Below are 68,737 nucleotides of genomic sequence, written 5' to 3'. Positions count from 1 at the left end.
TTGATTGACATTAGGGTTGTTTTCCACCTTTTGGCTATTGTGAATAGTGCTGCCATGAACACTTGTGTAGAAGTTTTTGTCTGAACACCTATTTGCAATTATTTTATGTATATACGCCAGAATGGAATTGCTAGGTCATATGGTAATTCTGTGTTTAACTTAGTGAGGTTTTCCACACTGGCTGAATCATTTTACATTTCCACCAGCAATGTATAAAGGTTCCAGTTTCTCCACATCTTCACCAACACAAATCAAAACCTCAGTTTATCACTTCTCCTTTTATGGATCATGCTTTTAGTGTCATGTCTAAGAATTCTTCACCAAGCCCTAGGTCCCAAAGATTTTCTTCTGTTAGCTTCTAAATATTTTATAGCTTTACATTTAAATCTTTGACCCATATGAAATAATTTTTGTATAAGGTGTGAGGTTTAGGTCAAGGTTTATTTTTTAGCAGCTTTTAAAAAAATTTTGTTTCTAATTGACACTAATAATTGTACATGTTTATGGGGTACAGTGTGATGTTTTAATACATGTATACATTGTATAACGATCAAATCAGGATAGTTAGCATATCCATCACCTAAACATTTATCATTTCTTTGTGGTGATAACATTCAAGATCCTCTTTTCTAGCTCTCTTAAAATATACAGTACAGTAGTATTAGCTATAGTTACCCTACTGTGTAACAGAACACCAGTACTTATTCTACCTATCTGTTACTTTGTACTCATTGACCAACCTCTCGCAATCTCCCCTCTTCTGTCTCCAGTCTCTGGTAACTACTATTCTACTCTCTACTTCTATGAGAACAACTTTTTTAGATTCCATATATGAGATCATGCAGTATTTGTTTTTCTATGCCTGGCTTATTTCACTTAATATAATGTTGTCCAGGTTTATCCATGTTGCTGCAAATGACAGGATTTCATTCCTTTTTTATAGTTGAATAGTATTCCATTGTGTATATATACCACATTTTCTTTATCCATTCATTTGTTGATAAACACTTAGGTTGATTCTGTCTCTTGGCTGTGAATAGCACTGCAATAAACAGGGAGCGTGGATATCTCTTTGACATACTGATTTCTGAATCATAAGGGAGTTCTATTTTTTTTTTTTTTTAAGATGACTGGTAAGGGGATCTTAACCCTTGACTTGGTGTTGTCAGCACCACGCTCTCCCAAGTGAGCTAACCAGCCATCCCTATATAGGAATCCAAACCCATGGTCTCAGTGTTACCAGCATCATACTCTCCCAAGTGAGCCACAGGCTGGCCCAGGTGGTTCTATTTTTAATTTTTTGAGTAACCTCCATACTGTTTTCCATGGCTGTACTAATTTACATTCCCATAAGGTTTGTTTATTTATTTTGCCTACGGATATCCAATAGCTCCAGTACTATTTGTTGAAAATACTATCCTTCCCTTCATTGGATTGCTTTTGCACCTTTGTCAAAAATCTTTGGCTGTACTTGTATGGTGCTATTTTGGGGTTCTCCATTCTTTTTCATTGGTCAATGTGCCTACCCCTGTGCCAATTCCTCACAGTCTTGATCACTGTAGATACAAAATAAGTCGTGAAATTGTATAGACTGATTCCTCCCACTTTATTCTTATTTTTCAAAATATTATAGTTATTTTAGTTACTTTGTCTTTCCATATAGATTTTAGAATAAAAATCTTGCTGGGGTATTGATAGGGATTGCATTAAACCTGTATATCAATTTGGGGAGAACTGACATCTTTACTATGTTGACTCTTCCAACTCGTGAACATAGTGTGTTTCTTGATTTATTTAGATCTCCTTTATTTATTCTTTTAAAAATTTTTTAGGGAGAAACAGCTGGCCAGTATGAGGATCTGCACCCATGACCTCGGTGTTATAAGGCTGCACTCTAACCAACTGGGCTAACTGGCCAGCCTATTATTCATTTTTTAATTTAGATTTTTAAAGTATAATTTGACAATGCTGCAAGAAAGTACATTTTTCTAGGCAATTATGACAAAGGAACCTGACCTAGTCTTGAGGGAAACAATCAGAGATAGCTACTCTGAACATATCACTTTAAAGTGGAGGTTTGAAGGATGAATAAGAATTTATTAGGCAAATAAGATGGGGGAGAAGGTTTCAGGCAGAAGGACCTGTGTATGCAGAGGCCATGAGTTGGGAGAGAGCTGGGAGCTGTACAGGGAATGAAGGAAAGCTAGTGTGATTAGTGACCTGAAAGCAAGGGTAAAGTGAGGCAAGACAATCTGGAGAGGCCAGTAGTTGCTGGATTATTCAGGGCTTTAGAGCCTTGCTAAGGATTTTCAAATTTACCTGAAAACTAATGGAAAGCCATTAGAGTGGTTTTAAGCTGGGGAATGATGTGATCATATAGAATTTATTTCAATTTAATTAATTACTTTATATATATTAATTGTGATAAAATATACATAATATTTACCACCCTAACCATTTTAAGTGCACAGTTCTGTGGCACTAAGTACACTCACATTGTTGTGCTTTAATTATTTTCTAATATTGTAAAATTAACATGCAGTTGAGATATAAAGTCTTCATGGGTATTCAGTGGTACGTAAGAAGTCCTCTCCCCTTTTCTTTCTCTGTCCAATACCTGAAGTAATCGGTGTTATCAGTATCTCTTACGTATCCTTCTACCATACATTGGGGAAGTTATCCTACAGAAATAAATCCACTAGTGTGTAAGGAAATATAGTTAAGGATACAAACCTGTTTTAAGGGGCAAAAAAAAAGAGGGAAACAACCTGAATGTCCACCGAAAGGACAACCATTGAATAAATGATGGTGCATCCATACCATGACATACCATGCAGTTTTGTGCAGCTGTTAAAAAAAGTAGTGCAAAAACAAAAACAAATAATTACCAAAGTCCTTTAGAGATAATATCAGGGAGGAGGCCTGCTAGGAGAGGATTTGATAAGAACAGAAGGGGACCAAATTACCTTGGCAATCACACCTCCATTTCTTCTTTTCAAAACCCCAGGGCTGGTAAGTTACCTTCTCCTTCCAGCTTCTCTCTAACAGCTTAAAGGGTTGAAATGTCTTGGTGAGTGGCAGCAAATGGGAGTGATTAACTGTGGTGGTGTGCTGATCTCTGCCCTAGGGTTCTTTCTTCACTTTCCTTGAACTCACCAGCACTGCCATACTGGGGTGACATAGCCTTCAGAGCTTTCCTAACATCCCTTACCAGACAGAGTGGCTGATACCTCCAGGGGAATATGAACTTCCAGGACAACCTAGGGAGCCCAGGTGAAAGACAACAAACTGGACAGTGTATATGTTCTAAAGTAGAAGTATTATGTTGCTGGTTAGCTCAGTTGATTAGAGTGTGGTGATGAACTAAGGGACTATTTACAGTAGCAGTTATCCCATACATTTTGCTGCAGAAGTATGACTGTGTCTGATTACAGGATACTGCTCCAGCTTCTACTGGAGCTGTTACATAATATGCAGTATTGCCTTCATGTATTATTAACGTTCTAAAATTAGAAATATTCTGAATACTGAAAAATATGTGGCCCCAAGTGTTTTCAGTAAGTGATTGTGAACCTCTTAGGTATGAAAACTACAATTAAAGAACATGATAGATGAGATTAATAATAAGATGGAAACAGCTGAAGAAGAAATTAATGAGTTGGAAGATCAGATTGACGAATTCTTTCAGAGAATCGCAGGAAAGGATAAGAACAGAAAACAAAAGTTCACAGAAATGAAGGATAAACATAGATATGTCAATAATCAGATAATAGGAATATCCAAAAAAAAAAAAAAGAGAGAAAAAAAAAACATTTGAAGAAATAATGGAGATAAATTTCTGAAAACTAAAGAAATATAAATAACTTCAGGTTGAAAGAACCCACAGAGCCCCAAACAGAAGAGATCAAACAAAGAAAAACATATACATTGAAAGAAAGTGAGCCGAGATGCCTGGTACTGTTCAAACTTTACTAAAGGAAGAAAATCTGACAGGCTGTGCTCAAAGTATCAGGCATCAAGGAGGGTCATATGCTAATGTGGATCGTGGTGGAGAACTGCATCCTTTCTAAAGCAAAAGGGGTTTCTGTTTAAGTCAGGAGGCTCCTCATAAAGGTAAGGGGGAGGGGAGGGGAGGGGAGGAGGTGGGCGGTGCCATTTTGTACTTAGGCTTGTCTAAAGTGGCGCTGGTTATGTTGCAGCTCTATTACAAATATTATATGGAAATTTAAGAACACAGGTAAGAGAAACTTCTAAAAAGCTTTGAAAAAATGTCTGAAGAAATTGTAGATCAGCTACAATGGAACAAGAATCAACCAACATAGATTTCTTTTTTGTTTGTTTTTTGTGTTTTTTTCTTTGTTTTTTTGGTGACATTTCTTATAAGCAATACTAGATGCAAGAAAATAGAGTGATATTTTCAAGAGTTAGTTGAATGAAATAACATTTTACCTAGAATTTTATATCCAGCCAAATTATCATTAAAATGTAAGGACACATACTGGCCAGCTGCCAAAACAGCAACAACAACAACAAAAAACCATAAAGACACGATAAAAATATTCTCAGGAATATTAAGGCTGTTCAAGTTTTGCCATATGAAGATCCACATGAAAACACCTTTGGAAGAAATATTCAAATATGAAGAGAAATAAATCCAGGAGTTGCTGCAAGAGATAAGGGAAGTATCTTACTTTGATAAAGTTTAGGGTTGTCTTAAAAAAAGAGGCTAGGACCAGAGAAAAAAAGTTAAAGTATATCAATAATAACCCAGAATTAGATTTTAAACAATATCAATATCATAGGGATAGGGCAGAGACCAAGAGATATTAAAAAGTGGTAAAGAACCTGTCAATTAGGGGAAAGATAAGAAACTGATAAGTTTAAGAGATTAGTAGAGATAAATAAACATGCATGTGGGTCTGAGGGCAATCACCATATGTAAATATGAAACTTTCAAACCAGCAGTAGAAAACTTTTCTTTTTTTTTTTCTTTTTTTAAAGATGACCGGTAAGGGGATCTTAACCCTTGACTTGGTGTTGTCAGCACCACGCTCACCCAGTGAGCAAAACAGCCATCCCTATATGGGATCCAAACCCGTGGCCTTGGTGTTAACAGCACCACACTCACCCAAGTGAGCTACAGGCTGGCCCTGAAAACTTTTCCATTCGATGGAAAAATAAAATGCTGTAAATGGAAACTATAATACAGAAGGAAGAATTAAGTCATAAAATAGCAGGAAATGCATAATTATAAACAGATTAAACATTAAAAGAGTCTCAAAAACAAAAGAGAATCTCAAATTGAATAAAGAACAAAATCCAACAACATATCTTTAAGAGACAAAGATCAAGAAAAGTTGAAAATGAAAGGATGGAAAAAGATATAGCAGGAAAATATAATCTAAGGAAAGCTGAAGTAGCAATGTTAATAACTGGCCAAATAGAATATAAAGAAAAAACAAAAAACTTTTTTTACAAGGAAGAACATTTTATACTTACAAAAGAACCATAGAAAAATAAGAAATGTCTGTCACAAGCATATATGAATTTAACAATAGAGTCTCAAATATATCAAGCAACAGCTAGAAGAACAGTGTATTAGTTTCTGTTGCTTAAAACAGAATACCTGAAACTGGGTAATTTATAAATAAATACAATTTGTTTGGAGGCTGGGAAGCCCAAAGTCCAGGGAACACATCCGTTGAGGACCTTGTTCTTGGTGGCAGCTCGATAGCAATGCAGGGTGTCACATGGCGAATGACTTGAGCAAGAGAGAGCTAACCTGCTCACTTGCTCTCTTTATAAAACCATCAGAATCACACCCATCACCAGCCATTAAACCATCAACTTATTACTGCATGAGTGGATCAATCCATTCACTAGGATACAATCCTCACAATCTAATTACCTCCAAAAGGCCCCACCTTTCAGTTACCATAATAGGATTTCCCAACCTCTTAACAGTTACAGTGGGAATTAAGCTTCAGTGAGTTTTGGGGGGACATTCTATCCACAGCAAACAGCAAGAATAAATATAACAATTACAGTTAGAGATTTTAACACATTCTCCTTGTAAACTGATAGATTAAAAAAATTAAAATAAGGAATGTAAAAGACCTAAGATATACAATGAGTTTATATTTATTTGTTTTACAAACACTTATATCATGCTTACTATATACCAGCCACAGTTCTAAGCACTTTACAAATATTAGGGTTTTTGGGTTTTTTTTTTGCAGTTGGCTGGTAAGGGGATCTGAACCTTTGATTTTGGTGTTTAAATATTAGCTCTTTTAATCCTTATAATAACTCTAAAAGATAGATACTATTGTCATTATTCCTATTAATTAAACAATATGAGGCATGGAAGTTAAAGCTTTCTTGAGCTCATATTGTTATTAACCTTAGAGCAGGATTTCAAACCAGGCAGCCTGACTCCAAAGCCTGTGCTCTAAACCACTATGTTATGCTTCATTCCACAAACAGGGAATATTCTTTTCAGGTACATTCAAAAGGTTTACAAAAATAGACCATATATTAGGCCACAAAGAAAGACCAGAATTCATTCCAGTGGATCAATATCGTATAGACTATGTTCCCTAATCACAATGCAGTACAACTAAAACTACAACTAAATTAATAACAAAAAGAAAACTTTTAAAATAGCATACACAACCAGTACACACATTTTAGAGTGGCTAAAATCCAGAAAACTGACAATTCCAATTGCTCACAAGGATGTGAAGCAACAGGAACATTCATTCGTTCATTGCTGGTGGAAATGTTAAATGGTACAGCCACTTTGAAAGACGTTGGCAGTTTCTTACAAAACTAAACATAGTTTTACCCCACAATCCAGCTATCACACTCCCTGGTTTTTACCTAGCGGATTAGAAGACTTATGTCCACACAAAAACCGGCACACAAATGTTTATAGCATTTTTATTCATAATCGCAGAAAACTGGAAGCAACCAAGATGTCTTTTAATAGGTGAATACATAAACTGTGATACATCTATACAATGAAATACTATTCAAAAATAAATCCACACAAAAACACAGATGAATTTTAAATGCATATTGCTAAGTGAAAGAAGTCATCTGAAAAGCGTGCAGAGTATATGACTTCATTTATATGACGTTCTGGGACAGGCAAAATGATCCCAGATAGAGATGGTAAATAAATTAGTAGTTGCTAGAGTTTGTGGCGGGGAGGATGCAGTGAAGATTGAATAATGAAACTGATTTTGGGGAGCCCTGAAGCTGTTCTGTATGATACTGTAATAGTAGATACATGACACTATGCATTTGTCAAAACCCATAGATTTTTTTTTTTCTTGGTGTGTGGCCATTATGGGGATCTGAACCTGTGACCTTGGTGTTACAAAGCTGTGCTCTAATCAATTGAGCTAACTGGCCAGCCCATGAATATATAAAATAACCTCACTGAAGAAGAAAAGGAGTGGGAAGAATGGTACTGACCTAAGTCACTTCGGAAATGCGTAGAGTCTGTAAGACTAAAGGTGGAAGGAATTGCACATACATAAGTACTATAGTTGATAAAGGTGCATCCCAAGGGGAAATGGGCTCACAATTTTGAAACTAGTGCACATGTATACTGGGTTTGAACAATTATGTAAATGCATGGTGCATGGTAGGAGCCAGGTTTCTTAATGTTACAACAGAAGGTTATAGAAAGCAAAAGGAAAAGGCTAGAACGACCCATGTGGTAATGGATTGGAGTTGGAGCCATGAATCTGAATTCATGTGTAGTTTACTTTAGATACACATAACAACATATAGAAATATTTATAGTATGAGTTTATATACATGAAACTATAATTATTATATGTAAGTGTTTATAATGATCTATCTCGAAATACCAATAGAATCAACAAGCTATTGTAACTAGTAGGAGAATTCAGCAAGGTAGCTGGATACAAGATTGATCTACCGGGCTGGCCAGTTAGCTCAGATGGTTAGAGTGCAGCCTTACAACGTGAAGGTCATGGGTTCAGATCCTGTACCAGCCAGCTGCCAAAAAAGAAAAAATTCTGATCTACAAAAATCATATACCAGTTGTAACTGACTAGAAAGTGCAATAGAAAAGATCCCGTTCAAAATAATGACAAAGTTCAAGAGTTCAGATCCCCCTACCTGCCAGTAGCCCAAAGAAACAAAAAACAAAATAATGACAAAACGATAAAGTCTCTAGGAATTTACTTAACCAAGAATATATAAGACCTCTACAAAGAAAACATGAAAACTCAAGTATTGGACACAGAAGATGATCCAAATAAATTAGAAAGATATTTCACTGTCTTGGATGGAATGGCTTAATAACTAATGGTGTTCATTTCCCCCCAGTTAATCTACACATCCAATGCAATCCCAATTAAAATCCGTGAGGATTTTTTGAAAAAAAATGTAATAAACCTACTCCAGTATTTATATGGAGAAATAAATTTCCAAGGCTGGCCAGTGGCTCACTTGGGAGAGCATGATGCTGATAACACCAAGGTCAAGGATTAGGATCCCTGTACCTGCCAGCTGAAGAATAAAAAAAAGGAAAGAAAAGAAGAAAATTTCAAAAATTAACAAAGTCAATATATAAAAAGAAGAAAAAAGGTGGTGCTTGTCCTACCAGTTATCAAGATATTCTACAAGGCTACAGTAATCAAAACAGTATGGTATTGGTGTAAGAATAGAAACCAATAGAGAACCTGACCCAAGTATATAATATAAAATGAGAACATATTATGCAATGAATGTGGCACCACCATTATTAAAGAAAGGATAGGTTTCGTAGTAGATAAGGTTGAAAAAACTGGCTCGCTGTAAGGAGAAAGATGAAAACCATGTGCCTATACAACAACACAAACAAGGGTGACTTCTAGATGGAGTAAAATAAAACTATACAATTAATGGAAAAAAGTGTTGCAGAAAAATTGTCACTTAGAGGTGGGGAATGACTTGAAAAACGTTCAAAAGAACAAATTTTATTGTTGCAAAACATTGATGATTTTGATTACATAAAAATTATTTCTTCTCCACAGGATACTTACTAATTACAAAGGGAAAAATAGTAATTTACTGTGTAGACACCTGGCAGACACTACCTTAACCAAGTAATCAAAGTTAACATCACTAGTAATAGGACAGATTGACACCATATGTCTTCTGATCAGATTTACTGAGAGGGCACAGCATCACTTCTGTGGTGTTCCTGCCAAAAATGCATAGCTTGAATCTAATCAGGAGGAAAACACCAGACTAACCCAAATTAATAAATGTCCTGTACTCTTCCAAAATTTCAAGGACATGAAAGATAAAGACTGAAGCACTGTTCCAAATAAAAGGAGGCTAAGGAGATACAACAACTAAATGCAATATGGGATCCTGAACCAAAAAGTAATTGTTTCTCCTTTTTCTATAATGGAACTTGGTGGTACAATTGGTAAAATTTGAATAAATTCTATGGATTAGATACTAGCACTGTATCAATGTTTATTCCTTGAGTTTGATAATTGTACTGTGGTTATGTGAGGAAAGTCCTTGTTATTTGAAAACAACACATTGGAGTATTTAGAAATAAAGGAACATTTTGTCTACAATTTACTCTCAAATGGTTTAGAAAAATATATATATATACACACACACAGAATGATAAAGCCCATGTGGCAAAATATTAACGTTTGGAGAAACTGGCTAAAGGAAGAGCAGAATTATTTGTAATACTTTGCACTGTTTCTCCAAGTGTAAAATTATTTCAAAATTAAATGTTACCAAAAAATTAAGGATTTCTGTTCAGCGAAAGACACTGGACAAAGTTAACATCTGGCACAATGAGAGAAGATATTTCCATACATATAAATTTACAGGTTTACGTGTTTGTGTGACTGTAGATAATGTTTGGAAAGATACAAATGAGACTAGTAACAATGGTTTCTTTAGGGAGCAGAGAACTAGAATTGGGAGGGAGAGGAGATGTTAACTTTCTTTGAATATAACACTGCATTCTTCAACTTGTTACAACACTCATGTATTACTTTTGTATTTAAAAAATATTTTAAAAATTTAAAACAATCTCAATCATACAGAAAAATAGAAGTACAGAACAAGGTGCTTTTTCCCCCCATGAACCATTTAGAAGTAAATAGTCAATATGATATCCGGTCACCCTTGAATACTTTAGTGTGTGTTTCCTACAAACAAGGACATTCTCCTACATTACCACAGCACAACCGTCAAAATCAGGAAATTAACATTGATATATCTCTACCATCTAATCCTCAAACCCCACTCCAGTTTTCCTAGTATGTCAATAATGTCCTTTAAAATAGTAATTTTACAAATCCATTGTAGATTACATATTGCATTTTGTTGTATCTCTCATCTCTTCACTCTGAAACAGTTCTTTAGTCTTTTATTAACATTCATAACCTTGAGATTTGGAAGGAGTTCAGGACATTTCTTTTGTAGAATGTCCTCAATTTAAGCATGTCTGATGTTTCCTCATGATTAGATTCAGGTTATGCGTCTTTGGCAGGAATACTGTAGGAGGGATACTGTGTTCTTCTGACCGCATCCTGTCCGGTAGGCACAAGATGTCAATTCGTCCTGTTACTGATGATGTTCACTCTGATTACTTGGTTAAGGGGGTGTCTGCTAGGCTCCTCCACTATAAAGCAGCTATTTTCCCCTTTACAATTAACAAATGTTTGGGGTGGAAATATTTTGAATATATGTATCTTATCCCTCATCAAACTTTCAATTTATTCATGTATTTATGTGTATCAGTATAGACTCATGATTTCCTTTTCTATTCAGGGGTTTGAATCCATTACCATTATTATCTATATTGATGCTGAAACCATCTCTAATTTGTACAGTGGGAGCACTTCAAGCTGACTTTTGTCCTTTTTACATCTCTCCATCATTTTTTCAGTACTACTCCATAAAAATCAGCCCTTTCACCAGGGAGCCCTGGTACCTGATAGTGGAGAATAGTATTTAGAAATCAAGATTTGGGCACTGGGTGTGCTCATAGCCATTGGCAGGGGATGGGTGTCGCTTCTCCTAGACCCTGTCAATGAACAGAGCTGGGACATGGCTATATACACACTTAAATTTATTTCTATACCCATCTCTGTGTACTGAAAACCATAAGTTTATACCAGTATCTCCAATTTTAATCCAGCACCACAGAGTTCATTCTAGTTTTTTCTCTTTCTATATTTCTCATTTCTTTCTCCAACTGTGAGGATCCTGGCTCCCATTTTCCTCAATACATTTGCTCATATGACCAACCCCTATCAACACCACCCTCTTCCATACCAGATGCCCTTCTCATGCCACTTGGTCTTCAGCACCCCGCATTGGGATGCTGTTCTCCCTGTCCACAGTGAATGCCCTCCTCATCCCAGCCTTGCCCAGCAGCCTGTCCTGGTCCTTCCCTCCTCAGGAATGCCCTCCTTGGGCTCTGACTCTCCACACCAGGCTGCACCCCATCTCCATTCCTGTAGGTTCACCCTGTTGAGTTTCTGATACTCTGTGCCAGGCCATGTGGATGTCCTCTCTTTGGTCTCTGACACCTCACACAGGCGACCTCTCACCCACCCCCTGCCCACAGGTGCCCTCCTCACAGTTTAGATTCTGACATCCTGCTCTGGGAGACCCCCCCCACCCTAGTTTGGATACCTACCTTGTTCAACTGCACCTAAGGGCTTCGGGACCAAATTGTTCAGAAAGGGAAGGGAAGGAAAGAGGAAGAAAAGGACTTTCTTAATTTTAAAAAATTCAAGAGATTCACCAATAAGAGACACACACAAAAAAAAAAAAAAAGAAAGAAAAAGAAAATAGTTCTTGAGAGCCTTACCTGAAATTGAGCAGTAGCAGTGGAAATACGCAACTAATATCTTCACCAGCAACCCAGGTGACAGGAACCTGAAAGACTGAGACAGAGAGATAGAGATAGAGATGGAGATGAGAGAGGGGAGGGAGAGATGATGCCAGAACAAGGGCTTGCCATAGTCTTTTTCCCAAAGGAGATGTGCCAGCTGTTCCAACCAACACATCACCAAATTAAGTGTACAAATACTCCTATGAACTTGCTGGCATGGAGACCCATAAGACCAGAGAAGTGTAGCAGTGGAGACATAAGAATATTCCTTTCCACTAACCTTTCTGAGTATGATTTTGTGTATCTGGATCACCACTGGCCCCACAAGAGATTGAAAGATGAATGAGACAGGGCCCTTGCCCTGCAACGTGTATGTGGAGGATGATCTTTCAAGGCAGAATGTGACCAGTTCTCCAAGGGAACAGAAGCAAAGTGCATTGGAACCAGAGAAGGGGAGATATCACACCAGCAGGAAGGGTTTTGTTTTGTTTTTTAAAGTTGGCGGGGGTGGGGTGGGGGTGAGTGTGTGCTTTGAGACAGACCGTACTACCTCCCTTCTTCCCTTATCAGTAATTGCCCTAATCTCAGTTTATTTTTCTGACACTACCTTTATTTGTAGTGTTCTGCAAGCTCACCTGTCCTTTGAGTTGTTGTAATTCTGCCTTTTCTGTGGGGCTTTATGCATTTCGCTACACAAAATTTGTCTATATTTTCACTGTCTCAGAAACATAAGCTCTCCAATGCCCAACAAGGCCATAAGAGAGATAGAGGTTAAGATAGAGATGGGGGGGAAAGAGAGAGTTGATGTCAAAATTCCTAGCATGATAATTTCTCTAAACAAGATTTCTAAGATACTGTAGAAAAATAAAGCTACTGTACATAATGAGAAAAAAGGGCTGGCTGGTTAGCCCACTTGGTTAGAACATGATCCTGATATCACCTAGATCAAAGGTTTGGATCCCCACACCAGCCAGCTGCCAAAAAGCAGAAAAAAGTTCAAAAAAGTTTAAAAAAAAAAAAAAAAGAAAAAAGGTGCATGAGAATGTTGAGTGCAGAGAACTGTAGAGCTTTTTTATTTTTTAATTTTTAAAATTTTTAATTTTTCAGTTGCTGGCTGGTATAGGGATCTGAACCTGTGACCTTGGTGTTACTGGCACCATTGTAGAGGTTTTTTTTTTTTTTTTTTTTGTCTTTTTCGTGACCGGCACTCAGCCAGTGAGTGCACCGGCCATTCCTATATGGGATCCGAACCCGCGGCGGGAGCATCGCGGCGCTCCCAGTGCCGCACTCTCCTGAGTGCGCCACGGGCTCGGCCCTGTAGAGGTTTTTTAGAGTAACTGCAGCCTTGATACATACATACCTTCTGGTTGTATAAGGTTTCCTTGTTTAATTTTCCTCTCCTGAAAGTCTCTGGCATATAGCCAAAAGATCCAGTCAAAATCAATACAAATTAGGTTCTCTTAACAATAATTTAGTCTCTACCATTTATTTCCCACCTAATGTGTGCAAAGCTCTATACCAGTGCTTTACATACATTATCTCATTTAATTATAATAGCTCTCTGGTGTAAATATTTTAATTCCCATATTACAAATTGAAAACTCAGAGAGGTTAAATAACTCACAGAGGATTGTGGAGTTGAGTTTTGAACCTAGCTTTCCAAAATTCATGCTCTTTTCTCATCACCATCCTACCTCTTATGGAGGTCCCTCACCAGCTCTAACTTTGATTTATTTTTTTATTTTTTAATTAATTTATTATTATTATTATTATTATTTTACATTTTAAGATGTTGCAGTGAAGCAGTTAGGGGAAGGGGGAAAGGGGAGGGGCGAGGGTGGGGTAGAAGAGAGGAAGGGGGGAGTGATCGAGGCCCGTGGCAGCCCCTCATTCAGACAAGGGACCCCAGGGAGCTTCCAGTGGCAGCTTGGTCATCACTGGGATGGATGCAGATGTCAGTGGGGGTGTGACTGAGGCCCTTGGCCCCCCACCATCCCAGCTTGGGAACACAGGGCACTTTTGGCAGCAGCTTAGTGGTTGTTGCTGGGTTGGGTGCAGATGTCAGGGGGTGTCGCTGAGGCCTTCGTCACCCCCCACCCTGGCTTGGGAGCCCAGGGAGCTTCTGGTCCTTCTTGGTTTTATAGGTGTTCTTTGGTGGTGTTAGACCTTTACTGGTTAATATCAGAACTTTGTCTCTGATCTGTGGGTTTTTTGTTTTTTCTTTCAGTTCTCTTTTGAATTATTTGCTGTTCCCACCACTTAAACTCTGCACTGGAGCTGGTTTGTTGTCCTTTTCTTACTTCTAAAATGGGGAACTTCCTGTGGGGACCAGTACTTGAGCCCTGTGTTTGAGCTAAATTGCTGCTTTGCTGCTGATTCTTTGGGGAAGGCTTTTTGTGCAGCTCAGGTTTTTATTGTTGACCTTGTAAGCAATTCCAGGTCTTGTGAGGTCCAATACATCTGGGTTGTGTGGAAACTCTGGTCTGGGCCTGAGACTTTTCAGCAAACTGGACCCCTTACAGTTCTATATTCCTGAACATTCTCCACTGAGTGGTCCTGTGCTGACTGGGGTGCAGATCAGCTGTCCATGCTGTGCCCCAGTGTTCTCCTGGTGGGCCTGTCTCCCCCACCGCCTGCGCTCCAAACACTTCCCATGGGGTTGGCCATGCCATGCACCAGTCCCTTATAATGACTCACCAGCCTCTGAGTGGCTCCTTTCTTCAGTTGTCTGTGGCCCCTCGCTCCTATGTGGGTCCACGGAAACCCTGTTAGTGGTCTTGCTGGTCTGGGGGCCACCAAGGCCCTCTTCTCCCCTGCCACCTCCAAGCAACTTCATATGAAGGACACAGCAGCGGCTTTTGCCAGCTCTTGTTCTGTGTGCTCACCAGGGCCAGACTTGAAGTGGCCAAGACTCGAAACAGTTGGAGTGGTCCTCATCGTGGTTTCTCCCGCCTTCATGAACTCTGTAGGTCTCTCCTCTTCCCCTGATCTCTGGGCTTGCTTTTGATTTATGAGTGCTATTATGAAATATCCTCTAAGAGAGGGTTATACATATTGAAAAGAATGCCTTTCTAGTAGTGCGATTTTAAGCACTATGGTGCCTGGTTGGAGGGACAAGTTTTATTCTTTTTTTCCCCATTTATCTAGCAAATATTTGTTGTACAGCTACCACATGCCAGGCGTTGTGCTAGATGGTGAAAACTCAATAACATGGTTCCTGCCCTCAGAGACTCACAGTCTAGTGGGGGACATGGGTAAGAAACAAGGTGATTCCAAAACAAAGTGCTAGGAGCTATGATAGGGAATGTGCTGACTGTCCTGGGAACACAGAGGAGGAGGTCCTGCCATGTGGGGAATTCAGGGCAGGTCTCTGAGTTGGCTTTCCGGACTGAGTAGGAGTTGGCAGGGCAGAGGAGCTGAAGGGCATTGTAAGCTAGGGCACTGAAGCTGAAGTCAGCAAGGCCTGGAGAACAGGACATGGGCAGAGTGGTGGTGATTGCCCTACAGCAGACCCCACCATGTTCCTGCAGGTGCACCCCTTGGCTTGTTTTCCTGTCTCCCTCACCTGGCATTGCCAAGACCGTGAGGGCAAGAACAGAGTCTGAGTCACAGGCACAATGACTGACACACGTGGTTGAATGAATAAATAATCCAGTGTACTGGGAAATAGGGTGCTGGAGGCCACGGTGAGGGGATGTGGAAGTTGTTCTGTAAGATACCCTCCATGTCAAGTGAGGGGGCATTCTCTGAGTTTCATTCCTGGACATCATTCATATCATAATATTGAATAAATCAGGCAGAGGACAGGGGATTGGCATATGCATTTTATAGAGGGGAAGGCTAAGCCTCAATAGTAGACATTTAGGGCTGGGCGCTTGGGAGCGCAGCGGCGCTCCCACCACGGGTTCGGATCCTATATAGGAATGGCCGGTGCGCTCACTGGCTGAGCGCAGTGTGGACGACACCAAGCCAAGGGTTGCGATCCCCTTACCGGTCACAAAAAGACAAAAAAAAAAAAAAAAAAAAAATAGACATTTAGTAAATGTCAAATCAGATGGAATGCTCTTTCCCCAGACTCCCAAATGTCCTGGACCAAACCTTCCTAGCTGTCCCAGTTCACCAGCATACCAGTGAGATGTAGAGTGCTAACATACCCATGCTCAGATAGTTCCGGATGAAGTAGCCAGTGTCCAGAAAGGCAGCCTGTAGAAAGTAGAAGGCAGCAATCTCAAATTTCCCAGGGCACTGACACCCCAGCCTGGGGTCTGAGAAGGCAGTTAGGCGGACCTAGAGATATTATCACTGAAGGGTGCCCAAGCTAAATGAAATGGCGTTACTTTTCTTGGGGCTGGTATCAACTTTGGCTGGCAACGGTGATTATTTAAGGCTGACCAGAAACTGTGTTTAGTACCATAATGTCTTTGATGAAGTTTTAATGGAAAAATAATTATTAGTTAACAAGTTGGGTTTGTTTAATAGATAAAACCTTTTGAAACACGATGGTATGCCCCAGGCAGGCTGCTCAGATGTGGCCTCCCAGGGGTCCAGTGCCTGCTGAGGTCACACAGCAGAGAGCAGCTCCTCACTACCTCAGGTTCCGAACGTCCACCTGGTAGGGGGGGGTCTTGCTGTGCTACGGGAGAGCTTGAGTTTTGGGCCCATTGTGACTTCACTGCAAGCCCCAGCTCTAAATCTCACTAGCTGGATCGAACTAGGAAAGTATTTATTTAACTTTTCTGGGTCACCATTTTCTCACTTATAAAATGGCGACAATACAGACCTCGTTGGTTTGTTGTTGGGATTAAATGAGTTAATTCATGTAAAATGTTTAGAAGTATGCTTTGTAGAGAGTACAGTGAATTATTATTGGATCAAACTAAAGAGTGCTGTCTTTTTTTTTTTTTTTTTTTTTTTTTTTAAAAGATGACCGGTAAGGGGATCTCAACCCTTGGCTCGGTGTTGTCAGCACCATGCTCAGCTAGTGAGCTAACCAGTCATCCCTATATAGGATCCGAACGCGTGGCCTTGGTGTTATCAGCACCACACTCTCCCGAGTGAGCCACAGGCCGGCCCTAAAGAGTGCTGTCTTACACTGGTGAAAGAGACTGATATATAAACCAGATACCAGTTTACTAATTAATCATTAGACAGTGCAGCTGACAGGTGGCCTGAAAACCCATTTTTCTGGTCAGCACATCCTCTCTGGTCTCACCCAAGGCCACACAAGAAACAAGTCCCAAACCAAAGAAGCCAGATGAGAGTGGAATGGAGTCAGAGGGAACGAGTGGATGGAGCTTAGGGGCCTGTGGTAACAAGCTCTGATGGACTAAGGCACCCAGTGCCTCTGAAGGGCAGGGCCTGCTACAGGGACATGTTACCAGATGGCATCTGCCTCCTCCCAGGCAGGGCTGGAGGCCCACTGACCAGTACTTGCTTTCTCACCCCATCCCCTCCACCGCAGGACTCCGGTGTTCTTGATTCCAGTCATATCTCATGTGTTCTTCCAATCACTGTGTTCTTTGGCTTATTGTGCCCTAGTCGTCCTGATGGTTCATATGTGTTCCCCCAACCCCGACACATACATACACCACCAAAACACAATTTACAGTCTCTTGACTGACTTCTACATCTCAACCATTGTTTGTTGGTTCTTACAAGTTGTACCCTAACATAACTTTACTCCTAAGTTCTGGCAGTCCATACTTATGCTGTGATTGAAAAGTTCATGGAGGGGGAAGAGTAAGAAATCTTTGGTGGGGAGAAGGTTCAGAATGACTACCCTCAAGGGTTCCTAGCAGTTAAGAAAAATCTGGGCTCCTGCACTGATGGAGAGTTACCACCCTGGAGCAAAGTCTTGAGTGATGGAACAGGTTGAGGAGTATTTCAACATGGGTCGGTGGGTGTGTGTGTGTGTGTACAGAATCTAAATGCCATGAGAAAGGAATCTGAGAAGTTCTTCTGAGAAGGGGTTCTTCTGGGCCCAGTGACACAAAATAGGAGGCAAGGATAGCTGTTCACTTGGCTGAGGCACTATGACTAAATACAGTGGTTCTTGCCACAACAAATACTAATAATCATCAAAATGGCTAACATGTATTGAACTGCTAGAAACCATAATGAGAGTTTTGCTCGTATTACCTTATTGAATATTCACCATAACCCTACAATGCAAGGATCATTATTATTCCCATTCTATAGATGAGGAAACTGAGGTGCAGAGAGGCTTAATTTGCCAAGATCACATAGCTATTAGATAGTAGAATGCAGACTCAAATGCAGTTCTGATTCCAGGGCGGATCCTTAATTTACAAGTTAAAAACAAATCAGATTCACAGTCACTCCTCCTTATTCCATGTTCAAAATACTTCCCTAAAAAGACTGAAGGGCACGTGACCCTGGGTGTGCTGTGCTCACAGGCATGTGTCACATGAGAATGTCATACATTGTGTGGAATAGTTGTGAACCAAAGCTGAGAACAGCAAACCTGGATGTGAGAAGGCTGGGGACCCAGATACCTGGGTTCTTTCTCCATCTCTGCAAACATAGAGGTATCTGAACCTAAGCAAGACACATCTTTCTGCCTCAAATTCCTCTTCTGTAAAATGTCAACTCAGCAGAAGCCACTTACACAAGACTATCAAGAAAAAACCAAAATAAAACGTTTGCAAAAGTATTCTTCAGTGTTTAAAATGCTGTAGCATAGGTTGACAAATATTTACTTATTCTAATTTAGGGTTTCAAAGATCTCGCTATACACAGTAAAGCAGGAATCACTTCCAAACTACCCATTTATTAACAAAGAAAACAGCCACTTAGAATTACTGACAGGGCATGACCTATACATATTATTAGAATGGGCTTAAATTGCATGGTGATTTCTTCCTCGCCTCATGCACTCAGTGGGTGCCAGGCAGAGTCTCATGCTGTGTTCCTACGTGTGTGCTTTCTGATGCCTAGCTCAGCAGGCGTGGAGGGCTTGGGAGTGGTGCTCCTGGGGCCATCATCTTGCCTGCAGTGTTTATGTGCACATGTGTGAGTCTGGGTGTCTCCAGACAAGGCTCCAGGTTGCTGCCTCCATCACTCCTCCCATGAAATAACACCTGTTGGATGCACAGGACTTTACAGCTAACAAAGATTTTTATTCCAATTACACAGGACCTTGCCTCATTCAATCCTCCAACCACCCAAAGAAGCAGGCAAGACAAACTGTGTTATGCCCATTTTATGGATAAGGATAATTTACTCAGGAGAGGTTGACTGCCCAAGACCATCAGTGGTAGAGCTGGGCTAATCCCAGTACATGACTCTTCCACTATACCACAGATTTTGGATCATTTATTTAATGAACAACTATTCGCTGAGCACCAAGCATCAGCCACTGTGCCAGGAACTTTTTACTCGTCAGCTTGCTCTCCTGAGAGAAGCTTGTTCAACCCCCTGCCCACACAATTAATGAGTTTTAAGTGGTGGAATTAACAAATGATGACTACTGAGCACATCACATTAAGAGCCAGGCGGTAGTACAGCGCAGCAGGTAAGAGCAGCACTCTAGAGCCTTGAATCCCAGCCGTGCCGCCCATGACATCAACTCCCTGCATTTCCTCATCTATAAAATGGGGATAATAATTGTGCCAGTTCATAGGGCTGTTGTGAGGATTGAATGAGTTAATATAGGTAAAGCACTTACAACCACATCTATTACACAATAAGAGCCTAATAAATATCAACTGTTATTATTTGAAAGTTCCTTATCATCTTGAAACAAGGCGGGGGAAAAGGCCTCTTGAACTTCTCTCTTCGTGTTCCAAAGCTTTCATTTCAAAGATTCTGGCCAGAAAAAGGAGTCTTCTCTAGTTGGGCCGAGTTCAAAAGCACTTGCTGAGTCTGCATACCATCCTCCCTCCCCTCTCCCCTCCACTCCATCGTCCTGACCCCCACCTCCTTAAGACTGGACTTTGGTAATGGGGTCCTTGCCTCTACTCTCTCTCCCTCAATGTCATTCTCTACTTCTCAATTTTCCTAAAATATTCATTTATCAAACACTTTTACTAAGAACCTATTATGTGCTAGGCACTGTAGTGGATGCAGTGATGAGCTGCCCAGATCCCCTCTCAGGAATGATGGACTTGTTGGCCTAGCTCCTGAGAGTGCCGATGGCATGAAGTCCTCAGCTCTCAGCCCCTGAGGGGGATTGCCTCAGCTGAAGAAAACTTTCTCTCTCAGAATCACGTCTCCTCCTGGTAGCTCCAGCATCTAAAGGCTGATCACTTTAGCAGAATGGAGGACTGACACACTGCCCCAACTCAGGACAGCTCTGCAGGGCTATCCCAGCTCCAGTGTGCGGGACTGACTGAGGCTTTCACAGGGCCTGGATTGCTGCTCAACCTCTCCCTCTGCTCAACCCTGTTTCCTAGGCCCTCCCTTCACAGGTTTTGATCCCAGCAGCACCCCCTAATAAATGCCCTGCATACTGCTTCCCAGGGAACCCAACCTCTGACAGGCACAGAAGATGCAAAGATTAGTGAGCCAGTCTGGCCTTCAAGGATGTCAAGGCAAAATGGGGAGTGCAGTTCTAATGACGGCATGCAACTCACAACGGGGAAGCACAAAGCACAATAGAGGCCCAGCTGCAGGGGCAGAGTTGAGTGGGGCCCATCACTATAGGTTCAGGGACCCCTAGAGGTCCATCGGCCAGGTTGTGAAACACCTCTATGACCTAGGCCCACCCTGCTAGCCTGCTAGGATTTCCCACAGGTTCTGACATCCAGTGTGCATGCTCAGGTTTGAGGCAGAGCTGGGCTCTGACGCTAGCTAAAATTTGCCTGGAAACCAGTGAGAACTTAGCAAAATGTTGTCTATGTCCAACAAATCCCAAGACAGTAACATCACACTGAAATAAACAATTCCCTATCAAGCATCTTCAAGTACCTTGTAGACTGGTGCCAAAGGACCCACGGCCCCTCTACACCCTGCCTCCCACTGGGTACCAGCCAGGTTGCCTAAGGTGCTGGTGAGCGCAGTAAGGCCAGCAGAGGTTGGGAGGCCAGGATTTCAACAAAGACCGTGGACTGAGGCCTTTCAACCTGGCGAGCTCCCAACTGGTTTAAAGGTCTGAAGTTGGCAGAGCAGCTCCAGTGGAAAGATGGCTTCTGGAATGGTTGATATTGGCTAGTGAAGGGCGTGGCTACCGTGATGCACAGCCTGGAGTGATTGAGGGCAACTTCCCACCCTTCCATGTCAGATCCTCTCCCCTTTGTCCTGTGCTTTCTGAAATGGAGCTGGCTGACTCTGTCAGATATTGTTTTCCATCCCACAAAACAATATCTTCTGCCAACTCCCCTCCTTATGCCCCAGAAGATAGGGTCTTTCTCAGCTGCTGCAATTCATTTACCCCATCTCTCTGAAGTCCTGCAGCACACGCTCTTCACATTTCTTTCATGGAATTGTAAAACTGGAAGTCAACTTGGAGGCCATCTAGTGCTGCCTCTGACCCAAGAGAGAGCACTTCTCTTGTGCCTGACAGGGCTAAAGAGCTATTAGTTTTCCTTCCTTTGAGCCCAAACTGGTCTACCTTGAGTCATTCAGAGAACATTTACTTCTTTTGCCATATAATAGTCCTTCAAATAGAGACTGGTCACACAGGAATCACTGAGTGCTTATCTCTTGTGCTTGTCAGCAAATCCACACAACAGTCCTATAAGGAAACCGAGTAGATGTTCAAAAAGGTCAAGTGATTTGTTGTGGTTACTGAGTTAATATTGGTGGCCCCTTCTGTTACCTGTAGTAGAGCTGAGATTTGATCTCAGACCCAACTCCAACTCCAGTGCTCTTCAAGCACAAAAGCATATTATGTGTCACAGACTGTTCGGCCGCATTTCCAGGGACTTAGGAATTGGGAAGAACTCCTCCTATAGGAGATCACAAGCTGAAGAGGGGCTGAGGGGCTGAAAGCCTGGCAAACAGGCAGGCACAGATCCTGCAACAAATGGCTCCCAACTTACCCATCTGCAGGTCTGAAGTTGGAAAAGAATTATGGGGGCTGTGAGAAAGCTCTCAGGAGGGCTGAGGGTGCACATGGCTACAGACACGGCTGGAGGAATACCTCCTCTGGACTGCCGAGTGGGAGGGAAGCTGAAGAGACAGGCACATCAGTGGCCCTTATGACAGTTTCATCAGTCCACCAATGCCTGCTCTGTGGTCAGTCAACAGAGCCTTCCTGTCTTTATTCTCCTTTACCCCACAAACAGGTTTCTCTCCCCTAGCTACCTATACCACAATACCCTCAGCAGCTCAGAGCCACAATCCTTTGGTTGAGCTTTGTGACTACAATTTCCATGAAGGCAGCAAGGTCATTCTGCTGACTCTGATTTCTCCACTGTCACTGAGAGCAAAACAATGTCTCCATTTTCAGGTCTTTGAATAACAATTATATATAGCAGGCAAGTCCTCAAGAAATATTTATAAATCATACTACCTCAAACATCTCCTCTCCCCTCATAAAGATTGCTTAAATTGAAATCAAAGTGTTCTATTTCTTCCCATTAGGCCCTATCATCAACTCCCACTCCCCAGGCCTCACCCACACGGTTAGAGGAAAAATCAAGAACATAAAACTACCAAAGCAAAATAGGGACAAAGATGGTTTCTCTTCAGCCCTGAGTGTCCAGATCAGAGAAGCAGGGTGAACCTGGGCCAGAAACCACTGGAGAAAGCAGTTGGCAAACCATGTTTGAGACCAGGTCACAAAATCAGTTCCAACTCCCAAGCAGAGACCAAGACCCTTTCAGCTGAGACCGAGCCCAAGCAAGGGGAAACAGCACCACAGTGATGCCAACACACTTCCCTTCATTCCACCAGCTCAACCCACCCCAAGGTCAGGCAGATGACGTCCATGCCCAAACAACCTTGTCAATGTCTCTTCCCAGAGGCAAGGCTGGTGCTGCTGCTGCTTTCTCCATGTGATTGATACAAGTCACAGGAAAACGCCAATTAGAGAGCCCACATCCCTCAACAGTAGGCAAACACTGCAGCCCCACCCAGGGAGCAGCAGAGATGAGGCAAGGGAGATGCAGGGGGAATTTAATTTACATAGCAGCCACATGGGGCCCAGTTAGCGCTGGGGCAGTGGGAGAATCTATAACCCCAGAGGGAACCCCTGACCCCTTCCATCTGGGAGACCAGTCCTCACAGACCCTTGGATGGGCTCCCCAGGTTGGGCAGAGGATGATCCAGTCGAAAGGAGAGAGAGATTTGGGAATAAGGCTGACCCAAGTCAGGGGAAGGCCATGGCCTGGAGCTGGTTGCCCATGTGATGACCCAGGGGTCTGAGAGACCAGTCCACGTGCTGGGCACAGTCCTCAGCCTGGGGGCCCTAGAGGAAGCCTTCACGGCGGAACTGTTCCTGGAGGATGGCGCGGTACTGATCAAATCCCCCCTCGACCCGGGTGATGCCGCCTCCTTCACACACCCACAACTCCTGGCACACTAGCCGGATGAAGCGCTCATCGTGGGACACCAGAATCACGCCACCCTGAAAGACAGGAGAGCAGGAGGAGCTCGGGGCAGTGGGGGCACTGAGAGGTGCTGAGGCCTGGGGAAGAGTGGTCAGTGCAAAGGCACACTTACCCTAAAGTTGTTGAGAGCACGTCCCAGAGCCTCAATCGTCTCCATGTCCAGGTGGTTTGTGGGTTCATCCAGAATGTAGAAGTTGGGGCTAGAACGCAGAACCCACGAAGGTTGGAAATTATGTGGTGGGGGGGGTGGGGGTGGAAGAAAATGACCCTTCTGATACAGGGCAAGAGGATCATTTTCTACTGGGTAAGGTAGGGAAATAGGAGGGCAAGAGTTCTAGAAAATGAGGCCTCACCAGGGCATGGTCATCTGAGCAAAGGCCACCCGGCTTTTCTGGCCTCCAGACAAGCTGGCAACAGGGCGCATGGCCAGTTCTCCTGAGATGCCATACCGGCCCAGCTGGTGACGATACTCCTCCTCTGGCCGCCCTGCAAAAGGCCCCCCCACCCCCCTTCTTCAGGTGGGTTCTTAGCCCAACGCCCTCTCTTGACACCCCAGCCCTGCCTCCAAAGGCCCATGTCCTTACACCTAGACTTGGGCAGGCTGCTCCTCACCCACCCTAAGGTAGGCCTAGCTGCAGGGATCAGAACTGGCCCTCTTTCCTCAATTCAAATCCCTAACACACCAGGAAACTTTCGTGCCAGCAGTTCCACAGCACTGACATTCAGGTCCAGCTGCTCCACATGGTGCTGGCTGAAATAGCCAATCTTCAGATTCCTGTGGCCAGAAATAGAGGTGGAAATGGAGATGGAAGGCAGTGATCCTGCAGGAGTGGAGGCAGTGTGAGTGCATATAAGCATAGGCATGCAGATGGGTGTGGGGGTGGGCCTTACCGGTGAGCATGTCTGATGCCTTGAACAGGTGCTAGGTCCCCCATAAGCAGCTTCAGCATGGTGGACTTCCCAGCCCCATTCTCCCCAACCTATAAGAAACATGAGAACATTGTTAGAGTGTGCTGTCTGGAACACAGAAGGGAAAGAAATGAGAAGGGGGTCCCTGGTAGTCCCAGTGATTCCTTCAGCAATCAAAACAATATTTTTAAGGAACTGTACAGAAAAATGAAGTAAAGATACAAAGGGAACCAATATCTGAGTTTCTGCTAAGCACTAGGGATTTACTTCTCCTAGTAATCAAGTGAGGTAATTGTTATTTCCATTATAAAGAGGAGGAAACTGCTTGGTAACCAAGCTAGGAAATGGCACAGTCAGGATCTGAAGTCTGACCCTGAAGCCCATGGTCTCTCCTTGATTTCCCACAGTTTGAGAAAACTCAGAACTGAGACCAGTCAGATAAAGTACTGTTCTATGTATTCATAAAATACCACATGCTTAGCTTTTCATTCTGTAGGCATGGCCCTGTAAGGCTAGAGGACAGAGGCAGTTTAGGTATAGCAAAGTCCTTAGCCCAGGCCCTGACTGCCATTCCTGTGGACCTCTGCTAGCTTTAGCCCAGTCCACACCACGTGTTGGGCTGGGAAGAGTCCTAGCTCATGGAACAGAGAAACCTCAACCATACCACACAGATGCGGGACTCCAAATCAGCAGAGACGGAGAGACGACTGAAGATGACATGTTTAGGATCATAGTAGAAATCCACTTCATCTAACTGCAGAATTGGTGGTGAGAACTTCTCAAACCCATCAGGAAACCTGCAGGAGGTGGGGGTGAGGAGCATGGGGGCAGCCAGAAACAAGAGCTTCCCCACCAGTCCCTCTGGCCCAAAACTCACTTCATCACAACCTCCGATTCCTTGTCCACAGGTTTCAGCTCCGGTCTGAGGGGAGAGATGAAGTGGACTAGATTGATGCCTTTAAACATTAACTTTGTTTTTCTCATGCAAGTAATACATGTTCACAGAGAACTTCGAAAAGGCTTATACTCCTATCACCCAGATAATGTTATTTCAGAGTACATTCTTCTAGTTCACTATTCGCTGAAAAACAGAATCATCTTTTTTGAAGCTTTTTACATCATTAATATATTGAGACATGTCTCCATGTTACAAAGTTCTATGCGTTATGATTTTAAACTCCTCCCTCTACCCCACCAGCAATTTTAGGAAGGTTGTTTCAAGATTAAACCCCCAATGCTCAATATCATTAGTCATTAAAGAAATGCAATCAAAACCACAATGAGGGGCTGGCCGGTTAGCTCAGTTGGTTAGAGCGTGGTGCTGATAACACCAAGGTACAGGGTTCACTCCCTGTACTGGCCAACTGCTGAAAAAAAAGAAAAAGAAAAAGAAAAAGAAAATGGTTTGGCAGTTCCTCAAAAATTAAGCATGGAATTACCATGAAACTCAGCAATTCCACTTTTAGTATATAACCAAGCAAACTGAAAACATATATCCATACAAAAACTTATACATGAATGTTTACAGCAGCATTAATCATAATAACCAAAATGGAAACAACCCAAATGTCCATCATCTGATTAATCAATAAACAAAACAACAAAAAATGTGGTATATCCACACAATGGAATATTATTCAGCCATAAAAAGAAATGAAGTACTGGTACATGCTACAACATGAATGAACTTCAAAATTATTATGCTAGGTGAAAAGAAGCCACACACAAAAGGTCACGTATTGTATGACTCCATTCCTATGAAACATCCAGGAATAAGCAAATCTATAGAGACAGAAAGTAAATTAGTGGTTGCCTAGGCAAGCTCACTAATTAACCCTCCAGAGCAAGGTGCTTTCCTGCAGGGGAGGAAGTTAAAGTTGGCTTTTAGCACCTCCACCAGCAGCACAGGAGACTTAGCAAAGGCGAGACTCAGAATTGGAGGGAGGCAGCAAGGGATGGCCCGCAAAGTGAGGGAAGAAATGAAGAGAACAGGAGTTGGGGCATGGCCAAGGACACTGTACTCACAGCTTCTCCAGCATCTTGAGTTTACTCTGCACTTGAGAGGCCCTGTTGGCGTTGTAGCGAAATCGGTCAATGAAAACCTGTGGAAGGAGTGCAGGCTTGGTCAAGCTCCCTCACTACTCCCAACTCTAATACTCACGGGGTGAGACACCCCCAGTCCTGCCTGCTCCCACACCTGGATGTGCTGGCGATACTGCTGTTGTGCCTCATATTCACGTTGCTGGTTGAGCAGCCGCTCCTGCTTGCTCTTGATGAAGGTCTCAAAGTCTCCCCGGTAACCATCTAGCCGCTGGCTGTGCAGGTGGATGATGTCTGTGGCAATGGCATTCAGGAAGTTGCGGTCGTGGGAGACGACTAGGATTGTGGAGGGCCACGTCTGAGGGATCACAGGATGGCAGCCCAGTTTGGGAGAAGTCAGTTCCCAGACCCCCAGATATCTTAGAGGCAGACTTTCCCCAAACCCACTCTAGCACCTAAAGGCACTCACCTGCAGGTAATTCTCCAGCCACAGGATGGCCCTTACATCCAGCATGTTTGTGGGTTCTGGAGAAGGGGAGCACACACTTGGGATTGAAGGTCTGGAGAACTAGGAATTTGGATGCTACCAGTCTTCCCCACCCCCAAATCAGGGTGCCCCATTTCAAACTCACCATCTAACAGCAGAAGATCTGGCCTATGAAAAAGAATACATCGCATGAGGTTTTAGATCAGTGACTCATTGCCCCTCCCAAGAGCCAAGACCCATTCTACATAGGAATCCATATACAGGCCCAGGAGACTCACCTGGCAAAGAGGGCCCGGGCCAGGGCCAGTCTCATCCTCCAGCCACCTGAGAACTCCCTAAAGAAAGAGAGAACCACATTAGGGGTGGATGTTCATTAGGAAAAGCAGGGACAAAGCCAACAGTGTTCAGAGCCAAGAATGGCAAGGGCCACTTACCGGGTGGGCTGCTGCTGCATTTCAGGGGTAAAGCCAAGCCCAGCAAGAATGACTGATGCCCTAGGAGTGAAGAAATTGAAGAACCCAGTTGGAATAGTTCACAGAAGGGAAAAGTGAAATCTGACAGAGGGGGAATTTTTAATACCTGGCAGGTGCCTTGTCAGCCTCAATCTCTTCCAATTTGGCATAGATTTCTGCCAGCTGTGCAGCTTCAGAGCCTTCCACCCTGCGCGGAAGGATAAAGAGCAATCAGCCTGAATGTAGGCAGTCTAGGAAAATGTCCTGCACCCTATACATTTGGAAAGCAGACCACTGGCTGCCTTGTTGCTGGGACATGAATAGAACACAGGAAGGACTTGCCAAGGTAAAGAGAGCAGTGGGCACTGTGGAAAACACAAGGGATTTAGAGTCCCACAGTGCCAAGTCATTCCAAGCTCTGCTGATTACTAGGATTGGCAGGTGAATTATGGGTTGTGACAGCATGGCAGGCACGTTGTGAAGGACAGCTGCTGCCAGTTATTCCCTAGCCTGGAATCCTCACCTGCCAGCAGCAATCTGGGCGCTGAGTTCCCGCTCCCGCTGTAGCAGGTCCTCTCGCACGTTGTCACTCTCCAGCACACTCTGCAGGGCAGGAGTATCATCTCCAGCAACCTCCTGCTCTACATGCAGCAGGGAAATGTGGGCTGGAACCCGCAGGCTCCGGGTAGCCAGCATCTTCAGTAACGTCGTCTTCCCCAGCCCATTCCGTCCCACCAGCCCATAGCGGCGGCCCCATGCCAGGTTCACATCCGCTCCAGCCAACAGTACCCTGCAGGGGTGATAGAAAGGAGACTAGGGTGCTCTAGAAATAGGTTCACAGCAAGTTCAACAATAGAAACGTAATATTGTTTTTAGCCCGCTTTCATCTCTTCAAATTCTCCTTCAATGGGGGGGGGTGTGGGGGTGTGGGGTGTGTGGGGGTGTGGGGTGTGTGTGTGTGTGTGTGTGTGTGTGTAAGAGGAATGCCACTCCCCACCACCATGCTCTCACCTATCGCCAAAGGACACATCAAAGTTCTCAATCCGCACATCATAGGATTTGTTCTTGCCAGATGATTCCAACCGACTCTCCTTTCTGCTGCCTGGCTGGCTGGCTGATGCTTCTTCTAAGACTCTTTTAAAGAGAAAAATGGATAGCTTTTACGCTTCCAGCCACCCTTCCATCCGAGCAGAGACTGCTCTGCTCTCTTCTGAGCCCTTCTTCCTAAACTCACAGAGGGTTGTTGATCTTGACTGTGTCCTTCTCTGAGCGCTTCTCCTGCTTTGCCTTCAGTCGAGCCTCGGCCTTCTCTAGCTTCTTTGCATTCACTGTCTAAGGGTCCAAACACAACCACTTCACTGTAGGGTGCAGGCTCAGAAAAGAACCCCCAGAGAGAACACCTCAAGTAAACGCTTTCAACTTAGGCATGATGAACAGACTCACAGACTCAAGGCCAGACATACTCAGAAATTCCCTCAAGAGATACTCCAATATTTAGACCGTCAACTCCCACCCCTACTATAGACAGAACCCCCCTCCCTTTCTTCTTCCTTCTCACCGAGGACTGTTCCCTCTTTAGCAGTCCTGGAAGTTTGGTGCCACAGTCTGTAAGCGATAAGAAAAGCAGTCACCTTCTCCCTGAGGGAAGGGAAACTAATATTTTGAGTAATTAATATGAACCAGGCAGAGACACAGACGTTTTCAAGAAAGCTTTACAATACAGTGGACAGATAGCTATCATCCTCCACGAACTCAAAAAAATAAATCTCACATATAAGGATACAGACTGGGACAGATAAACAACTCTTACGAGATCACACAGTTGGTTAGAAGTTGTAAAATGGGCGTGGCAGGGGTGAAGGTGAAACCAAATTTGTCTAGCACCAAAACTCATATGCTACCTACCATACCCAAGAGCCTGAAGAACCCTCCAATCCTACACTACCCTCAACACAGTAAAGACATCAACTAGCTCCTACAATCTTGTTTCTGTGTAAAAGTGATAGGAGTCCTGAGCTGCAAGGGGAAGGGGGCTGGGTGGGGGTGGCGGGGAGATCGAGAAAAGGACAGAAGGCAGCTAGTTCAAATCTCCCCACACTCTCACCATAGCTCTCTGTTATCTTTGATAACTGGATGGGAGCGTCCAGTAGCACCTGGCTGTTTCCTTGGCTCTGTGGCTCCGCCCTACATGGGTAGGGATATAAAAGCGCAGAGTTAGGAGTTGAAGGTAAAGGCTCTTCGGCCTTCAGACTTTCTTCCATGCCCACCTCTTGTCTCCGAACCGTTCGCCGTCCCTTCGCCCCCATCAATCCCTATTCCCTGGCACGTACAGGCGCAGAGTGTTGTACATGCGCTGGCACACGGCTCTGATGCCCTCGTCATCCTTGCTGTCCCCGGACACCTCTTGCAATAGTTCCCCCACAGCTTCCACCAAGTCATCCACAGACTCGAAGTCCGCGCTGCCGCTGTGCAAGACGCCTGGGCCGGGCATGGCAGGACGAGGAAGATACCGGGTAGGGTGGACATACAAGTAGTTTCAGTCACCGAACCACGGGCCCCAGTCCTGGCTCCAGACTCAACCTACCCTCCGGACAAGAGGTCATGCAGAGGAGAGGCCTGGCAGCGGTCCTCGGCACTGCCCTTAGGTTTTCCCCATGACCTTCACTTCGGCCTCCCCAGCCCGTTGATTCAGTTGGGCTCACCCGTCACGTAGTCGAAGACCTGTCCGTCTATGTCGGGGAACTCGCTCCGCAGGATTTCTGCGCAAGTCGCCATGTTCCAGTCGGGATCCCATCAGCGCAGTCGCCGTGAGACCTCGGCCTAGGCCCGCCCCCTGCCCTTCCCCCAGAAGTCTCGCACCTCCTTCCAAAGCGCACGCGTAGTAGTGACGTAAGAAAGGAGCGGAGTGCGCGGAACCCGGTGGGCGGAGAGAACGGGGCTAGAGGAACCGTGCGCTCGCGCCGCTCAGTCTACGTCGAAGCTGCCCTTTCTGCGCTTGCGCAATGCCGTTTCCGCTGAAAGATTAGCCACATGTGCCACTCTCGCTGCCTTCTGGGAGGTGGAGGTATGGGAGGCGAGGGGTGGGGCCGGGGCAGGGGAGCTCGGGGTTTATCAGGGCGTGAGACACCGGTGGTCCGGCGGGTGGGATCCTCCCAAGAGACAGGCGGCTGATAAAGCACATTGACGTTGCTCGATTTTATGTGCCCTCTCGAGGTGCGTGTGCCTCTGCGCGCCCCGCCGAGTCCACTCTGGAGCCCGCCGAGAGCTTTGCTGACTCACGCCAATTCCGGAGCTCTCAGAATGCTCAGTTTGTGTATCCGCCGGTTTTGTCACAGGGCCCTACGGGCTTCTTGTCTCAGCTTGGTGCCCCCCTCTCCCTGGCCCCTCCCCTGCTTGACCAGCGCTCAGTCCTATCACACTTCATGACAATTTTGCCAACCAATGCGAATTATGCCCATTCAATTCTTCCGTCACTCCAGCAAAGGGCAAGAAAACTAGATCGACAACACGCCTTTGTAAATTCACCGGTAAAGCAGACTTCTCTGCACCCTGGATCTCAGTGATAGTAAAAGGCTATTTCCTTTCACCAATTCCCTCAAGGTGGAAGTTAGGAATGTCCAAAAAATGACGATACTGCTTTATATTTAATGTGAATATTCTTCCAGCCCGGCTCTGAAATTGGCACCTAAAATTACATCCATTTATCCTTTTGGATTAAGTATTGCCATTGTGAGGAATCAATCCTGATATTTAAAGTTTAAAAAGCTATTGAGCTTCTAGATCTAATAACCATTTTACAGGAAATACAGGTAAAAAGGAGTATGTTAAGTGACATCACGGAGATGCAACAGGCAAATTCTGATAGGGAAACTACAGAACTTTGGTTTCTTCAACAAAATTGCCAGAACTGAGGGGAAACATGGATTATAAGATTTTAGAAGCATTAACCAACCACAGTGGCCCTATTTGGATCCAGATGCAAGTTGTGAAAAATTTTATAGGACACCTGGATTGGATGTGATATTAAGGAGTTGGCCATGAGCTGATCATTGTTGAAGTTGGATCATGGGACATGGGGGTTCCTTATATTAATCTATTTCTGTTTATGTTTGAAATTTTCTCTAAAATATTTTTTAAGTTTAAAAGAGCTGAAACTTAGCAAGAGAAAACTGGTGAGGGTAAATCTGCTCTTTTATCTGCCCCAGCACACAAGCAGGATATGGGACATTCCCCTCAGGGAGCAGTTTTGTAAGAAGCCTGGGGAAAATCAAATCTTTCCCCTTACCACCTACCCACCAAGATTTGGGAAGCCTGGGTAAATGGGAAAAAGATGGAATTAAGGGGTCAGTTTCTCCGGATGGCTGCAAAACCAAATATTAACCTTGCTTAATCTATACTCATTAGAAAACAACTGCCGAAGGGGTCGGCCTGTGGCTCACTTGTGAGAGTGTGGTGCTGATAACACCAAGGCTGTGGGTTTGGATCCCTATATAGGGATGGCCGGTTAGCTCACTTAGGAGAGTGTGGTGCTGACAACACCAAATCAAGGGTTAAGATCCCCTTACTGGTCATCTTTTAGGAAAAAAGGAAGAAAACAAAACAAAACACGTGCTGAAAAGTGAGTTAGGGAAAGAATCTACCTGGGGTCTGGTAGGGTGGCATACCCTTGAGGCTGTTTTCTTCCTAGAGGAGCCAGGAGACCTGGGACAACACCCATGAGAATGAGGGCTTGGGGGGCCCAGGAAGGGCCTAACTATTAGGACGAGACAAGACAAGAGCCTTGAGAGTATTCAGAATAGAAAATCTACTTAAAGCAGCCAGCATGCGAAAATGTGGGAAGAGCAGTCGCACCAGTTCCCCTCCCCATGTAGCTCTTGATTCAATACTTAGCCAACAACTCCACTCTAGAGTTTATTGGGTTTAATAACTGGACAAAGTCACACATGTACAAAATGAAGCTCACACTATCCCAAAGCAGAGTAGGAATTGAGGGCTGGGGATTCGTTACTGGCCTTTGGGGGAGCTCTGAGGTGAGGGGCAGCCAACCCTTCCACTCCAGAGGTGTGGCCACAGGGTGTGGAGGAGAGGGGACCCACCTGGCTTTGGTCACAGAACTCAGAGCCTGGCACTAGGCCAGGACAGATGGAAGAGCAGGAACCTCAGAAACTACCCTGCCAAGGGAGCCCAGGGACTACTCCACTAGTCCCACTTGTCATGTAGTTGGTCCAGACCTAGACTCAGGGGCTGGTGCAAAGGGAAGGCAGCAAAGCAGGCGGGAGGAGGAGACACTGATGTGTGGTGGCGGCTGGGAGGCACCGGACCTGTGGAGGAGGTTGGGTGGGGAGGTGGGCTAGCTGCCTGGAGGCAGCTAGCAGCGGGTTTCATAAATGCCACTGCGGCCAATGTAGCGCACCCATTTGATGACATCATGGTCGCTGTAGTTCAGCTTCGGTTCAAACACCTTCAAGTAGCGCACCTTGAGGCCAGAGGGTGCGAATGGCACCTGGGCAAGGGACAGCTCCAGTTAGGAATGTGGCTTTCCTCTCACAGTTGCTCTCCACTGGGAAGTTCAGAAGCTCTGCCTTACCTTATCTCTACAACAGTGTTTGAATAGCTGGGGTGGTTAGGAGCCCTCCAAGAGGTTATAAAGAAGAAAGCATATCTAAGAGTAACTAGCAATCAACTTGGGTTTGAAGTTATGCCCTGCCTGTGTTAACTTGAATCAATTTCTTTACTCAGCAGGAGGCATCAACCAAAGAGATGCCTTAGGATGTGCCTATCCTGCTCAATACTGTGGACTTACAAAATAAGGTGAAGAAAAGGTTTTATCTGTACAAAGCAAAGTCAGCCCATTGTCCTGTCTGTAAGTAAACTTTGTCTTACCTAGCATTCAAACAATCTAAATTTTTTAGAATTGTTTTATGACAAGCCAAGAGAGATCAAAGATTTTTCTCAGTGTGAATAGGAATTTCTATTAAGAGGTTTGAAGCGGGGAAGAAATGGGTCTATGAATTAAAGTCACTTCCCCTTTCTACGGCTCAGTTTCCTCATTTCTTAGGTGCAGAGGTTGATCTGAGTGATTTCTAACATTTTTCCCAGCATACCCTGCCATGGCTCTAGGGCCCATTTCTGCCATACCTCAAAGTTCATGGAAATGGGGGGTCGAGCCCATTTCTTCTTGTCGTTGGTGGGCAGAAGCTCAATCTCTGCGCTGATCTGCGATTCCTTCATGCCTGCCATACGCTTGATCCTGGGAACAAAGGGGCAATGGGTGGCAAGTGCCTGCAGTAGCTTGGAAGAGTTTCAAGGGGGGTTGCCCATTTCAAGTAGGGAGAGAGATTAGGAGCTTGTAGGAGGTGTGAGGAAAATGAAAAGTGGTCAGGATCCTGATGACCACTTGCTATGGAACCTTGGGTCTGTTACTCCTTTAGCACTGTAGGCTCCAGTTTCTGCTTAGATATGAGCATGCTATTCTTTGCTCTATCTCTGACTACTTCACAGAGCTATTACAAGGGCAAGTGGAGAAATGCTAAAGCATCTTGAAAAATAAACACATCCAAGTGCAGGCATGTATACACACACAGGTGTAAGGGCTGACAGCACAAGCAGAGGCTCCCAGAGAAGCAAACAGGCACCCCCGCCTCCCCACCAAGAGGATGAAAGGTGAAACTTAAGTAAGAGGGTACACTATGGCCTCATGAAGGAAAGACTCACTTCCACACGATGGCGTTCTCACTGGCCTTGTACTTGGCCTTCCCCTTCATGCAGATCACCTGCACCCCGCTCGTGTTCAGTGGGGTTGGGATCCTCACCTAGAAGTGACACACCTATAAGGGAGCTCTGTCAAGCCCCGACATTAGCTGCCTTTATTCCTGGAGACAAGTTCTTCATCCTCCCCAAGCTCCTTGTTCTCACCTCAATCTTCTGAGCCAGCAGTGAAGGTTTGAAGTTGGACTTAATGACCACCTTGACCTCCAGTTTGGTGCGTCCCACTTCCCGCACTAGCGGGATCACTCGGAAAGGAAGGATGATGTCCTTGGTGGTGCGATACCTTTGGGGATGGGGGGGCAGAGTTGGCACCGCAGAGCTTGTCCCACTCCCTCTCCCCTCTTCTCTGCCAGCAGCACCCCCTGCCTCCTCCACACCCTCGTGGCACCTCATGAGCTCAAACTCTCCATCTGGTGGGATGAAGCTGATGCTGCGTTCAGAGTCAAACTTGCTGAGTCGCACACACTGGTGGAAGGTGCAGTCATCAATGGCAATTGATTGCTTACCGCTGCAAGCAGGGGAAGAACAGGTCTCCCCATTGGTACAGGAGAGTGGCAGGTGTCAGGCTGGGAGACCAACCCATCCTAGGCTGACACCACAGACTTTGAAAAGCTGCCAGAATGCAGCTTTCTGATTCAGGTGTTCCTGCTGCAGAGTTCAGGACAAGTGAGAGCTTTACAAGCTCATCACTGCTTGAGAGCCCTGCTGCTTGGGACTCAGGTGTTGCAGGCACATTGGACAGAGGCCATCAGTAGGTACAGAAGAGGCCTCGGTTCTGGGGACCAAACAAAGGGACTTGCTCTCTGAGGACAGTAGGCTGAGGACAATCCCCTCATCTCTCTTAGCACAGATGCCAAGAGCAATCAGCCAAGCACACCCTTGAGAAGAGAGTTGGCAATTACAGCGGAAATGAAGTCCAGAAGGAACTTCTGATTCATCAGGCCCCGCTGAGCTCTCCAAGGCCCACCATTTCCCACCAGCTCCCAATTCAGGCACCTCTTGCTTGTTTCATCAGCTGTGCCTTTGCCCTGCTTTTCAATGACAATCTTGTCATTCATCCCAAACTTGCACTCAGGCATGCCACTCAGGTAGCTCTTCATCACCACCCGGCCCGACACATGGGCACTCAGCACCTGCCCTGGTGGTAGAAGAGATAAACAGGAGCATCTGAGTCACGCAACTCGGCCCAGGATCCTACCCTGGCCCCCGTCTGGCTTCACCATGAGAGGGCCCTCACCCTGTGGGGACATGAGCAGGTTCACACTCTCCAGCACATCCAGGAAGAGCTCGTTCCGGCGATACTTGATGCCCTCCCGCCGCCAGCCGATCTGCCCGGTCACCTGGCTGGTGATCTGGGACTGCTCTTCTTTTGTCTACATGGGGGGTACAGGCAAACAGCAATGGCCTCACTCCTCTCTCCTTTCAATCATCCTGCCTCTACTCCCTCACTACTCTCATCCCTGCTTCTTTCTAGTCCGCACCCTGTAACCCATCGTCCCCGACAAGTCCCACAAGGCAGGAGCTTGAGAAAATGGAGCAAGCTACAAGTGTGGAAGCTGAGGGTACAGCTTACCTGATGCTGGAGGCCGAGGGCCAACAAGGTGCCCACAGGAAGCAGCAGGGGAAGCAGAAAAGAAGGAAGAGAAGGCTATGAGACTTGGATCCTGGAGGAGGGCCCAAGCTCTCTCCTCCCAAGGAATACACCAGGCCTCCAGAGTTGCTCACGCTTCTCCTCCCCCAGTGCAGAAGGAAACTGCTTGAGCTGTATTCCCAGTAACAAAGATGCTGAACAGGGTGAAATAGGCCTGCAGTCATGGCAGGAGGCTCAAGCCAGCACTTCCTGTCACAGCCAGGCTCATGAGTCAGCTCAGACAAGGCTCGGGCCAGCTGGGATGAAGGGAAGTTGGGCTCCACCTTGACTGTGGTCTGTACAATCCGAGTACCTGACTCTTGATGCCCTGCTGGGTGATGAAGGTTTTCAGTGCGCCTGTCTCAGAGTTCTGTGGATAGCCAAAGTCCAGGATTTCTGCAAAAGCAAGGGAACCATCAGCCTCTGGACAAAGCTGAAGACTCTTTCATTCCAATCCCTACCCTGGCCTGGGACACATCTGGTCAGCACAGCTCCTAAAGACCATGTGGTATCACCTGCAGCAAAGTTGTTCAGCTTTGTAGCATTTATTCTATGACTTGTGCTTCATAAGAAAACAAAATGTTTGATTTGTTTCAAATAGCGAAATCGCAGAAGAGTCATATGGCCAATGGGGGAGGGGTCAAGAAGCCCTGAGCCCTTGTTTTCTCTAGAAAACAGAGATGTTGGGAAGGTGGAAAGACACATACTTAAATCACATCCTACAGAGGAACAGAGGTAACAGTGCACCCCAAGGAGCCTGTAATATCTCACCCTTCCCCAGACTCTGAAGCAGCTGTTGAGATGGAGAGCTGGGAGGACGGTCAGTGAATTGACTGCCAGTGAAGGCCCAAATCACAAAGGAAAGACAATGAATACAGGAGGCCCAGCCACCAAATTCCAGAGTCAGGTTCCTAGCCCCCAAAAGACAAAAACTTCCCTACCCCTATCTGCTGGCCTATTTCTGTGTTCAACTTCAGAGCAGTCTTTAGGTCTGGATTTGAACTGGACTTCTCAGGGGCACAGAAATCCTAGCCCAAGAGACCATATACTCAGGAAAGAAAGTTCAGAGTGTAGTGGGGCCTCAGACCTGCTCCCACCTCCAAGCCAGGCCAAGTCAGGTCATCCCCACCCCAGGCCCACTGCCCCACCAGCCTCACCATCCAGCAGCTCATATATGAGCACAAAATTGTTCTTGATGTTCTCCTCACTGATCTTGCCAAAGTAGGCAGCCATTACGTCACACATCTTATAGAGGAATTCGAAGACCATGGCAGCGTTGACATTCTGCTTGGTGACAGCTGCCAGCCAGATGTTGGACCGCTTAACATGGAAGAAGCTGGTGCGAGCGATGTTGGTGACAGGGCTGCGCACCTGTTGCCGGGCGTGAATAACATTGACCCGAAAGGCGTCCACTGCATTTCTCCTGAGGGAAAAGGGTGCACAGGGGCTGCTCAGCACCCAACCAAACCTCACCAGATGGAAATCAACCACAGCTGCTAACAGCCCTACGCTCTTCACTGCTGGAGTCTGACACGCACTCTAACACCAATGCCTAAGCCACTAGGGTGGTTCCCTTCTTATAACTCCCAGAAGGGGAATGGGAGGAGGGCCTGAGCTGGTTTGGTGTCTGAAGGCCATGGTAAATAGGGAAGTGGCAACGACAGCAGGGTGGATGTAACCTCAATAAAGTGAGGTTCCTCAGGTTTAGTGAGGTATGTTCCTGACTCCCAGGCCTGGCCTCAATTTCCCAGCTATACCCCAGCTGCTACCTCTCTAGCTTCCCAGTAACCTCCAGGCCCAGGACAGAAAGACACTCTTCTTCTCCAGTCCCCCCACTAGCGATCCCACCAGTGGGGAAGGCCAATTCCCACATAAGTTAGACAAAGCCAGCATGACTTCAGAGAAGGCTCTAATCCACTGGGGGAGAAGCATTAAGGGGCCATAGAACTGTGCCACCCATTCCTGTCCAGGATCCGACTCCAGAGCAAGTTCAGGGGATAAAAAATGATGAAGAAAAACAATGATGGGGGGCAGGGCCCCCCACCCACCTGTACCTGGGCGGCAGCTTGAGAAGCCGCTTACCTATTGCTACGGCAGCCAATGAGATGGGATGAGAGAAATGACGCCAGCAAGAAGAGGAGAGTGACAGCAACGAGAGAGAGGGTTAGACACATGACACACCAGGGAGGGCAGCACACACCATGAGGTGGAAGCAGACAAGACATGCAAGGCGGTGTGTGACCTGGCCTTGGCTTACCCAGGGCCATCTAGGGCAGGAGGGAAGGGGGTGGGGGGTTGTAGCCAGCCAGCTTCAGACAGGCTGGGTCTTATCACAGTGCTAGCTCATACCACAACACCAGCCAGTGGACAAACAGCCACAAAGGCCAGGCCAGGGCCAGCCCATCAGCCAGGAGTCAAGCAACTAGGGGCACTGAAACAGGCTCATTCTGTGACTATTAATCTCAAGCTGTTTGAGGAAGAAAAACAAGGCAGCAGCAGCCACAGCCTAATCTCACTAGAGATACCGAGGCTAGAATAGGTCCCCTCAGTCAGAAAAGAACAGTGGCATGCAGGATAGGGCAGAATGAGAACTAAGGCTGTGGTTCCTTGTGAAGGTGTGAAGGACCCAGGACATAGAGCTGTTCTGGGTCTACTCTGATAAACCAGAAAGGGCAGCCTGGCCTCCCTTCCCTTCCCTCAATGACCGGGAGAGTGCCTCAAGCTTACAACCTCTGCCCCAGGAATGGCCAGAGGAACTGAAAACAGCTGAGTCAGCAGCCTGACTTGTCCTGAGAAAGGGAGAGGGAGAAGATTCGGCAGTCTGAAGAGGCTTTCAAGAGGATCCAGTGAAGGCTCTCAACATGCAAAGGGCTTTTGAGAGCAAGACTTAGAAGGATTAGTACCTCCAGCCTGGCCATTAACTCCACCCACTACAGACAGATCTCCCTTCTCCTCAAAGGAGGAATCAACCTGCCTGGGCAAAAGCACTCATCTCCAGCAACCAGGCCCGTAATGAAGGGAAACAAGGGGCAGGAAGGGCAGGAGTTCTTAAGGCTGTGGGAGCCAGCCATTCCACAGGCCCCACCTAGCAACCAGCACCACCAGACCTAATGGGAACCGGGCTGTACAGCTGAGCTTCCAGGATGCAGCCAGCAGTGGGCCTGGCCCAAGTCAAGCCTGTGGTGGGTCCTGCATGCTGAGGCTGGGAGTCTGGGGGGTGGCAGCTGGCTAAGCCAAGGGACTCACCCGATATCATCTCGGTAGACACGGGAGATGAGCACCTCCCCCTTGTGATTATAGATGAATAAGCCTCCAATCATGGCGGCAGCTCAGTCTCTGTGGCCCATCGCTCTGAGAACAGACCTAGGAGGGGGTGGGGTAAGAGAAGCCCTCAGAACTCCTGCCAACGTCCTCTGTGGGATTGTGCAGGTCACTGTCGAGCTTTTTTCCTGACTCAACCCTCCAGCAAGTGACCCTGCAGCCCTCCCAGGCATGCCCCTCCCTTCAGCCAGGCTCCAGTTCCTGTTTACCCCACAATGGATAGCAGAAAGAAACAGAGAGATTTAGGCCTAGGATTCTAAGGCCATTTGACCCTCCCTCTTCTGGGGCTGAGCCAGAGAGTAGCCCCCGCCCCCTCCTCACAAAGCTGAATTTGCCCCCTTCCTGTGCAGACTCTCACTCAGGCTCCACTGAGAAGGCCTGCCTACAGCTGCAGGAATGGCGGTAGGAATTATTCCAGTTGGTTCAGGTCTGGGGCCCCCAGGCACAACCTTTACATCACCCAGTTTCTCAGGCTCCACTACACTTCTGAAAAGGCAGCAGGGCCTGAACCCCTGGCTCTTTAATTCACAGAAGTCTAAACATTCCAGGAAAGGGTGTGCAGGATGGGAAGAGGAAGAGAGAAGGGAGGCCTTAGGCCCTGACATGGACTTGGGAATGTGGCTTCAGCCTCCCCCAGGCAGTCAGATAAGCAGGCAAAAGAGCAGAGAAGAAAGGTCTCAGCAAAGGCAGACTACACTTCAATGACCCAAGCACTGACTACAGTTATTTCTAACTATCCCTCTTTCAAAAAGCTCTGGAGTGCAATAAAAATAAGAATGGGGGCAGGAAGGGGTTGGGGGGTGGTGTAGGTTCATAAAATTAAGAAATCCAGCTGAAATTGTGATTCTAGACCCATAGAGTCACTCACTTCTGGTCTGAGTGCCTATACGCAAGGGGCAGGGATGTCAGAATGCCTGAATTATGCAAATTACTTGGGTCAAATTTAGACCACTTGAGAAGAGAAAGGGGTTAATTGGGTTCTGGAGTTCCTGGATTAACGTTAGTATTAATTTCACAGAGGCAGTTTAGCAGACTTTTCTAAACTGGAAAATAAAGCATTTTACTGTGGCTGTCAGTCTCCCAGACCAGCGAGAGGTCTCCCAAGGTGGTAAATGCATCCCATCCCTCCCTCCCAAAGAGGCTGGGAGAGGAAATGCAATATGGATGAAAGCCCTGGGCAAAGAACCAAGTCCACAGGTATCAAGTGGTAGTTAGCTCAGGGCACCAGACAAACAGAGGTGGGGGCCCCAGCCAGAGATGGAATATTTAGTTAAGGGAAAAGATTGGCAGCAACAGCCAGGCAATGTACTCAGGTGAGCCCACGGCAGCAAACAGGGCTGGTGGGGGCACCTACAGAAAGGAGTTTCCAGCATGGAAAAGATCAGATGAGGAGGAAAAACCGGCGGGGAAATTGACAATGGTGAATAAAGGAAAGCTGGGGAGATGCAGCCTGCTTTGGGGTTCAGTTGCAGGCATGAGAGCGTAGTGGGCTTTTCGCCTTGGGGAGGAGGACTTCACGGGAAAAGATGGTGCCATTGGGTGTGGGGACTGTCGCAGGTCTGAGAAAGAAGAGCCACGCGGTGTCACTGAACTGAGACGAAGGGGTGCTGCACGCTAAGAGACCTGTCACAGTCCAAGGAAGCGGCACAAGGGGGTGTCACTGTCCTAGGAGGTGGGAAAATTGTCCTGGCGCGGAGGCGGTGGTTAGGGTGGTTGTCACGACCCTAGGGAGGGGGGCGCCGCACGGTGTACCTGCTCTGGGAGGATTCCAGTACGTCTCCCTCTCCCGGGAGGCGCCAGGCGGGTCAGGTGGAGGGCCCCGTTCCCCGCCTGTCCTGCAACCGCGCCCCGGGCGCCCCCGCCCCACCGTCAGCTCCCTCCCGGGTCTGAAGGCTGAGGCCACTCCCGAGCGTGGGCAGCTTTCCGCCCAGCGTCGTGTAGAGAAAGGCAACGCTGGGCGGCGGGATAGGAGACCCGCGGCGTCCTCCCCAACACACACACCCTGTAAGTCCAGATCCCCAGCTCACCTGGTGTCCGTGGACCCCTGCTCTGCCGGCCCAGACACTCTCCGGATCCCAAGATGTCCGCCCGCCCCCCGCTCTCCTGCCCCCTGCCTCGGCTTTCACCGCAGTGCCGCGGCCCCGCCCCGGCGTCAGCTGCGCGTGCGCGCCCACCCCCCCATCCCGCACGTAGACTACAAATCCCGCTAGGCCCCTCGGCCTGGCCGCTTACAATTTTAAGCTCCCTAGGTTTAGCTAAACTACAACTACCGACTGTCTTAGAGAAACCGCCCCACTGCTGGATAGGCGTGGCCTTACCCCTCCCTACCCGGAACACACATCCCAGTATACGCCACTCCACCCACTTTGTCATCCTCACTGGACATTCTGGGAATTGTAGTCTCTGAACTCCTTTCTGTTCCTATTTCAGCGTTTTGGAGAGCCTCGGAGGATTAATGTCATTCGTTGAAGCCCATCTGTTAAGCCTTGGATTGCTATAGGTCTTTTCCGTCTCCAGAGTCCCAGTACTGGCTGTCCTCACTCTACACACAAACATACGACTTGACAGTAGAAGTCTCTGTGCTGAATTTACTGCTTTCTATCCCCACCTCTGATTTTCCTAAGTTTTTCTCATATATTTGTTCCACACATAAACCTTTGACCAGGGTTCAAAACTCAAGGAAAGGGACAGGAGGGAGGAGGCAAATACTTGGAAGAAACTAGCTAAAGCTTTTCACGAATGTGCCCATCACTGTGAGCTCCTCCTCAAGGCCAGCTAAAGTTTTCCATGAATGTGCCCATGTTCTCCTCAGCTATACATATGTGACTGTGTGTGCCTTCTAGTAACAGGCACATACATTTCTTAGAAAACCATTGGCGAGTTGAATTTAGTTGGACATCGGATTTGAAATCCACTTTCTGATGAACAGAATTAATCTTCACATCCAACCTGAGAAGGAAACTTGAAACTTGAAAGGAAGGAAACTCAAACTTGAAAGGCTTGCCTGATTCTTGCAGGATCTGAAAAAAATGTGTTGGCTCTTTTCTGTAGGCAGAGATACCTTGCTGCCTTCCCTAGGAGGGACTGAGCCAGTTATGGAAGGAAGGAATGGGAAGAAAGAGCAAACCTGGTTGCAAACCTTACTGTCCCTAGCAGCGTCCTACCAGAAGCCAGGATGTGGCAGGATGAAGATCTGGCCTCCCTCAAACCGTTTTCACAGCCATTAAGCCATTAAGTAACTGAATACAGGCACTTCTAATGCTTGAACCAGCACTTAAGGCTTCACTCCTATCTTCACAAAGGCTTTATCTTCCCAACATACCCTAAACTACTAATTTAGAGTAAATAGTAATAATGATAATGATAATAATAATAATAATAGCTACCATTTATTGAGCACCTACTCTACTGTGTGCCAGGCACTGTGCTAGGCACTTTTCGTACAATATCTAACTTAAATCCTCACAACAACCCTGTGAGGTAGGTATTATTATCATTTTACATACGACGGAACTGAGGCTCAGAGAGGTTAAATAACTCTCCTATCACGCAACCAAAATAGCAGAGCTGGAATTCAAACCCAGAATAACCTGACTCCAAAACCCTTGTTCTGGTGAATTAAAGTAGAGACAGAGGGGAGAAGAAGGGCCAAATGCAAAAAAGATTGTCAGAGTGGAATGGATATGATGACTAGTGAGATATGGGAAGAAGGAATTTAAGCCCATAAATATTTCTAGCTGGTAAGCCTACGTAGATTGTGATGCAGGTAGCCAGGATTACAATTCAGGAGGAACACACTTGGGTTGGGGACATGAGCTGAGTCCATATGGACATGTCCATGGAGATGTCCAGAGAGTAATAAAAATACAGATCTAAAGACTGGGGGAAGTTGGAGTTGAAGCTATATATCTGAGAATCACCAGCATACCAGTGGCAATTGAGGACATCAGGATGGATGACATCATTTTGGGAATAGAGAGGAAAGAGAAGTGGACCAAAGATGGAACAAGGAAAGCACTGACACTGAAGGCATAAACAATAGTGGAGAAATTCTCAGGAGAGATGGACAAGGCAGAACCAGACAGTACAGGAGACAACCCTGTAGTGGTGGCTAGAAGAAGCCAAGGCCTGGGTTGGGAGCAAACTCAAAGCTCCCAGAAAGCAGGCAAGACTACAGAGTCACACTTTCCACACAGCCCTCTGCTCACTAAAACCTCAAGAAGTATTTGTTAAATGAGTGAATGCCAAAATGCCCCTACCTCAGTTCACCCCAAAGCCTGGACCCTAGGGATTTCATCTCACTCTTGACACTCCAGCCCTGAAAATATGGGAGCTTAGCGAAGCCTGGAGTATTCATAGCAGAGGCTTAAAGAGAAAGTCATGATTTGTTTAAAGTGGAGAATAAGCTAAAAAATTAAGAAAACCTGGCATTTGAGCCTGGCTGCTTGGCTCAATTGGTTAGAGTGTGGTATTGTTACACTAAGGTCAGGGGTTCAGATCCCTGTACCTGCTAGCCACCAAAAAAAAAAAAAAAAAAAAAGAAAAAGAAAACCTGGGGCTGGAAGTCTGTCTAGAAGGCCCAGAATTCCTTCTGCCCAAACTCAATTGGCCTGTAGGCTCCTGTGTCCTTGCTCTGGGATGTCATAGTGGATGTAAAAACAGGGAAGGGTGTGTCACGTGGAGGGTGGTGAGAATGACCTGTCAATCACCTGGGGAGTCCTCTGCTGAGCCCAGCCTAAGACCCAGCTTATGGGCTTTATCCAGGTAGGAAGATGCTGGGGAAATGTGTGGGAGGCTTGAAGGCCATGAGGAAGGGGAAGTCAGGGGCCAGGGGCCCAACCTCACAACCTGGGAGTTGACTGCAACCTGGGAGTTGACTGGGACAGAGGGTCCAGCCCTCTGGGCAGGGACTAGCCCTGAGGCTTAAGTGAACTCACATAGGCACATAGGCGCGCGCGCGCGGCGTGCGAGAGAGAGAGAGAGAGAGAGAGAGAGAGAGAGAGAGAGAGAGAGAGAGAGAGAGAGAGAGAGAGAGAGAGAGAGAGAGAGAGAGAGAGAGAGAGAGAGAGAGAGAGAGAGAGAGAGAGGGGGGGGGAGGGAGGGAGGGAGAGAGAGAGAGAGAGAGAGAGAGAGAGAGAGAGAGAGAGAGAGAGAGAGAGAGAGAGAGAGAGAGAATGAGAGAATGAGAATACTTTTTCTGGAAAGAAGAGTCTCCCATGAATGGGTAAAGAAAGCTGGGGTCCCTCCCCAGAAGCCTAGTGACTCAATATGTTGAAGTGTGGGTGTGGGGGCTGGACATCCTTGGGAAGCCCTGAGGGGCTGCTGAAGCAGGGTTCCTGGTCTCCTCGGAGGCTGGGCCTCCCCTCGCTGGGGGCTCACAGAAAGTCAAACAGCCCGAAATTCTTGGCTGCTCCAGGCCCAGGGTAAATTGGGGGAGGAAAAAAGAAAGAAAAGAAATGTTTCAGGCTGGGAGGTGAGATGAGCCCACTGGTTAGTAGCGTTAGGGGTCTGAAGGAACCAGCATGCAAGGCAGCCATGGGGTGGGAGTAGAGCAAGAGATGCTCCCTGGAAGCCACTAGCCACTCAAGCAACGGAGGGGGCCCTCCAGACTTCTGATCCCTGGGCACAGGGAGGGATAGCATGGATGGCCACTGGAGGTGACTACAGCTCAGGTGCAGGACTGAGGCAGCAGGCAGGGGAACAGTTAGGAAGGCAGGTGAAGCAAATTTTTTTTGGTGTCAGTACTGTGGGGCAAAGTGAAGAGATTTGCACACATGCCTGAAGGGGTGGGGTTAATAGAGGGATGATGTAGCAGAATGAATGGTGAAAAGCAACTGAGGGGGCAGAAGGAGGGGATAAATAAGGAGGTGAGCATGCCCCCAAGGTCACGGCTGGGGTCAGCTCCTAAAAGTGGGTGGGGCGGACAGGAGTAAGGGGCAGCACCAGCAAGTCCGTTCCCAGGAGGTGAAGGATCCTGGGAAGTCCTGGCAGCAGTTAGTGGGCAGAGGGAACAAACGGGGGTCGGAGGCGGGTTAGGGGCTGCAGAGCCGATTGGTAGATGCACCCCGCCCTCGCTGAGCACAGCGAGCAGTTAGCGTGCCTGGATTTAGTTCCATTTATTTCCCTTTCAGGTACCAAAATAAAAAAGACGGACGGTTGGAGAGAGGGACTCGGTGGCCCGGAGAGGGTGTGGGATGGAAGTGGGGGAAGGGCCCTGCTCACATCACATCCACAAAGAACTCACTGGGGTTTCCCATGGCCATGCGGAAGGACTGTCTGCTGGCGGTCAGTTCGGGGGGCACAGAGGCCAGGTCGCGCCCCGGAGGGGCTCCTGGGGGCCCCATGGCCGCAGGAGGTGGGGGCATCATCAGCATGGGGGGGCCATAGAGAGGGGGCACTCCTGGAGGGCCGTAGCTCGGGTGTGTGTGGTGGCTGCGCAGACTGCTGGCCAGCGAGTGGTGACTGCGGTGGCTGTGCTCGCTGGCTGCTGGGCCCGAGCGTTCGCTGGGCGCCCGCTCACGTGACCCCCGCAGGCTGCTGCGTGTAGTGTGGTCCGACTCACTGCCGCTGCCACCTGACTTGGAGTCCCCAGCCTTTGGGTCCTTCTCCTTCCTCCGATCGCTGCCGCTACGGTTGGAGCCACTGCTCCGACTGCCTGCGGGGGACAAGCAGGGCCAGAATGTGGGATGCTCAGAGCTTAAGAAGGAAGCCTGGAGCTTGCCTGGGGTCTCCCTCCACCTTACCTTCACTGTGCTGACTGCTGGCACTGCCCCCACCGTAGCTGTAGCCCAGCTCTGGGAAGCCCGGGTGTAGGTTATAGGGGTGCGGGGGTGGTGGGTACTGGTAAGGGAAAGCCATGGGCCAAGGGGCGGCTCCTGGGTGCGGCAAAGGAGCCAGGGTGTCCTGGTCAGAGGCGCCACTGGAGCCGTCGTGGTCATGGAGGGACAAGTTGGCCATGTCTGTGGAGAGGAGGGCTGGGTGAGCTGGGTCTATCCCACCCCACACTTCTGGAATGGGAGGGAGGCTCCCCCTAGGTCAGGTGGGTGGGCTTTGGATGACAGCAACAGTGGTAGTTTCTGGCCATAATTGGAAGGAGGCACAGGCAGGGAGCTCACACCTTCTGCAGACCCCCCCTGCCACTACCAGAGACAGCCCCAGGGAGACCTTCCTCAGGATGGCCCTGATCGTCATTTGAGATTCTCACTAAATCCTGACACCCAAGCCAGTCAATTGGAGGCCTATGCCAAGCTTTTGGCACTTTCTCTTCCCTCTTCAGCAGGCTGGAAGAAGGGGCAAAACTCGTGTGGCCTTTCTCTCTTCTATTCACTCAGAGTGGGAGGCTGGGGAACGTGGAAGGCTGGAATACCAGACAGCCATCAGGGACCACATACCTATAATTCATTAGGCACAATACAAAACACTTCACCTCTTGCAAATGTTACCGCAATCCTATGAAGAAGTCATTTGTCACATTTTTTCCAGATGAAAAAAGTGAAGTCCAGAGAGGTTAAATGACCAGCCTGAGGTCAACCTAAACTGTAGCCAGAACAGAAGCTAAGAGTTTACTTTCTCCTTACCTTTCCAGATGAAGTCATTGGTTAGGAGTGGGGAGCAGTTTCGAGAAATTTAGGTAAAATTTTGCCCTGCCCTACACCTAGAACTAAAAAATATACCCATTACAAGTCCAGAATGAGCCTAGGGCCTTTCAGGGCCTCTTTATGTAGAAGGCTCTTAGCTCTGACTACATTTCCTCAAGCTGCTGGAGAGGGTGGGAGTGGGGTGGGAAGGGGAAAGAGAGAACAAATTAGGGGCCTCTTCTGTGCTCTCCACCCCATTTCCAGCCAGGCTGGGCTCTTCACAGCACTGTCTCACTCTATTAACGTTACTTATTTCATGACTCTGGCTCCCCTGGGAAATTGTACACTCCTTAAGGGCAAGGCTGCCTCCACCAATGTTGGAACTACCGTGAAGGGAATATAAGGGCCACTAGGACTGATTACCTGCCTGGGACACCCCTTGCTCACACGCCATCTGCACCAGGTCCCAGAGCTCTGAGAGAGCTGTAATTGCCCTAGCAGCCACTTGCCCGATGCAGACGAGACCTTCCTCCAAGCCCTAAGGTGAGCCAGCCCAGTCTTCCCAGGCAGAAGTCAGGAGACGGGGCTCTGAGGCAGCCTGTGGAGCCTGCCAGCCAAGCCATCAACCTGTCAAGAGGCCAGCAGCTAACATGGGGGCAGGGTGGTGGAGGGAAGCAGTGGCTCACCTTGGCTCATGGCCAAAGAGATGACCACTTTGACCTCTAGGCTGTTGTCCTAAGGGGAGTGACTGTGTGCTCCTGGGGCTACCTAGGCCCCAGTGCTTCCCTTTGAGCCTGCCACACTCCCAGCTGAGGAGACCTTGACCAGTCAGAAGGAAAAGGCCTGCTCTGTCAGCATCCCCCTGAGCTGGGCCTCTAAGGAGATTGTGAAGATTGATGCTTTAGAAACAACCAGCACAGTGCCAGGCACAGAGCAGGCACTTAGAGAATGCCAGGACCAAGAGGGAGATGCAGGGCAAGTAAAGAGGCTAGACTGGACTCTGCTTCTACTACAGAACTCTCAGGCCTTGAACTGGGCCCCCAGCTTTGCTGCCCCACCCCCCATCCAGGTTCCCTGGAGTCTGCTGCCACATCCCTGGACACCTCCCCACTTTGAGCCAGGAGATGGAGGCAAGGTAGGGGAGGCACGTACTGCCGCAGAGGTCGCCAAAGATGTAGTAGCACTGCTCAGAGAAGGTGATCTTGTTGACAGTGTGGCGGATAAAGCCAGCTTTCAGCAGGTTGCTGGCATACTTGCGGGCCTCCCTCCGGTCAGTGAAGCCTTCCACATTGTGGTACAGCCAGTCCACCACGTCTGAGCCTGGGGGCAAGGCTGCCAGTTGACTAGGAGGCCCACCTGACTTGGCTTATCTGGCCTCACAGAAGCTATGAGGTACCAGCTCAAAGGAGTGACCCGAGGGAGTTCTTGCCGCCCTCCCCCCTGCCCTGCCCCACCACTCCCCACCCGTCTTTCATCCCACCATGGGGCTCTCTCACCGATGAAAGCGTTGGGGATGGTAATCTTGAGCCACATGCGATCGCGAACCTCCAGCCCTGATTCAGGGGAGGCCATAGCTTTTACTATAGCGGCCATGTCACTGTGGATGGACAGGTGGAAGTCATCTAAGCCTGGGGGTGAGAGGCAGAGTGGTGAGGCAGAAGGAGATTTGGAGTTAGGTAGACAGGAGTTTACATTCCAGCTCTACCAACTAATCATTATGGAACCAATGCTGGGCAAATACTGACTTCTTGGATACTCAGTTTCCCCCTCTGTAAAAATGGAGATTTTAATATCTACTTACATGGATATTTGAAAAAAGAATTAAATAATGTAAGTGAAGGTGCCTATTAGCACAATGTATAATGTGCAAGTTATAATAATAAAAAAATGGCAGACTTTTTTTTTTGGCAGCTGACCAATACAGGGATGACAGGAATTTATTGAGTCCTTACTTTATGCCACGCACTGTGATAATGCCTCACTTATATCCTCTCATTAAACCCAGAGGAACCTGGTGAAGTGTAGACTGTTAGTCCCATTTTATGAGAGCAAACTGAGGCTCCTGGTGTGCTCAATACAGGTTCAGAAGGAAAACTGTTTGGTGAGGGAGTGCCCACTGGGGGAAGTTGCAATTGCTGGAATGAACTGAGTCCCCTCTCTGGCCCTCTCTGATGCTCAGGCAAGAATCTCCATGTGGGCCCTCATCAATCCCTCCCACCTGGCCCTGTCTGCTGGGCCCAGGAGACAGGGATGGACACTCACGTTCTGTGTCAGGGATAGAGCTGGTGATGGAGGAGCTGGTGGAGGTGATGGTGCTCAGGGAGGGGCTCATGCCGTAGGCAGGGAAGGTACCCGTCATGGCTGCAGTGTGGGAGACCCAGGCCGCAGGGTCAATGGGCCGGATGGGCTCGCCTGCAGGGAGGATGATGAGTCATGTGCTGCCCACCCTTCCCATTGCTGGGCCCAACAGGGGAGGTGTGGGGATTCAAGGAGACAAAGAAGAAAGGAGAGAGGGTGCACGTATGCCAAGCACCAGCTTTAGGGCTGAGTCGCCCATCCACTTACTCCTGGGCAATGTGAAGCAACCACGTGGACTTGGGTCCCAGCACTTGGCTACAGTCAAGGTGATGGGCCTGAAAACAAGGGTGTCCTAGTGAGGGCATGATGTGTGGAGGACAGACCAAGCTCCTTGCCTGACAGCCAGAAATGCCTGTCCCTTCCTCCCCAATGCTCCATTCCATCCATACCCCGGTTTGTGCACAATCTCCCGCAGTACCCGGACTGCATCGTCATTACTCATGTTCTCAAAATTGATCTCGTTTACCTGTGAAAGAGGATCAGGAGTGGATAAGCAGCTGTGTTGGGGATAGGAGAATGGGAGCTGAGTTTGGTGGGACAGAGGGTCTTCCTCCCACCAAGAATGGACCTCTAAATGAACAGGGTATAGAAGGTAGGGACACCTCCCGCTCCCTATCTACACCACCATCCAGGGTGGGCAATGATACCTGTAACAGCATATCTCCTGGCTCAATGCGTCCATCAGCAGCCACGGCCCCACCCTTCATGATAGAGCCAATGTAGATGCCTCCGTCACCACGTTCATTGCTTTGGCCGACAATGGAGATGCCCAAGAAGTTATACTTTTCTACAGGGAGTAATTTAAGACCTTGATGGGGGAGCACGGTTTTTACCCAAATTCCTAGCCACTTATTAGAAAAGAGTGGAAAGGGACAAGAACTGACATGTACTAAACCTGAGTCAGGCACTGCATTCAGCATGCATAACCATGCTTTCATTTTACCTTTGCTGGTTGTGAGGCAGCGACTCTTAGTCCCATTTTACAGAGCAGTCAATTGAGGTTCAGAGAATTTAAATGAATTTTCTAAGGCAGTAAGTGGCAGAGCCAGAATTCAAACTCAGATTTAAATTCCAAAGTTGGGCTCTTTTTACTACATCTAGCTGTTTTCTTTTTAAAAATTTTTTTGGCAACTGGCTGGTAGAGGGATCAAACCCTGGACCTTGGTGTTATCAGCAACATGCTCTAACTAACTGAGCTAACTTGCCAGCCCCCTACATCTAGCTGTCTTCTAAAGAGAGTACCTAAGTCAGAAATCAGAGCAAGGATGCAATGGCTGAAGATGGGAATGAGTGGAGCACTCAGAAATCATGGGAGCCTTCCCTGATACCATCTTCTGCTTCTACCACTCTTTGTGCTTATCTCTTTCACAGCCCTGATCATGAGATACTGAAATGATCAGGATATGTATCAGTTGGTATTTATGAAAGAGAGTTCCTTGAGAGCAGAGAACGTATCTGTGCCTCTCTGAACTCCTCAAGTCTGCCCAGTGTATGACAGGTAGCAGGTGCTCAATAGTGTTATTTCACCAGACTCACCCATGTTGAGAGTAACTGTGATGATGTTGAGTGACATGGTGGAGTCCGTGATGCTGCTGAAGGACGAGGACTGGAATAGACAGAGGTCCTGAGCAGCACGTAGGAGTGGCAGGAACTCACTACTCCCACCTGGCTCCTCCTCAAGGTGATCTCTAAGTACCTCCTCCCCCTCCTCTAAGGTTGTAAACACTGAACCAGGTAGAAGGGATCTAAGAAGAACAAGCCTTGGCCCTGCCTGGGAAGGGCTCACAATCTTCCCCCACCCAAACCTAGCATCCCGGGCCCCATACCCGCTCAATCCGAGAAACCTTCTGCTTCCTCCGCCGCCGCTTATGTCTTCTCATCAGGCGTGAGGCACTGCTCTGTTCTGTGGAGCTGCTGAACCTGTGGGGCCCACAGTCGTTCCCCACCGGGCTGGCCCAGCCCTGCCCCATGAGAGGCACTGCAGGGCCCAGGTCCCCAACACAAAGTCCTGATCCCTCCCAGGGGCCCAGCATCCTCAGGGTTCAGGGCTCCTCAGGGGTCCCACAGTACCCATGAAACTAAAGCCCCACCTGCTGGTGGAGTCATCCTCATCTGAGTCAAAGAAGCTGGTGGTCTCCAGCTCACTGCTCATAAGCGTGGATGAGCTATCATAACCCCCTGGCTCTCGCCGCCGCTCCCCCTTTGCAGTTCCATTTAGCCGGGTTGCTGTAGGGGATGGAGGCAGCTGGCTTAACCCAGTGCCCAACGCAAGAGAAAAGGGAGGAGAGAGGGCCAGGCATATCCCAAGCCCGGGAAGTAGGGAAAAGAGGGGGTAGCTGGGTGGAAGCTATGGGGATGGTATAGGGGGTGGGGAAGGCATCCCCGTACAGGGAAGACACACCATGCTCTGGGCCATCCCTTCGGCGTGGCCGCTCTCGCTGTGCAGACACCAAGGAGTCTGTCTCTGTGTCATTGTCCAGGTTCTCCTGGCTGCCCCCACCAGCATGAGGGCTGCAGAGAAGAGAACACTTATGGAGGAGGGGGCAGGCTGGGGGCTCCCTCCCCCAGCCCTGGGCTGAGCTGGTGTGGTCCTCTCCCATGGCCTCACCACCCTCAGTTCACACTCACTGGAAGGATGGTGGTCGGGAATCCCCGATGCCTCCTGTGCGCTCCATAGGCGGTGGTAACTCTGATGGGTTGTCAGCACAGAAGGGGGCTGGCTCTGGGTGCGAGCCCTCAGCTGACACTAGCTGATGAGGAGAAAATGAGGGGGTACTATGTTACAGGGGTCACCAGGGAGAAAGGGGATAGCTGGCTCTAGCAGGGCATGAAAGCCTGGGGAGAATAAGGCAGAAAACATCATAGGAGAAGAGACAGGACTATGCAAGGGCAGCTGAGATGCAGAGTGGACCCAATGGCTGGCTTGATGGGGTAGATGGAGGCATGGGTTGGTGAAGTGGAGCAGGGGCAGAGAACAAGGGTCAGTGGTCCAAGGTCCAAGGCAGAGAACAGTAGGTGACAGAAGGGAACTTGAGGCAGTGTCTCAAGGTGCATAGGAGACATTATTGTCTCCACTGTGTGTTTCTGTCTCTCCCTTTTCCCCCTTCCCACCTCTATCCCACTTTTCATTAAGGCTATAGAATCTGGGGTGAGAAATAGTTCAGTTAGAAAAGTAAAAGAAGGGGCCAGCCCGTGGCTCACTTGGGAGAGTGTGGTGCTGATAACACCAAGGCCACTGGTTCGGATCCCATATAGGGATGGCCAGTTAGCTCACTGGGTGAGCATGGTGCTGACAACACCAAGTCAAGGGTTAAGATCCCCTTACTGGTCATCTTTAAAAAAAAAGAAAAAAGAAAGAAAAGAAAAGTAAAAGAAGATTCAGATATTGAAACATAAAACCACCAGCTATAATCTCAGAGATGTCTTTCCTCCCTCCAGCCCAGCACAAGGATGCAGGAGGATGGAAGGCTGAGGTCTCCTTACCCAGGACACCACCCGGCCATTGAAGCAGGGTAGCTTGGCATTGTCATCTGAGATCTCCTCCTTCACCACTCTGCAGGGAAAGAGAAATGTCAGAGAGAACTTTCTGGGGTGGAAATTGGAGGGTTCCCCCAGTCCCAACTCTCAGGGGCTCCTCCTCCCTAAGCTGGGAACCAAATCATCAATACAAGACTGTTCAAATGGGAGCAGGGATGGGAGTAACCCAGGGACAGTACTTTAGCACCACCAGGGAGACACCAGCCTGCCTACGCCTTCATGGAGTATCCTCTCAGTCACCAGGTGATCGCAAATTACAACTGAAATCACTGTCCCTCAAGCCATTCCCTAGAATCTCCTGAGTGCTTTACCCACCGCCAATATGACTTTCCTGGGCTGGAAATTAGGAAAAAGCACACAATTATTATTGTCCTTCCCTTCTCAACTGGGAATCCTGACACTGTTCTAGAAAGTGTGGACAAGGAATTTAAGGAAATGAGGAAAGAGAAGGGGAGAAAACATTTACTGGACATCCCACTTGTGACATTATGATAATTAACAGTAACGGTTGTATTCCTTTATCGAGCATGTATTATGGGCCAAGCACTATGCTAAGTACCGTGTATCATTTCATTTAATACAACAATGCCATAAAGTAGGTACAGATGGGGAAACTAAGCTCAGTAGGTTCAGTAATTCACCTAAACTCACAACACTAGGAAGTGAAGAGCTGGGATTTGAATTCTGGTCATCCCGACTCTAAAGTCTACAGTTTTTAACCTATCATACTATCTTATCTCCCTATAATTACAACATATAATGTTCACACCAGCCTCATTAGGTAGACAATATGATCCTCATTTAATGAATAAGGAAAGTGAGAAACATTCAGTAACTCATCCAAGGTCACAGAACTAGTAGATGTCAGAGCTGGAATTCAACCCCAGGCTAGTATGACTCCAAAACCTATACCCTTTCCACTGTATTTCACATTGTTTACTGCACAATGACAGAGGTAATGAGGGTCTGTGTGGAGGATAGGTGGTGGTGGGACAGTGCTGTGAGGCATGAGGGGGTTGGGATGTGGTCATGGGCATGTAGTTTGGCCTGGGGAATGCAGTAAGGCAAGAAGTCAAACACCAGTTACGGACTGGGGCCAAGGGAGGGAATGGAAAACTTTGAGGATTGTTAGACTCTCAAACACCCAGTACGGACTGGGAAGACCTGACCAGTGGTAAGAGCAAGACACATGCCTGGAGTTCTGAGCAGAGAAAAAGAACAACAAGGAAGGAGGCTGGGAAGCCTAATCCTCCCTTGCTCTTAGAGCAGCTTCTGCCCAGAGCCAGGAACGTGCTTGGCTCTTTGTGAGGCTCACATTCTTGGACTCACAGCCAAGTACGCAGGCCGAGCCCAACCTCTTCCCTCCCATCTAGCTCTAGCTCCTCCACCATTTCCAATCCCACAGTGACTCTAAGAAAGCAGCTCAAATCATCCTGCTCAAGTACACCATGGCAGAAAGCCTAGAGGCAAAATAGGCTGGAAAGAAAAGACAGAGAGGCAGCTCAGACCCACCAGCCAGTCTGGCCACATGGTACCCCAAGCTTGCAGCTCTCCTTGGGAATTGCGACTCATAGGAAAAGGGGATGTGTGGGCCACATGGCATGTGCTCTATGATCTGCTTTGGAGAGGGTCTCCCTGTGGTGGGAAACCGTTGCTGAATCCCCACTCCCCCTCCCTAGCAGGCCCCACCACACTGCTCCACACTACAGATGTTTCCTCTCTTCCTGGGGGTCACTGACAGGTCGCCAAGGCTCTGCTGACTCACAAAAATCAGCTGATCTTCGGCAGCCTTGGGGACTTCAGACAGGCCTTACCCTCCCACCGTGGAGCCAAATGGCTCAGGGTTCCATAGCATTTACGCGCGCACACACACACACACACACACACATACACATACTCCAAGTAGAATCAGACAAATATGGGTTCAAATTCCAATTCTACCACTTACTAGCTCTCCTAACCTAGAGAAGTTCCTTAACTTTTCCAAGGTTTTGTCTCATCCTGGTAAATGGGATTCTTAAATGCCTGGCATGGTCTAGGAATATCATAAAAGCTAGTTACTGTTTGTTAAGTTTTTAGCAGGATCCACAGTCTCAAAGTATGTTTGGCATTCTTTCTACAAACACTTTTTTGGGGGGGGTGGGGGGTGGCTGGCCAGTACAGACACACTCTTTTTCTAACTAGGTGTAGGTTCCTGAAGAGCAGGGACCAAAAAAATCTGTTCATCATTCATCATGCATCCAATTAAAAAGCTTCTGTTGAAAGCCCATTGGGTTTTATGTCCTGTGCTTGCCACGATATAGACCTAGTAAAGCATTAGGTCTGGAGCCAGCCTTGTTTTCAGAGAGGTTACAGTCCAGTGGGTAATTCATGTAAATGTATTTCAAGTGGAAAGTGGTCAGAGCTATAAGACCAGCAGATGTGTTCAGTGGATAGACGTCTGCTGAGTGCTACTTAGGTGTCAGTCCTAGTTAGGAGCTGGGTAGGGATGTAAGGACAAAGAGGATAAAGTGCCACAGTAGTTCTCACGAAGAAGCTCAACCTAGAGGACAGGAGAATTTGAACTTAGAGGAGACAGGGGAAGAAGAGTACTCTAGGCAGAAGGTCCAGAGGGAGGTCAGTGTGTGACATGAAGTGGGGAGCAACATAGTGGTCCAACTTGCCATGTTGCCCCCTTCCACAGCTCAAGGCAGACTAGCAGAGAATACTTCATTCTTCTATCTACCATCTTCTCAGTGCTGAAAATGTTTATCCTTCCTCCATTTCTCAAATAATTTAAGATGGCTGAGCCTACCCTGAGCTTGACAAATACTTCTGGAGACCAGATGGGGCTTGGGAAGTCCTCAGGCCTCACAACCAGAACTCAGAGGGTGAGTCTACAGTGAAGAGACAGGAGAGAGAGCCTTCCTCCTCTGACCTACTTTCCCTTTCAGTCAGTCAGGGTTGCCAGCTTCCACCTGGCCCTCCTTTCGTGGATCAGCGGTGGCCCTATCACCTCTATAGCTTGCTAATGTTTACTACCTCCCTTGGAGAGGATGCCATCTGCAAAATGATGATAATAATAACAACTACAATTGTGTGATTAAGGCTTTAGACTTTGGAGCCAGATTCCTGATGTCGAATCAAGCTCTGCCACTTACTAACCGTGTGACCTCGGGCAAGTTACTTAAACTTTCTGTACTTTAGTTTCCTCATTTGTAAACTGGGGATAGTCCTCCTTATTTCACAGGGCTGTTATGAGGATTAAATGAGCAAAGATTAAAAAGCATTTAAATCAATGCCTCGCACACCGTAAGCACCATGAAAAGAGTTTGTTAAATAAATGAAATATATATACACTCCTCCGCTATTAGTCCTCTGTGACAAGAGGAGACCTACCAGGTCTCCTATTCATTTTTCCTTCTGGGGATAAAAACAAAATCAATCTTCTCCACTTCATTTTTAGCACATTGTTCTCAACCCAGCTAAAATGGTCAACTCTGATATTTTGTAAATGGTAGTTCAAGTACCACTGATATATACGAGATGGCTTCAGGTGGTACATGAATAAACGTAGCTTAGTTCAACAGTTAAATATTTATTTTTAACATATTTTAGACAGAAATATAAATAAAAAATCAGACCAGTGATTTCATATTACTGACTGGGTCGAGCTAAGAAAAAGAATGGACTGACGGTGGATTTAAAGAAAAATATTAAGTAGTCAGCAGATGTAATAGGGGCCCCCTCTTATGACTGCAGCATAAGGCTGGGCTCAACAGCAGCCTTGGGAGAGTGGGAGGCATCCCAAAGAGGTCTAGGCTTAGGAGGTGGGGGCAAGACCCAGTCAGTGCGCCCAGGGATAAGTGCGGGGTGGAGACACAGGCTTATTCTAGTCCCTCAAAGCATCTGTCCCCATGGTGGGCCCCAGCACACTGGACTATGGCTGATTTCCCCCCATCCCATATCCTGAGGCAGTATCTTGGTCCCTTCTAACCCCATTCTTCTCTTGCCAGGCCAAAGGCACCCATCCCCTCTTCAAGGCACCTCCCACCCCTTCAAGATCGATCCCTCTTCAGAATCTTCCATTCAGGGTTGTCTGCCTCTGGACTGAAGCCAGACAATCATCACCCACCAGGAGTACCCTGACCCAGGGGAGGAACAACAGAAACAAGAATAGTCAGAATCTAGACAGCACTCCCCACTGGACAAAGCACTTTCACACACAGTTCCAGGGTGGAAGGTGACAGCAAAACATGCCAGGCAGCATACAGAAAGTGCTTGCTTCCTGGGGCTAAGAGGGCCTGGGGCCTGGGAGAGAAGCCAGGCTGACAAACACTGGGGAGAAGAATGTCTCCCCTCACTTAGCTCTGGGGTCTCAGCTCCAAAGAGCAGTGCAAGCCCTGGGCTAGAGCTGGGGAGGTGGCCTTCAGGCCTGAAAGGCCCGGCGAGGCCTTCCCCACAGCCTCCAGGCCCAGCGCCCAGTTAGTGTGGGGGCCTCCCCATCCCCCAGTCCCCTGGGAGTTGGGGGGGGTGAGGGGATCAACCAGGCTCCCCCTCCCAGGCCAGCTGCTACAGAACCTTCCGGCTTCAACATTCCATCCCCTCTTAAAGGGGAAGGAGCTGCTTCCAAACTATGCCTGAGTGGGGTGGAGGGAAGACCCCGCCTGGAGGGGAAGAAGAACACCCAGAGACTCTTCCCGGTCCTGCCATACAGGCTCTGAGGCCCTTTCCCACGTCTCCCCTTGGCCACCATCTAGAGGAAAACAGCACCAATGCTGAGGGGAGAGTGGCACCTGGGTCAGTGAAGACTCCTCCTCAGGGGCCAGGCGCTCTGCTCCCTTGACAATGTCCCGAAGAGCCCCCAAGGGAGAGGGGAGACAGCTAAGTAAACACCAGGTCTGTAGACCCTAGCTTCCAGGCTGGTCTGAGCACCCTCCAAGTCCCCTCCCCCCAGTTCAAAGTCCCCCAGCGTAGCCCTCAGATGCAGGGTACTCCAAATATGGCTCTGAGTTGGGGAGCTGAAAAGATGAGGGCCAAGGCCGACTGCCAAACACCCCAAGTTTATGCTGAAAAGGTGGTTACCCCAGCAGGAGGAGGGTTGGGGACCCGCTCTGGAATTGGGTATTGGGGGTGTGTGTCTATGTGGCCACTGGTCTCTGAGGAGGTGGGGGCTTGGCTGGCAGGAACTCTGATTGCTCTTGGGGAACTGGATGTCCCCCTAAACTAGAGAGACGAAGGTCCCCCCTCAAGAGGCCAAGGGGGAGTCCCCAGAAGGGCTGGAACTCCAGCCCCCGAAAAAGCCAAGGGGGGTCCGAATGGTCCCAGTCGCCCCCTAGAAGCCAGAGTGGGGCTAGAAGCCAGCGTAGCGAGGGAAGTCCAAACTGGCCGCGTCGGGACCTAGAAGGCAGAGGGGCCGGGGCTCCACGGAGGCGGGGCGGGGGCCATCCTCACCCGAAGTCGTCGTCCATAGACTTGAAGAAGAACTTATAGCTGGGTCGCTGCAGAACGCCCTTAAAGTCCGCCAAGGTGACGCGCTCGGCGGGCAGCGGCAGTTTCACCAGGTACGGCGTCTCCTGCCCGTCCAGGTGGTAGATGATCTTGGTCTCGCCCATGGCTCCGGCCTCGGGCCCGGCGGCCCGCGCGCGGCCTGCTCGGGCGGCCGGGCCGGGCCTCTCGGGCGGCGGCGGCGCTTGGCGCGGCCCAGCGGCTCAATCCAGCCCGGCGGCGGCCGCCGCGCCAGCTCCCTTGTTCTCCAGCCGCTCCCGGGTCCCAGCGCCGCCCGCCGCCGCCGCGGCCGCCGCTTCCGCTCCCCAGTCGCCCGGCTCGGCTGGCGACGGCGACTCTTCCGGTGGCCGCGGCCCGGCCGGCTCCCCTCCCCCGGCCCCTGTGCGGCCCCGCCCCTGCGCGGCCCCGCCCCCGGCCGCTACGGAGCTGCTCTGGCCTCGCGGCAGATGGCCTGGCCTCGGCCTGGCCCCGCGACACCCCGCCCGCCGGCCGTGCGGGAGCTCTCGGGCTCCTGCGCTCCGGTCCCAGGTCCCCAAAGATGGGAGATCTCACCAGGATGGCCGCGTTCCCGGACCCTTCAAGGCTCTGACTCTGGACCCGAGTGGGATCGGTGGCTCCTCTGCAGCCCGGGAGGGGTGGAATGCCGGGTCGCTTTGCTGCCCAGAGATGGTCTGGGGGAGGGGGTGGATCTGACTATGGATTACCAGAGGAGTGACCTCAACACGGGCTCTCTAGGGTCTACTGAAAAGCACAGCTGCTGTCATTGAGTCGACTACACTGAGCTCCTTGAGGGCAGGACAGGATCGAATTCTGATTCCTCCTCAAAACTTCAGCGCCTAGGTGCAAAGTGGTGGCTTAATAAATGGACTGAATGAAGAATGAATGGATATGGGCATGACTGGGACAGTAAGTCTGAAACCAGAACTAGGTACGACCAGTTCCTAACAGATCTCCTCACCCCTTAGCTTTTAATTCATTTAACAAATACTGAGTGCCTACTATATACAAGGTATCCTGCCTGAGATATAGCAGACAAGGCTGCCCTCGGTCAGGACCTTCACTGAACTGGAAGGAAGCACATAGGCTTGTAAACAAATATCTTCAGAGTTACAAATGCTATAAAGAAGATAAAATGGAGTGATATGACAGGGGAAAGATGATTGTGGGTGGTCAGAGAAGGCCTCTTCCCTTTGAGCCAAGACCTAGAAATAGTAAGGAAGAAGCAGCTATGAGATCTGGAGGAACGGTATTCCAGGCAGAGGGCACAGCCAAGTACAAAGGCTCAAGGCAGGAATGAGCTTGCCACATTTGAGGAACAAGAAGACCATTATGACTAAAGGGACAGGGACAGTGGTAGATCAGACTAGGGTAGACAGGGGGCAGTTCACATAGGGCCTTTTATGCTAAAGTAACAAGTATGAGTTCCTCCCACTCTTTCGTACAGTGTTGCCAAACTATCATTAAAGTACCTCTTCCAGATAACTCAGCTGCTCAGAAACCTCTCCACATTTCCCAGTGCCTTCCAAATATCCTTAGCATGATATTCAAGGCCCTTCATAATCTAATCTCTACCTACCTTTACATCCTTTTGTCTCATTATATCCTGGCCAAAGTTTTTACTCCAGCCAAATGAACCCACTTTCTAGCCCTTGCACGAACCTCATATATATATTTTCACTTCCTACCCTCCTCTTTACTTTCTTTAAATTTTAATCCAAGTAATATGTATGCATTGTCAAATAGTATTGAGAAAGCTCTTAACAAACACAGCAGTCCCCTGTCCCATTTCTCTTCCCTCCCTCAAAAATACTCTTTTTTAGCTTGTACTTCAGAAAGTTCATGGAAAAGTAGAATTAAAAGATTACACAAATCTTTCCATGAACTTTTTGAAGTACCCTTGTATTTCATAATTTATGCTTTCTAGACGTTGCTTATTGATTTCCAATTTTGATTGATCATCTCTCTTCCACCTTTGCTTACCCTCTTAAAATAGTGAAATCACACACTTTTTGGTTAAGTCACTATAGTACTTAGTATTGACATTATTTTAACTATGAGTAAATATTCACTGCTAAGCCATGTGTTCCATGATTATGTTTCCTTTACAACTTCTTTTCTCCTGGCCTTAATCATTGCCTTGCTTTTTTATATATTGTACCTATCACTAATTCCTCCCACATAATCTAATAGAGTCTCGATACACATTCTGTTCACACAGTAAAATCTATAGATAATCCATCATTTCCATTTTTCCTTTTCTGGAGGTTGCCTGTACGGGGATCCGCATCAGTTCCATTTTTCTCTGGAGCCTTCCACTCTTTTGCTTTGGTCTGCACTGAAGACTGTCTCAGCCTATGAAGAGCTGTCATCCTGGGATTTCTAGGCACCCTCAGAATTGCCTTTACCTTTCCTCCGTGTTGGATTCCCTGTTTCCTAGATATTTTACTCCTTTGTTTTAGTAAAGTACATCCTTTGGTAGCTTCCTTTGAAAGGAAGCAGGAGAAATAATATTTTTTTTGAGAACGTGCATACCTGAAAATATGCACGTTCTGGGTTGAAAATAAATTTCCTTCAGAATTGTAAAAGCGTTAACTCCATTGTCTTCTAGTTTCTGGTGTTGATAATGAGTGGTCAGTTTGATCTCATTTTTCTCAAACTTTTTTACACTTTTCTTTGTTCTTGTTGGCTGGCAGATACCAGGGATTGAAAGTACGCTTGTTTTTACTCTCTCTGGAAGCCTTTAGGAAGTTCTATTTATCCCTGGGGTTCTGAAATTTCATGGTGATACACTTAGGTGAAGACCTTTTCTCACTCACTGTGCTAAGAACTTGGTGGGCCCTTCCTGTCTAGAAATTCAACAATAATTTCTCAAGTTAGTAATGTTCTCACTACCATTTTTCCTATTCTTTCTGCAAATCGTTAGATGCTGGACCTTCTGGATTGATCCTCAATTTTCTAATCCTTTTCTCCTTTATCATCCATTCCCTTTTATTTTTTAATAATTTCATCTTTTTTGCAAGATTTTCTTAAAATTATTTCCAATCCTTTCAACCATTTACTTATTCAATATATTTACTGAATAGGTAAAATATTCACAATTCAAAATTTAAAAGTACATAAAAATGATGGAAATACAATAAAATGTCTCCCTCCTATTTGTCCTGCAGTTCTCAATGGAAGGAAACAATTTATTCATTTTTAATTTCTAATAACTTTCTTGTTCTCCAATTCTTCCTTTCATGGCACTTTCTTCAGAGATACAGTATTTCCCTTTTTGAGTTTTGAGAATAGTAATTACAGCTTTTTCCCCCTTAAGTTTTCAAAAAGTTCCCTACTTTACCATTGTTCCCTTGGTTTCAATTTTATTTGGGGGGGTGGGGGTGGCCAGTGTAGGGATCGAACTCCGGACCTTGTTTTATCAGCAACATGCTCTTAACCAACTGAACTAACTGGCCAGCCCAGTTCCAATTTTCTGTTTTGGTCTCTCCCTTTCATGTTGGAAGATTCCTCAAATGTTTGATGGTCCTTGGCTATCTATTCACATTTAACAGTGAGAGACTAAAAAGTTGACTAGAAGCTCAGTCTATGTGCAAGGCTTATTAACTAATAGGTTTCACCGTAGGATGATCAAGTGGGGGGAAAGCTAAATTTTTGTGTGTGGAGAAAACCAAAAATATCTGTATTCATAGGCCTTTTTTGTTGAATTTTAATTTTCTAAGTGCAATATATAGCTGAGTTAAGTTTTTGTCAGCTGGCCTGTACAAAAATACAAACCCTCGACCTTGGTGTTATAACACCATGCTCTAACCAACTGATCATAGGCTTTTTTTGCTGCTTTTGCCTGGGGGGTACATGACAGTGTGTGCTGATGTTCAGAGTCCCACCACTCATACTTTCACTTAATTCCTCATTTTCAACCTAATACCTCACCCCCATCCCTACTGCCGAGTCCCAAGGCTCTGATAGTTTGATTTCTTCCTGACACTGTGAAACTTCATGGGCTTTTTCATTTATTATGCTGGTTACTGATGGGCCTCATCAGTCTGGAAACTCGTGACTTTTCGATTTAGGAAACCTTCTTAAGAATTTCTTTAGGGCCGGCCCATGGCTCACTTGGGAGAGTGTGGTGCTGATAACACCAAGGCCACGGGTTCGGATCCCTATATAGGGATGGCCTGTTAGCTCACTTCAGAGAGCATGGTGCTGACACCACCAAGTCAAGGGTTAAGATCCCCTTACCGGTCATCTTTTAAAAAACAAAACAAAACAAAACAATTTCTTTGATGATTTCCTCCTCACCATTTCTCCAGAGACTGAATCTCCCATTTCCTGCAGGGGAGAAGTAGGGATAATCATCCAGCTGTATCTGATGAGGTGGGGACCTGGGAGTCTCTTTTTCTTATACAGATCTTTGTGTAATCTCCCTCCACCCCACTCCCAGTTCTTTTTTTTTTTTTTTTTTTCCGTGACTGGCACTCAGCCAGTGAGTGCACCGATCAGTCCTATATAGGATCCGAACCCGCGGCGGGAGGGTCGCCGCGCTCCCAGCGCAGCACTCTACCAAGTGCGCCACGGGCTCGGCCCCCACTCCCAGTTCTCAGCCTCAGTCCTCACCCTCCTCTGAGGTGCTGAGCCTTTTCTGGGTTTAGAAAGGCACAATAGCTTGTCAACAACCCCTTCAGCAGGTAGAACCCAACTCATTCTGCCTTGTTAAGTCACCTTTCACTCTACTACTTTTCGTTTTCCAAAATGTTGGCATCTTTCATTCATTGTCACCTCCTGTTTTCCTTATCATTGAGCCATGTGCCTTTTAAAAAAAAATTCCTTTACTGTCATTTTAATGGATTTTTGGAGGGAGCAAAAAAGAATCATGTACTTAATTTTCCATATTTCATTAGAAATCCTTTGCTTTGCTTTTCATGTGCCTTTCTAACCTTTTTTATTTTTTAGGCCACTCCAGCATTACAATTCTGTAAAGCCTTCTCTAATCATCCCCACTGGAAGGAACTGCTCCTTCCTAGAAATTTCGTAGGCCAGTTCGATCTCTGCTACCCATTTCATACAGATCAGAGCTGCCTTATAGTTACTTTTATTTAACCGCCCTATTAGGTCCATGCCATAACCTTCTTATGCTTTCTAGGCACTAGATCCTGTGCCTCCCAAGACAGAAACTGTGATTTACTGAATAAGAAAAGTAAATTAAGCCAAACCCTGGCCAGCCTGTTTTTTCCTTTTCAGAATACCCAGTAATGCCTTCACACCACCAAGTAAAGTTCAGTAACCTCCTCCTCGGCTCAGTCCTTTCTTCCCAATTGAAATAAAGAAAGGCAACCATTCCATCTATGATGACGGGGGTCAGGGGTTGGGGGGTTACTTGTTACCACAGTGACATCTGCCACAGTATAAGTGCCAATAGAGGACATTACGGACTCACTCTATATGAAGGCAACAAATGGTTCAAAAAGATGAGACAGAAGGGCATGTCTCATGGTTGAGGTTAAGAGACAAGACAGCAAAGTGACAAACTTCAGCTCTAGAGTCCAATATCAAGTCCTGGCTCTATCAATTACTAGTTGTGGGACCTTTCTGAGCTTCAGGCACCTCACCTGAAAATGGGGATAAGATCTACTTCATAGGGCTATGTGAGGGTTAAATGAAATAACACATGAAAAGTATTTAGCAAAGTTCCTGTCACACAGTAAACACTCTCTTAATGTTAAGGGAAAGCACATTTCACAGGACCTTCTTGTGTTCTTAGAATATCTATTTGTGGCTTTGAGTTTTATTTGCCTCTGGAGACAATTCCTCTTCACTGAGACACAATATGCTGAAGGAGAAAGAGCTCTGGATTATGAGGTTCAAGTCCTTAGCTTTACCCTTCGAGTCATGAGACCTTGAGCAGATTTCATTATTTCTAAGAGGAAGAGTGGCCCAGCTTCCCTGACCGGCCAGTACTGGATCAAAAGGAAAAGGAATGTGAGAGGAACTGGCAAGTGGTAATAGGATGCATATCACCCTCTGGCAGAAAAGTGTTTGAGAGACTCTCAAGGCACACCATCCCAGGACCACAAATTGGTCCATAGAGGCTGGAAAAGAATCTAGGTCCTTCACTACCCATGAGCCATGGAATGGTTAATTAGCGAGGCACCACAGTACCACCTACTGGCCATAACACCCCACCTCCCCCTCTCCCCCAGGTGTTAGGGAAAGGCTGCCATGTCAGCAGTTCAGAACTCTGGTCACATACTTCAATGGCTAATCACTCAGGGACGGAGAGAAAACAGATACACCTCTCTCTCTTTTTTTAATATTAACAAATACAAGCAGCAGAGAGGGCCAGCTGCTCTCTGCTGTTCCCTGAGGGAAAGCCGGAGCACAAAGCTGTTCCTCTGGGTTTCCTCCAACTGTAGGGCCTGCCTAGCTCTTTCCTAGGCAGAAGCTTTGTTCCAGTCCAACTTCCCTCATCCCAACTTTCCAGTCAGGATAGGAGGCACATGGTTGCTGGCGGTAGAAAGAATGGAATACTGTAGTTCTAGCCTCTGTTCCTAAGTCTCAGCCTGCATGGTGGTTACTCATCCTTCCACAACTAGCTCCTCACTTGCCTTGGCCAAGGAGCTAGAAGGACAATCAATCACACCCATAGGAGCAGGTAGTGCTTCAGTCATCTTCAGATGACTCCTCTTCTGCCTCTTTTAGCCACTGGATGAACCTCTGCAGCTGTAAGGAAGCAGAGGGGAGAGCTACCGGGGAAGGGCTCATACTCATAACCCACCTATTCCCCTTAGTGGATAAACAGCTCTAACAACCAGAGTCCCAGGGACCAACCACCCTGGAGTCTAGGGTCAAGGGCCAGGGAACCACACAACCATCTTGGTGAAGGAGGGCAGCCCAACTCACTGGTTGATTCTTGCGCAACAGCCGGCCCTTGTCAGTTGTATCCCTTTGGCTGAACCAGCTCAGGATTGTTTCCTCAGCCAGGATCTCCAGCTGGTAGAAAGCCATCAGTACCTGCACAAGGCCAGCAAAGGGCATTTCAGGGGTCTTGCAGAGTGAAGCAAGATATAATGGATAACAGAGGAAGGGGGAAGCATGACCGTAGCACCTCTCTACCAGGCCCTGAGCTTCCTTTCACACACTGAGAAGTCTCCTCCAAAATAGATAAGAACGAGCTGTTCACTCTGGTACTGGAGCAGGTATAACTTCTGGAAGTTATAATTCCTGAGCTTTGCACATTCCTAGGCCAACCCCCAAATGGCTACTGTACTAGCCTAGCTCCAAGCTGTACTATTCCATCAATAAGCATAATACGAGGGCGGGTGGTGCTGTTAACCAAACTGCTTACTGGGTTCATGTTAGCCTCTGCTTTGTGTCTACATAGGGGCCACCAAGGCCTGCTTCAAAGCAAATACAGGAGCATGGGGCTTGAGGTAGTATTCACCTTGGCCAGGGAAGTACCAAGAGCTTCATGCTCCAGGAAGAAGTCCTCAATGGCTGCCAAGGCTTCCAAGTGGTCGGCTGCACGCTTTATGTAGTTCCTAAAAACAGGGCTCCAGGCCTTGAGCAGCTATTGAAGAAAGGAGGAGAGGAGTTACAATATATTTCTGAGCATGCACCTATACTGGACAGCAAAGAAAATAGATATTGATGACATGAGTCTTTCACGACATGGGAGGATAAAAGAGAGATGATAAAGGCCCTCTGAAATCATGTCAGAGGGAGTTGGGAGTTGTTGGCAGTCAGGTTGGGGAAAAAGAAGAGATTTCCCAGGGACAGTGAAAGGAGGTCAGATGCTATAGGCTGCCTCAAAATACCTACTCCCAGCCTAGAGGTTGATCTTATCCTGGGTCAAATCATTTTTATAGAGTCTAAACGTCCAGGTCTATTCCAAGTATGCCTTTGGGGGTCTAGTTTGGTCTGAATCCTGGAGTCTCAAAGGCCAGTCAGTACTGAGTCCAACTTGCCCCTTTTGGACCAGCCAAGGCTGCTCCAGAATGCAATGAGCTTCCAGAGGCGAGGAGAAAGGAACCAGAAATAGCATACACTCCATAACAAAACCTTCTACTCCTGATTTCCTTTGAAGTCAAGCACAGCAAGGATGTATAACTGCCTCCACCCAATCTCTTGTACCCAGCCCCAATTTTTGCTCACAGGAAGCAGCAGGGCACAGTAGCGGTTTGGGTCAAGTGGGGAATCCATTTGTTGCAGGGGAAACTCCAAGACAACGTGGCTCAGTACCTCCATCACCTCCTTTAGGCTTATGTTGTAGGCGTACCTGTGGGGAGACCAGGGTGACACAAGGGCTTTCACTGGCCCTTTCAGCGTGCTGTAGGACTATGACTTCAAAAGAACATTGGAAGAGAGGAAGTCAGATGGAAAATATGGAAGGGAAGCGTTTTGGAAAGGGGAAGTCTATGCTGAAGCTAGAACCTAATGCTCTCCTTGTTCCAAATACTACTGACCTTCTTCATTTGGGATGTTGAGGGCATATGTTACAATTTGAGGAAGAATCTCTTAGGAGAGAACCTCTACCTGCCTGGGATTACCCCAAAGAAAAGACAACAGGGAGGGGCTGCTCTTACTTGAGAGAGTTGATCTCCAGCACTAGATTGTCACAAGAAATGTTCTCCTCTTTGCCCCGCTGTAGTGTTCCCAGGACTTCATTCTGGAACACTAAAATCAAAGCAAGATGAAGTCTGTCGGCCAATATCATTCCAGAATGCTTTAAGTCATTTACTCCTGACTTTATACCAAACTCTTTCTGGGAGGAACTAGTTGATCCAGGCAAAGAATAAACTGGAGGCTTTCCACCTTTGTCCAGGACACTGCTCCCTGGGCCCTCACCTTTGATGTCATCCATCTGAGGGGAGCCTGCCCGGCTGTCCAGTTCCTCTGAATCCATACTTCGCTCACTTTCACTTTCACTCTCTTCTTCCACATTGATTGTGAGTCCTGAGAATCCATAAAGGTTAAGAAAAAAGAAAATTAAGAAAAGAGCCATCGACAGAAAGCAATGTATCTGTCCGGTCTGCATGAATAAAGGATGAACAAGCAATCTGATTCTGAAGTATTCATTATCCTTCAAAATATCCACACTGAGTAGAAGGCAGGCTGGCTTAAGGCCTAGCTCACCCCACACATTCTGCCGTAGTTCCTCCTCCTCCTCCATGTTCAAGTCTGCAGCCTTCCAGAGGTAGCCCTGGCCTGCAACTCCGACTTCTGCTGGATTGTAACCTAGAAAACATTGATCTTTAGAGAAGAACTAGCAGCAGCACCAATCCCTCCAGGAGGAAACACTGGTTTTTCCATGGGGCCGAGAGACACACAGATGCCCCACACCTGTTGAGCCTCACACCTTTCAGCTTCACCTTCCCCTTTTCTTGGTTGGCCCCAGAGTCATCACTGAACTGGCCATCATCCTCATCATCCTCTGCATCTGGAGGGTGCAAAGAGATCACCGAGCCCTCAGGCAGTGTGATGTCTGGGCCCACTACCACCTAGGGGAGAAAAAAGGAGTGGGTGGCACATACCCATCGGAATGTTGAGGAAAAGTACAATCTGACAATGAGAGTGACTTTTATTTTTACTAAGCCAAGTAGAAGGTAAACGAAACCACTGGATTTGGACTCTCAATTCAGGCTGGATTATGGGTGGAAATAAGGCCCCTTCTGGCTCAGTATGACTACCACTCAATTCAGGGCCTGTGCACAGTATGGAGCAGGTCTCACCTGGGAAGTGAGGACACAGCGTGGCTTCAGTATAACTTGTTCCTTGACCTCAGCATTGTTACAGAGCAGAGACTGATGGATCTGTGCTCCAGCAGCCACTCGAACACCCTGCCACAGGTAGGCCTGGTCCAGCACCACGTTATCACCTGGCTCAGGATGGGAAGGACAGGAGTCACTCAGGGCTCCAACTCCAGACCAGAGCCCTTCATGGAGGACAGGGCTGACTGACACCAGCACAGCTTCCACCTAGCTCTAATAACTCATCCCCCAATTCACCAGAAATACCCACTCACCCTCGAAGCCCAGGCCTGAGAATAGAACATTGTTCAGCCTGACCATCTGCTGCCAGGTTTACAACAATTATAGACTACATACAGGGCTTAAGAACCTGAGAAGCTTCGAGATTTCTGGAGACCCCCTGAACTCAAGAACCTTATTAGAATCATATCCATGTCTATAAGTAGAACCAAATTATTCTACCTCTTCTTGTACATTTTAGAATTTGAATCATATTGTTATTCTTTTAAAGGGACAGTACCATTGAAGCCTCACATTTCTACAACCAAAGTGAGTTACCCGGAGGCTAACCAGGCAGTTAGGGTAGAGTAAAAAGAACACTGGACTTACAACCAGAATACCCAGATTCAAGTCCCAACACTGCCTCTTATTAGCTTTGATCTTAGGCAAGACAACCCCTTTGAGCCTGCTTGTTCATCTGTAAATTTGGGACAAAGTTTTTGTGAGGATTAAATGAAATAATGATGTAAAAGCCCTCTGTAAACTGCAGTGCATTAAACAGACGTTACTATTGCATGTTAATTATCTGCTTTGTCCTGAATGTGAATATTAGGTACCCTGGAATGTGAAGAGTCATCCAGTAAGAGGCTCACAGGCCACAAATTAAGGTGCCACTGTTTTCAAATCCTTGTTCCTTCCTTTCTTAAGGTAGCCACTCTAGTTTCTTATTCCCAAGGACTATCCCTTGTGTATCCATCTTTGTTTCTGGAGACACGGGGCCCCCTAGATCCTTC

The 68,737-nt window shown here is 47.2% G+C and overlaps 4 protein-coding genes and 1 non-coding gene across 8 annotated transcripts in view; 1 reads left to right on the top strand and 4 right to left on the bottom strand.

The window, feature by feature from the left end:
• Positions 1–19,020: 19,020 nt before the first annotated feature.
• On the bottom strand, positions 19,021–30,110 carry ABCF3 (ATP binding cassette subfamily F member 3). Of its 2 annotated transcripts, XM_063097154.1 has the most exons (21): positions 30,006–30,110; positions 29,634–29,781; positions 29,408–29,487; positions 28,862–28,908; positions 28,538–28,635; positions 28,315–28,437; positions 27,827–28,093; positions 27,431–27,511; positions 27,286–27,345; positions 27,130–27,186; positions 26,997–27,019; positions 26,834–26,889; positions 26,522–26,722; positions 26,350–26,426; positions 25,202–25,246; positions 24,989–25,121; positions 24,307–24,395; positions 24,099–24,190; positions 23,769–23,901; positions 23,528–23,615; positions 19,021–23,432 (listed from the first exon to the last, which is right to left on the bottom strand). In XM_063097154.1, the coding sequence occupies exons 1-21, from the start codon at positions 30,076–30,078 to the stop codon at positions 23,274–23,276; spliced, it is 2,130 nt and encodes a 709-aa protein (XP_062953224.1). In that variant the 5' UTR covers positions 30,079–30,110; the 3' UTR covers positions 19,021–23,273. The 2 variants fall into 2 exon arrangements, with proteins under 2 accessions (XP_062953224.1, XP_062953235.1); XM_063097165.1 differs by lacking the exons at positions 28,315–28,437; positions 28,538–28,635; positions 28,862–28,908; ... (1 more) ...; positions 29,634–29,781; positions 30,006–30,110 and adding an exon at positions 27,606–27,612 and having other exon boundaries at positions 27,827–27,926.
• On the top strand, positions 25,614–25,687 carry TRNAI-GAU (transfer RNA isoleucine (anticodon GAU)). Its single transcript has one exon. It is a non-coding gene; the product is annotated as a tRNA-Ile (tRNA).
• A 2,098-nt stretch (positions 30,111–32,208) lies between the features above and the next one.
• AP2M1 (adaptor related protein complex 2 subunit mu 1) lies at positions 32,209–41,142 on the bottom strand. 2 transcript variants are annotated; one of them, XM_063094857.1, is made up of 11 exons: positions 41,050–41,142; positions 38,948–39,064; positions 36,859–37,124; positions 36,015–36,097; positions 35,309–35,444; positions 35,068–35,209; positions 34,460–34,579; positions 34,219–34,354; positions 34,018–34,115; positions 33,442–33,553; positions 32,209–32,806 (listed from the first exon to the last, which is right to left on the bottom strand). In XM_063094857.1, the coding sequence occupies exons 2-11, from the start codon at positions 39,019–39,021 to the stop codon at positions 32,672–32,674; spliced, it is 1,302 nt and encodes a 433-aa protein (XP_062950927.1). In that variant the 5' UTR covers positions 39,022–39,064; positions 41,050–41,142; the 3' UTR covers positions 32,209–32,671. The 2 variants fall into 2 exon arrangements, with proteins under 2 accessions (XP_062950927.1, XP_062950935.1); XM_063094865.1 differs by lacking the exon at positions 34,460–34,579.
• Positions 41,143–44,125: 2,983 nt separating this feature from the next.
• On the bottom strand, positions 44,126–58,154 carry DVL3 (dishevelled segment polarity protein 3). Of its 2 annotated transcripts, XM_063108833.1 has the most exons (16): positions 57,928–58,154; positions 52,441–52,510; positions 51,586–51,707; positions 51,359–51,468; positions 51,048–51,183; positions 50,784–50,877; positions 50,494–50,563; positions 49,605–49,744; positions 49,347–49,423; positions 49,165–49,232; positions 48,862–49,011; positions 48,096–48,227; positions 47,752–47,919; positions 45,766–45,981; positions 45,267–45,677; positions 44,126–44,429 (listed from the first exon to the last, which is right to left on the bottom strand). In XM_063108833.1, exons 1-16 carry the CDS (start codon positions 58,086–58,088, stop codon positions 44,398–44,400), a joined length of 2,157 nt encoding a protein of 718 aa, XP_062964903.1. In that variant the 5' UTR covers positions 58,089–58,154; the 3' UTR covers positions 44,126–44,397. The 2 variants fall into 2 exon arrangements, with proteins under 2 accessions (XP_062964903.1, XP_062964913.1); XM_063108843.1 differs by lacking the exon at positions 44,126–44,429 and having other exon boundaries at positions 45,123–45,677.
• Positions 58,155–63,722: 5,568 nt separating this feature from the next.
• EIF2B5 (eukaryotic translation initiation factor 2B subunit epsilon) overlaps positions 63,723–68,737 on the bottom strand; it is an 8,878-nt gene continuing 3,863 nt past the window's right edge. Inside the window, exons 8-16 of the mRNA XM_063093428.1 lie at positions 67,707–67,852; positions 67,334–67,475; positions 67,111–67,212; positions 66,823–66,930; positions 66,561–66,651; positions 66,130–66,253; positions 65,420–65,545; positions 64,879–64,989; positions 63,723–64,698 (exon numbers count right to left, since the gene is read on the bottom strand). Of these exons, the coding sequence (XP_062949498.1) occupies positions 64,639–64,698; positions 64,879–64,989; positions 65,420–65,545; positions 66,130–66,253; positions 66,561–66,651; positions 66,823–66,930; positions 67,111–67,212; positions 67,334–67,475; positions 67,707–67,852 (1,010 nt within the window). The 3' untranslated portion in view covers positions 63,723–64,638. The remainder of the gene's footprint in view (positions 64,699–64,878; positions 64,990–65,419; positions 65,546–66,129; positions 66,254–66,560; positions 66,652–66,822; positions 66,931–67,110; positions 67,213–67,333; positions 67,476–67,706; positions 67,853–68,737) is intronic.

Source organism: Cynocephalus volans, chromosome 1 (genome assembly GCF_027409185.1).
Source record: "Cynocephalus volans isolate mCynVol1 chromosome 1, mCynVol1.pri, whole genome shotgun sequence".
Lineage (NCBI taxonomy): Eukaryota > Metazoa > Chordata > Mammalia > Dermoptera > Cynocephalidae > Cynocephalus > Cynocephalus volans.
This window is presented reverse-complemented; position numbering and strand designations above follow the sequence as displayed.

Excerpts from the sequence above, each read along its gene's own strand:
- ABCF3 (XM_063097154.1), bottom strand. The coding sequence starts at position 30,078 with ATGGCGACTTGCGCAGAAATCCTGCGGAGCGAGTTCCCCGACATAGAC. Across the intron at positions 27,020-27,129 it reads GCCCGGGCCCTCTTTGCCAG|GCCAGATCTTCTGCTGTTAG; the intron begins GTGAGTCTCCTG and ends TCTTTTTCATAG. Across the intron at positions 26,890-26,996 it reads AGATCTTCTGCTGTTAGATG|AACCCACAAACATGCTGGAT; the intron begins GTGAGTTTGAAA and ends CCCCTTCTCCAG.
- AP2M1 (XM_063094857.1), bottom strand. The coding sequence starts at position 39,021 with ATGATTGGAGGCTTATTCATCTATAATCACAAGGGGGAGGTGCTCATC. Across the intron at positions 37,125-38,947 it reads GTCTACCGAGATGATATCGG|GAGAAATGCAGTGGACGCCT; the intron begins GTGAGTCCCTTG and ends CTTTTCCCTCAG. Across the intron at positions 35,445-36,014 it reads AGCAGGGCATCAAGAGTCAG|ACAAAAGAAGAGCAGTCCCA; the intron begins GTACTCGGATTG and ends CCCCCCATGTAG.
- DVL3 (XM_063108833.1), bottom strand. The coding sequence starts at position 58,088 with ATGGGCGAGACCAAGATCATCTACCACCTGGACGGGCAGGAGACGCCG. Across the intron at positions 51,469-51,585 it reads TCCCGACCACCATCCTTCCA|CCCTCATGCTGGTGGGGGCA; the intron begins GTGAGTGTGAAC and ends TCTTCTCTGCAG. Across the intron at positions 49,012-49,164 it reads TTGCTTCACATTGCCCAGGA|GCGAGCCCATCCGGCCCATT; the intron begins GTAAGTGGATGG and ends TCCTCCCTGCAG.